Raw genomic sequence first — 72089 nt, forward strand, 5'->3', positions numbered from 1 at the left:
GAACGTACCCTCTAAGGGAACACTCCTTCTCAGGTTAGTTTCCAGTCTGTAGCTCATCTGGCCTGTGATTTTCAGACATATGCCGTATCTGTATGAAGCCAGCAGCAGTAGGTGTTTCATCTCGCTGGGAAGGGTTAACTCAAGGATCTGCTCTTAGAATTGTTCCTTTTACTGTAGTTATTTTAGAAGAGAGCGGGAAAAAGGATGGGAATTCAGATTATCATTGGCTTTCCCATCCCACCGCTGGCTGACATCGCATGTATGTGAATTCTACATAATCGTAAATGGAACAATTGAATAATGTTGGGTTATATAGATCTAGAGGCGGAGAAGCTGAGCTCTGTGGTATATAGGTTTATATGAGAGTCCTGTTTACCTCTCTGCACATGGTGACTGACGTCCTTCTCTGTACACACTGATACAGGGAACCCTGTCAGTCATGAGCAGGCAGGGTAATCGGGAGTCTCCTTGTCTCTCCTAATGGTGCGTTTACACAGACAGATTTATCTGACAGGTTTTTGAAGCCAAAACCAGGAACAGACTGTAAACTGAAAACCGATCAAAAAGGAAAGATTGAGATTTCTTTTTTTCTCAAAACCATTCCTGGCTTTGGCTTCCAAAAATCTGTCAGATAAATCTGTCTGTGTAAACGCACCCTAAGAATCAGGAATTACTCAAATGTGCCCCAGATAATACAACCCTATTAGAGATGAGCACTCTCGAGTCTACCCAAACCAGAGCGTGCGGCATACTGATGGCTGAAGTTTAAAGGGGTTATCCAGCGCTACAAAAACATGGCCACTCCCCCCTACTGTTGTCTCCAGTTTGGGTAGGGTTTTGAAGCTCAGTTCCATTGAAGTAAATGGAGCTTAATTGCAAACCACACCTGAACTGGAGACAACAGTAGGGGGAAAAGTGGCCATGTTTTTGTAGCGCTGGATAATCCCTTTAATGCAGCTCTAAACCTGCCTCGAAAACATGGAAACAGCCATAGGTTGTATGATATTTCCCAGGGCTCCAGCTTCTTCAGCCACCACTAATCAAATGCTGCACGCTCTGCTTTGGGTTGACCCTATACTATATATCACAGAGCTCAGTTTCTCTTCCTCCATCATACGCAGCTCTCAGGACAGCATGAATCATCTGTCAGGTTCACTTTAAGTGTAGGTTCTCCAATGTTTCAAGGACCGGTAGTGCATTCATGTGGAACTGAGGAGACGTATCATATGACTCTAGTCGCCAGCTTTACTTTGTATATGAGGTGAAACCTAATAACCTATGTTGCTCAGTCATCATCTGTATGGGACCAGTTTCAACTGGTATATGTATAACAGGCTTTTACTGCAAGCACCATTTACTTTCTTGGATTAGTATGGAAATATAATCTGTATATTGATCTAAGTGCCATGTGATCTGCACTTTTTTTTTTAGTTTTTGGCAAGCTACAGTGCAAATCACCTTCCCCTATATTCACAGTGCTTGTGTTGTTGATGAACTACAGTGGTCCTGGGAATATAATCGTTGCCTAGACCAATATGTAGCGTCAGCAGTGCTAAAACTGTATAGTGGTTTTCAGCACTGCTTGTATGATACATGCTGAACAAATATGTAATTTTATATAATGTTGGTATCTAACCTTTTATAAAAATTGGGCAAAACAAATTTCTGTTGTAGGCGTCTACTTACATTCTGCCGCACTATGATGCATCATTCATTTTTACATTTCTTCCCACATATGAAAATGTCATATATTTTGTAACCTGCAGGTGGCACTGTTGCATTTGGAACACTGCTGTAGAGCGTGTTTTAAGTCAATAGCAACACTGACACCTGCAGGTTAAACTTAAGTATTGCACCCCAACAATAATTCAACAGTTGCTTAAAGGAGAAATCCAGACGCTTGCTGAAACCGGGAAGGTAAGTGCATGTTATGTTCAGCCACCTCCTCCCTGGCTGTTTTGAGGGGAAAAAAAAAAAAGTCTGTGCCTGGACTTCTCCTTTTAAATATGAAATTTTTTGACTTTCTTTAAAAGCTTGGGACCACAGGCTCACTATTTTAGTTCCTTGTTATGAGTTTCATAATGTTTTTTTTTCCTTAATTCAGATGAATACTTAAAGCAGGCTACAGCTGACATCATGATATACCCATACAACCACTTCAGTGACCATGACTGCCACTGGCTTATGCTACGTTGGCAGACTTTGGTAGCTTTGACGGACTCTTTTGCATTCATTATCACATTGCTTGGTCATCCTTAGATAAAACATAGGACTTGAGTGCAACTGTGACACGATTCGTGTCGGGCAACTTTCACTATTTCCTAAGGAAATTGTAAAATAAAATAAATAAAAATAAAATCATGGTTTATTGAAGTTGCAGCAATCAAGTCCAGCAAAAATCACGTGTTGATCTTTCATGAAATCCAGTCCTGTTACCAGATCCATAGTGCCACACTACATTTCAATAATCAGATGTAACCCAATGACATCTGTTAAGTGATCTCCTTACCGGAGGGACAGGGTAACCTGCCTCTTTATTTCAGATAACATTGTTTGCAATGGGAAGATGTGCAACGAACCATTGACAGAGGTAATTGGTGTATTTTTTAACTACTTGTGGAATAAATCTGCATTCTGGGGCTTCTGTGAATACTCAATAGCTGCCTTGTACAGTTCCTTAGGGCAAGAGACTGAACAGATCTGTGATATTGTTTGTTATCTTTTATTTAAAGAAGAAAGTCTATGCGAAATCTCTTTCCAAAGAAGCTGTGCCACTCCTATTTTGTTAATTATATTGTTGACGATGAGGATAATTTGCTGTAAAGACAAAGGAAAATGATTTATTCTTTCTTTTTTGGCAAAAGAGATGTCGGGAATTATGCTGTAAATAAAATGTCAAATAGATTTGTATGAATGAATTCTTTAATGGTTAAATCTTTTTTTATTAAACCAGATATGAAACAAGCCAGTAGCACATGAAACCTTTGCATATAAGGCAAATCAGGTGAGAAGGATCCAATACAGTAGTTTAGATACAACAGAGGGTATATCCGCAAATAGACAGAATGATTTCTTTTATGAATGATGCGGTCACATCTAGTAACATGCACATAATCAGGTTGGTGGATTTCTTGGTGTGAACAAGGCCCTACAACTAGTGCAGGTAAACTGGAAACTTGCCTTCAGCAACTAAATTGATCTCTGCTTCCATTTTCTAACCGGATCTGAGTTTTGGAAGGTAATATTTCTTCTTGCAGAGCCCCAGCTAGATGGGAGACTTATGTAGGTATACTGCTAGGTTAGTGCCCGAAACTTTACTGCAGGAATGGACCACCAGCTGTTGCCAAACTACAATTGCCATCATGCGCAAGGCTTTGACTATCCATGTATGATGAGAATTGTAGTTTTGCAACAGTTGACGGGCCACAGGTTCCCCATCCCTGCTTTAATGACGAATTGTCATCAGTTTCATGCTGCCTAAACCTTAAATCATTGGGACAGTTCCTGTCTGTTTCTCCCTGTCCTACCCTTGATTGATCTTTACTAGAGATGAGCGAACATGGAGCATGCTCGAGTCGATCCGAATCCGAACCTGAACTTTCAGCATTTGATTAGCGGTGGCTGCTGAACTTGGATAAAGCCCTAAGGCTATGTGGAAAACATGGATATAGTCATTGGCTGTATCCATGTTTTCCAGACAACCTTAGAGCTTTATCCAAGTTCAGCAGCCCCAGCTAATCAAATGCCGAACGATCGGGTTCAGATAGTCTCGAACCCGAACCCGGTTCGCTCATGTCTACTCTTGTGTAGGTATAGGGAGAAACCTATCAATCATGCTCAGCAGGGAAGGAGGAGAAGCTACTTGGGACCTCTTCAATTACTTGCTGTTCAGGCAGCATGAAAGTAGTGATAGGTTCCTTGTAAAGAGGTACTCCAGCAAAAATGTTTATATATAATGTATAGATTTGTAATTTATCTCTATTCAGAAATAGAAGGAACAGGAACTGTTCAGAGCAGTAGCAAATCCCCAAAGAAAACCTTTGTCTGTGACAGGAACTGTCCAAAGCAGGAGAGGTGGCAGCAGAGAGCACTGCGTCAGACTGGAAAGAATACACTACTTCCTGCAGGCCATACAGCAGCTGATAAGTACTAGAAAACTGGAGATTTTTTTTTTTTTTTAATAGAAGTACCCTTTGAAGAATCTTTGTATTAAAACTGGTATAAGTAAGTATAAGTAATTCTGGTCTCAAATGGGGTTATCCAGGCTTAGAAAAACATGGGCACTTATTTCCAGAAACTCCTGTGTCCTCTCCCCGTTTTGTTTTGCAGCTCCGTTCTATCAAGGTGAATAGAACTGAACAGCAACACCGCACACAACCAGAGGACAGGAATGCGGGGTGCTGTATCTGCAAGAATGTAGCTGTGGGGTTTTTTTTTCTTCAAGGGTATGTGCACCCTTCGGAATCCATGCCTCGCTGCTCGCATCTCCGCTCATGCCATCGACTCCATTCCATGGTCAGACTGATTCTGTCATCCGGCTGAAGAATGAACGGTGAAATCTGCCTGACCATAGAATGGAGTCTGTCACGGGTGGACATGCATGTGAGCGGCAGCCTCTACAGCGGTGTGCAATGATGGACTGGCCAACCAGAGCATCCTCCAGTGGGCCTCAAGCTTTAGAAACTGCACAGACACTGACTGACATTTTTCACTTGTTCTTCATTAGTGGGTCCCCAGAATCATTTCTTCTGGTGGGTCCCAGCTGCCCCGACACTGGCCATATGTGACAAACATGGGGTCCTGTATGACACATTTGCCCAGTTCAGCCTTCTTTTAGAGGTCCTATTGTTTGCTGAAAGCCTATAGTTTCTGTACTTTTCAATCATATCTATTTTTGTTAGCTCTTATTCTTAGGACCCTATTCACCAAACAATTATTGGCCGTTCCAGATGATCGTTTGGTATAATAGGTCATGTTAAAAGGCAATGTGCAGATGACATGCACGATGGCAGCTGATCATTGCGATAGAGCATGTTGAAATTGAAAGATTACTATTATAGCTCAGTCTGCTGCCACAGCGACGTGCAGCAGACCAACGCCCTCTTCAATGATCGCCCGGGCAGCTCCCCACGCCCCTCCTTGATGTCTGTGCGTGTAATAGCACAGGCAGCAAACTGGGAACAAGAAGGAAGCGAGCACTGAATTGACAGGTTGGTGTTTGGTAACTCCTATAGATCCTTTCATGTAATACGGCCCTTAGGTTATTAAGGGGAATCTGTCACAATAACAGCAACTAGTGCACCTTACCTTTTTTTTGGTGCCAGAAATAAAGGTGCATTCTGCATTAGTGCACTAGATGTGGTCTTATATCGTGATCATTTTAATATACAAGAGGGTACCCATCGCCACTCCTGTCTGGTTTAGTCAATGCCTGTTTTTCCCAATGAAATGCTGTGCCTGTTATTCTTACCATCTTGGGAGAGGATGTGTCCCTACCCAGTGTGGCACTGACTGCTCTGATTGGATAGGGTTATTGTAAGGTAACACCTTAACCTCCCCCCTCCCTTGGTAAATCCATTAGATTATTATAGAGAAGCATGGACACATATCAGCGCTGCCAGTTTCCAGACACTGATTGAGGGAGCATCACATACAGAGCTTTGGTAATGCTGTGTGGGCCAATGTCTTCTGATAAGAAGCATCTTTATTCCTGTCTGAGGGTGGTATATTTATACAAGGAAATTTTAAGCAGCGGACACAGATTGAAGTTCTGCCATCTACTCAATGAATTTCTCAAGCTCAATCTGCAATTTGCCCAAACCTGCCGTGCAGCCTCAGCTTGGTTTCCTTGTGTATTCTGTAGTGCGAACATAACCTGAGTGTCACAGAGGTGTCTCTGACACGGTCAGCGTCCTCCCCACTCCCCAGAATTTCCCCGCTCGCTCCCACTTGAATCTCCACCCATCCCATAGACTCCATTCTATGCTCAGGAGGATTCCACCATCCACCCAAAGAATTGACTTGTTAATTTAGCATACAAACAGCATTAATTTTTTTTTTCCCATTCCCCCCCCCCCCCCATTAAACGAACAGCAAAAAAACACAGCATAAACCCAACACACATAAAACCAATAAACTGTTAACACTTTTAATATCAATTTTCAAAGTTAATAACTGTCATACATTAATACACAACAAAATAGGTCAATAAATATACTTTTCTCTCTATATATACACACACACAAAAAGGTCAAACAATGCTGACTATATACAGAGACGGCATTTACCATAAAGCCTCTATGCAGAAGACATTTGGCACCTCAACAAATAAATTAACGGTTATACTCTCAGTCTACAGTTGTAAAAGGTATAAAAAAGGAAAATTGACTTTAGTATTGCCCAGTGGTTACACATCACAGCATAGGTGGAGGTATAAGTACTAGTAGAACCTTCATATAGATCATTAGCTCCTTAATGGAGGTTATCCCAAATTAGAAAAACATGACCGCTTTCTTAAAGAAATTACACCACTTGTCTTTAGGTTGTGAGCAATATTGAGGCTCGGTTCTATTTAGGGATGGTCCGAACAGAGTTCGGTTTCGTACGAACCCGAGGTAATGATTCCCGCTGTCTGCCCGCTCAGTGGAGAGGGCAGATACAGTAGGAGGAGCGCCTGGAAAACTGGGATATAGCCATAGGCTGTATCCCAGTTTTCCAGGCGGTCCTCCCGCTGTATCCACCCGCTCCACGGAGCGTTCGGGTTCACACGAACCCGAACCTCGGCAGGTTCGGACCATCCCTAGTTCTATTCACTTCCGTAGAACCAAGCCGCAATACCAGGCGTAACTGAGGAAAGCCGCTATGTTCTTCTAATCCTATATATATTGTACACAGACAAGGTTCCTAGCACACAAGTCAGACATTAGGAAGGTGATGCCAACACCATGATTCATCAGGAGTTGAGAAGAATCCAGTTGTGTTGGTCACATGCAGTCTACCACATTGCTGGAGCCCTGGCCAATATCCCGGATTTGGCTACTCAGACAAGCGCAGACGGACACTCCTGCTCCAGCCCGGCAGTGAGCCACAGACCCGACAAGCTCCCATCTATTGTATAAATGGAAAGAAACGAGAGTGAGAATCCGCCCAGACATTGAAATCACATAAGATCCAATTGAGGTGTAGATAGAGGATAGATCAGAAATGACAGCTCTGAGATACAGCTGCCCGCTAATAACTACCACTGTAGGGGATTTTTTTTTTTTCACCTACTGCATAGTAGAGATGAGCACAACTCTTGCAAGCTCAAGTTTAATTTAATTACCGATGGCTGAAGTTGGATGCAGCTCTAAAGATGGCGATATGATGTTTTCCAGCCAGTCATCGGCTGCACCCATCTTCTCCAGGCAGCGGGAGTCAAATACAGATAGTTGGGGAGTTCGCGAACCTGAGTTTACTGCAAGTTCCCACATCTCTAATCATGTCAAAATGATCAAATTGGGTCCTTACAGAAGCCGCTATACACAATTACCTGTTCATAATTGGATCATAAGATTCCACTGTATTTAAATAAGCATTTCCATTATGACCACCAACTGCATAGATTTTGCCCATTAAAGTTGCTATGCCAACGCCACCCCTTGGGGTAGTTAGCTCTGCAACATATTCCCACTTGTTGGTGCGGGGATCGTATCTTTCTACTGAACTCAGGGGAGAATTGTCATCAAATCCACCTGGAAGAACAAGAAAAACACAAGCAGGTCACAACAGTCTAAGGAACAGGATACCAGATATAAAAAACTATGGGGGGAAATGTATCATTGTTTTTATGCATTTTTTTAAACTAATAATCTTGCTAATTTATCCTGTTGCACTGTATTCGTGCGTGTCTTTTTTAACTACGCGCCTAGCTGAATGTGAACCGGTTCTTTACACGATGCAGCTCTATTACACTAATTGTTACAAAAAAACAGTTTTTTCACAGCTGTCTGCTACCTTCTTACTGTAATATTTACTCATGATTAAGTTCTTTGCACAAGTGAAAAAAATTGCACAGCATTCACAATAGATTTTTGTGCATTATAGATAAAAATTCACATAAAAAGATTCTGCAATAAGAGGAGGCACAAAGAACAATAAATGATTATAATGGTCTATTATTATGATCCATGATCATTATAACCAATGATTAGGCTCACTTACAGAGCCTATTACACAGCTCGATCGTGCACCAAGGGCTGCATGGACATCGGCTGATCAATGTCTTTTTTACATAGAGCAATATCTAACTGAATGGGCCTGACTGGGCAGATAATAGCCCTGTATAATAGGACCCTAAAGGCCCTATTACACCAACAGATCTGACGACAGATTATCTGCCAAAGATTTGAAGCCAAACCCCCAAAAAAGACTATAAACAGAGAACAGGTCATAAAGGAAAGACTGGATTTCTCCTCTTTTCAAATCCACTCCTGGGTTTGGCTTCAAATCTTTGGCAGATAATCTGTCGTCAGATCTGTTGGTGTAATAGGGCCTTAAGACTGAACATTTAGGGTCCTATTACATAGGACGGCTGGCTCCTATGTAATAGGCCCGATGGCTCCTGTAAGCAAGCGCCAAATCTGTTAGGTAACACAACTTGATTAATATATATGTGTGTGTATAATATTAAAGGGGTACTCCAGCAGTGGGGCACTTTTTCGTTCTAGCGGCGGGTACCGCATCGCGGCGCTCCGGTGCCCAGTTCCCGGCTGCTGTCGGGTGTCTAACACGGGCCCGAGACGATACGTCTCAGGTCCGCTCAGTGACAGGGGCGGGATCTGAGCGGACTTGAAACAGATCCCACCTCCTTCACTGAGTGGCTGAGCAGACCGGAGACATCACGTCTCGGGCCTGCGTCAGACACCCGGAAGCGGCCAGGAACCAGGCACTGGAGCGCCGCGATGCGGGACTCGCCGCTGGAACCGGGGAGGTGAGTGGACGTCTTTTCCCTCAGCCACCTCCACCCCGGTCCCAGCAAAAAAGTGCCCCCCTGCTGGAGTACCCCTTAAAAAAAAAAAAATAAATAAAAATAAATTATATATTACAATATATATATATATATATTTATATAAATATACACATACACATACAATATTATATCGGTTGGCCGATGATTTTAGGTCAGGACCAAAAGACACAATCAGCCAATTATCATTAACTCTATTACACAGAGTGATAATCGGCCTGAATTTGCTGATTATCGCTACATAACAGGGCCCTTACATGCAACATTATCAGTTTTCTTATGGCCCTAGTTCAGGTTTCATATGTTTATCACAGTCTGGTCCATGTGCAATAACTTAAACCTAACACCTCTGCTGGAAGTTTGTTCTGGGCATCTACAACTCTTTCAGTTAAGTAATATTTTCTCATGTTGCTTCTGACCTTTCCCCCCCCCCCAACTAACCTCTCACTGTGTCATGTTATTCTTGTGTTCAGATTCTTATTAAAAACACTTCCCTCCTGAACCTTATTTAACATCATGTTTCCCCTTTCCTTTCTTTCCTCCAGACTATACAAATTCAAATCCTTAAATCTTTCCCGATATGTTTTATGCCTGACACCCTCCACCATTTTTATAGCCCGTCTTTGGACCCGTTCTATTTTATTCATACCTTTTTTGTAGGTGAGGTCTCCAGAACTGGACACAGTATCCCAGATGTGGCCTCACCAGAGCTCTATACAGCGGGATCACAATCTCCCTTCTTCCTACTGGTTATACCTCTAGCTATACAGGCCAGCATATGATTAGTATTCCCTACCGCCTGGCTGCACTGGTGACTCATTTTAAGGCTGTCAGAAATCACTACCCCTAAATCCTTCTCTTCTGAAGTCTTTACCAACACAGAACTGATGCTTGGATAGAGGATTCCTCCTCCCATAGTAATTTTTTTACATTGAACTGGAACTTTCAAAAGGGGATATAGTTTTACTAGATAAATGGTCAAAACAATGGCAGACACCTCCAGGAACTTTTACAAATGGAGGCCATGCTACATCCAGCCATACTGTGATTATAAGGCCTCCTTCTGAAAGCACTGGGCAGAAATAGCTATTTATATGGTCAGCGACCGCCTTATCTCCAGTGGAAATGCTAACATATGGGTTACTCACCCCTGTAAATATTCCAAAGTGTAGCTAAAGTCCCAGACACTTACCCACGACATATAAGCAGCCATGAAGTTCACTAACTCCGTTGCCAGCCCTTCGCTGACCCATCTCCTTCACATCAATCCATTTGTCCAGATGGGGATCATACCTTTCCACGCTCGAGAGAGAAGCGACGCCATCGTTTCCTCCCACAGCATAGACAAAATTCTAGACAGGGAAATGAAGCACAGGTGTAAGTACTGCTTTTCTTTTAAACTCACATTATTACTGAACTCTCTACAATACATGCTTTCAAGGAGAACACAAATTCTAGATATAAGGTTGTACATAATGATGGACATGGAAAATTAGGACGATATAGGGGGAGAACACACGCAAGAGAGAAAAAGAGGATGTCATTTTGGGACAATTGTTAGTCATATATCAAATGTTTATTTTTGGAAGAGAGCCGCCATGGCAAGATTAGGTTTGTCACCTGGTGGTGGATTGCTTTGCCCACAAATATGTTCTACGCTTATGGTAGAATCAATAACACTGTGGACGTGGCAATGTGAACGCTGTACCAATTCTCATAGGAAAACTTTTAACTTTTAACTTTTTTTTTTTTCATACACCCACGTGACAGTGAAGACATTAATGGCTTTTCCAGTACTATGTCTGGGCACAACCGCTCAGACTTGGACTAAGAATTATTATACTTGAGATTGCATAACACTAAAAGAAAAGTTGCACGTCTTCCAGCTTATAAGGAAACCTTTATTACCTATTCACCAATAAACAAAACCGAGTAAACATGTAAAATACATTCAGGTATTATTAAGACACCTGCCGGCACCACACTTGGCCTGATTCTTTTCCTTAACCCTTTTACGCCCAGCTGTCATGTGGAGCGGGCTCAGGAGCTCAGGTCTTTCCATAACCAGAACTTGAATGTGCGGCTGATGCCAGCCAGTGATTTCCAACATTACTTTAATGCTGGCCTTTTAACTGTTTAAATGCTGTTTTCAATACACATTATGTCATTTAAAAAATTTTGGCATATGCCATTGGTGGTCCACAACGTAATAACTGGATGTCAATGTAGCCTGAAGCCTTAAAGCCTGGAGTAACAGATCTACAGACAGTTTGCCTATGGTAGTACAGCACCGATCTAGTAGATCCATATGCATATGCCTTACATTGATCTATAAAAGCAATTCAAACAAAATAATGCAAACTTAAAGTAACTCCGTTTCCGCAATCTGCCCCCCCCCAAAAAAAAACAAAACACTTGTACCGTTGGATAGCTGCTTTTAATCCGAGAACTGTCCTGGGGTCCGTTCGGCAGTTGTTGTTTTAAAATACAACTTTTAAACTTGCAGCCCTGTGTCAAATTTGTGAAATTGGTGTTTCTGTGCCCTAGGCCTGCAACGCCCCTCCACCCCCCCTCCCAATCATTAGGAATGCCCCTGGGCAGGAGTTCTCATTTCCATCACTTGTCTGAACACTGCACATGTGCAGTGTTCAGACAAGTGATTTATAGGATAAATCCTGCTTAGGGGCATTGCTAATAAGGCTGGGAAGGAGGGACCGAGAGGCGGTGCAGGCCTAGGACACAGGTACTCTAAGCCACGCCAATTTGACACAGGGCTGCAAGTTTAAAAGATGTTTTTTAGGACAAAAACTGCCGAAAGGACCCCAGGACAGATGAAAAGCAGCTATCTGACAGTACACGCTGTTTGGGTTGTGGGTACAACGTAACGTACAAAGTAACGTTTTGATATCAAGAGTGATACTAAGCTAAGCTAAGCAGTATAAGTCTAAATGATCTTTCATTACATTACATATCTGCCTATGTACATACCACCAGAGCAACAGATCCAACACCTCCACGAGGGGTGATCATTGGAGCCACAGCCGTCCAGCGGTCAGATTCCACATCATACCTCTCCACATCATTAAAACATGTGTTATCATCCAGTCCTCCTATAGCATATATTGGGCCACCTAGGGATGAAAGGGCAATGCCTCGCCTATGAGGAATAGATAGATATTAGAAGACCTCTATGCTAAATGAATGGCTGTTAAGAACAAGTGGAAGTACAGATAGATATATAAATATAACAGATCACAATATACACACTTCACATAAGATACTCACAAGATACACGTTCACTGGTAAAGGGTAGCAAAACGTAAAGTGTAACAGTAATTGCTGTAAATAAAAAAAAAAACTTTGACATGTCAAAAGTCTTGATCGTTCCGGGTCTGAGTGTTCACACCAGTACCGATCAGGAGAATGAGCCAGGAAAGGACCACGCTGGTGGGTCTGTGTCAGGGAAAAGAGAAGGCCTCAGACTTTCACTATGACTTCTCCTGGCCCAGAGACAGGAAACATCTTGCTTGATCTGTTTCTAACAGCATTTAGTGACATGCTTTACAGCAAGCCTCATGGACTTAAGATTACAAACTCCTGGGATAGTGGCCAGCACTATACTCAAACCTAAAGGCGGCCATACACCTTCAATAACTGATGGCCGAACAATCACTCAGCTGTCAATAAGGTCTCCCATCCTCCCTATACACAGGAGTGTTCCTGTATTCTCCTATATGGGGAGGAGGAGAGCTCCTGCTGTGGCTTCTCTTTCCCAGAACAAAGGGGTATGGCACTGACGGTTCATCACACATGAAAACTACCACCACAGGTGAACTCCAGTGAAAAAAAAAAATAAAAAATCAACTGGTCTCAGAAAGTTACATCTTAAGTCTTCCAATACTTTTCAGCTGCTGTATGCCCTGTACGAAGCAGTGTATGCTTTCCAGTCTGACACCTCTGTCCAAGACAGGAGAGGTTTTCTATAGGGATTTGCTACCTCTCTGGACAGTTCCTGTCAGGGACAGAGGTGGCAACACTGGAAAGAATACACCCTTTCTTGCAGGACATACTGCAGCTGATAAGTACTGATGACTTTTTAAATTGCAGGAGTTGCCCTTTAAAGGTCCCCATACACCTTATACTGGTTTGGCCATCAATATAAGGTGTATGACTCTCTCAAACTACCACCAACAGATGATGTCTAGACTACCCCTTACGATCCCTGTAGGGTGGAGGACCCACCTCTGCACATTAAACCCAAACATACATGAAGCCACAGAGGCTGATTTTGTCTTCACGTGTGCCCTCTGGGCTTATAGACTGAGACAGTACGTTATTTTACTGTCTTTATTTCCTGCTATCTTTATTCCTTCACGCTTGTAAATTCTCTTTTTATTAGAGCTGGGTGAAAAGCCAGATCCATAGCTAGATAGATATAGACTGCTGTAACAAGATTTACACAGGTTTCCCTGTTGGGCAATTTTACAGCCGTACAGTACATAGACAATATGAGGACAATGGCTGTAGGAGTGGGCTATATGTGATAACCTAGTTTTCCTGCTGAACTTCTAGCCGAGGGCAGGAATGCCAGGGGCAGCGGGTCCACAAAGCGTGCGCTACATGCTCTGCCGATTGGGAACAAAGCTTAAGGACGCTTCTGTTCTGCCACTTGACAAATCTGTCGGTAAAAGGTCTCAGAAGGGCAGAGTAAAAGGGGCCTTTGTTCAGCATCCCAACACACACTGGCAATCTGCACAATGGGCATACACAATTGTTGGTGCCCTCCAAGCTGCACATTCATGCAGCCAATGATTAGGATTTCTAATGCAAATCATCATGAATTCCTATAGAGAAAGAATTTTTCAACACCATTTTACAGTAGATTATGTAACTACAGATATAGGTCTGTATAAAACGTTGTGTAGCTATATGACAAAATGGCACCCCTCACACCTCAATCAGCAAAACGCAGACGACCACAACCTTGGCACACACCTTCAACTCGTTTTCTTAGACTGTGTTCTAGGTGTGCTGAACGTTCGTGGAGGAAGTCTAAAACTGATGCAAACCTCCTACATTACAAATTTGTGCTTAGAAGCTACTACTCCGCGCTTCATTCTGCTAAACAATCTTACTTTACCTCTCTCATCTCTTCTCTATCCCATAACCCAAAACGTCTCTTTGATACCCTCAACTCCCTCCTCAAACCCAAAGTTCAGACACCCGTAACTAACCTCTGTGCTGAAGACCTAGCATCCTACTTCAAGGAAAAGATAGATACCATCCGTCAGGAGATCACCTCCCAGTCCCCAAGTAGTGCTGATCCTATTCCCTCTTGTATTTCCTCCTCTTCCCTCTCAGTATTTGAACCTGTAACAGAGGAGGAAGTCTCCAGACTCCTCTCGCCCCACCACCTGCCCTAGTGACCCTATTCCCTCACACCATGTGCAGTCCCTCTCTCCTGTTGTCACTACTTACCTTACTAAAATCTTCAACCTCTCCTCTGGCATCTTCCCCTCGGCTTTCAAACACTCCGTCATCACTCCCTTACTGAAAAAAAAACCCTCCTGTGCTGCCAACTATCGACCTGTCTCTAATCTTCCTTTTATCTCCAAACTGTTAGAACGCCTGGTCTATTCCCGCTACCTCTCTGACAACTCTCTCCTTGACCCCTTCAGTCCGGTTTCCGTCCTCACCACTCTACAGAAACTGCCCTTACTAAAGTCTCTAACGATCTCCTCTCTGCAAAATCTAAAGGCGACCATTCTCTCCTCATCCTCCTGGACCTATCTGCAGCTTTTGACACTGTAGACCACCAGCTCCTCCTCTCCGCTCTATCGGCCTCAAGGACTCTGCTCTTTCCTAGTTTTCCTCCTATCTCTCTGACCGCTCCTTTAGCGTATCACTTTCTGGCTCCACGTAATCTTCTCTTCCCCTTACAGTCGGGGTTCCTTAGGGATCAGTCCTGGGCCCTCTCCTTTTCTCACTTTACATTTTACCCATCGGACAAATCATCAGTAAGTTTGGTTTTCGGTACCATCTCTATGCTGATGATACCCAGCTACATACCTCCTCCCGTGATATCACCCCCGCTCTTCTACAGAACACCAGTAACTGTCTGTCTGCCGTCTCTAACGCTATGTCCTCCCTATTCCTAAAACTAAACCTTTCTAAGACTGAGCTGCTTGTCTTCCCTCCCTCTGCTAACTGCCCCCTACCCGACATCTCCATCTCTGTCTGTGGTGCGACCATAGCCCCTACACAGCAAGCCCGCTGCCTTGGGGTTATGTTTGACTCAGATCTGTCCTTTACTCCTCATATTAAATTTCTTTCACGTTCCTGTAATCTGCATCTAAAAAACATCTCTAAAATCCGTCCCTTCTTTACTGTCGAATCTGCTAAAACTCTCATTGTCGCTCTGATCCATTCCCGTCTAGACTACTGCAAGTCCTTACTAATCGGCCTTCCTTCCTCTAAACTCTCCTCTCTCCAGTCCATTCTCAATACAGCGGCCAGGCTTATCCCCATGTCCAGCCGCTATACCGATGCCTCCCCCCTGTGCCAGTCACTACACTGGCTCCCTATTAAACACAGGATACAATACAAAGTCCTCCTGCTCACTCATAAAGCTCTCCACAGTGCTGCACCTCCCTATATCTCCTCCCTCATCTCTGTCTACCATCCTACCCGTGCCTTACGCTCCTCTAATGACTTACGACTAACATCCACCTTGATCCGCACCTCTCATTCCCGTCTCCAGGACTTCACCCGAGCTGCACCAGTTCTATGGAATCCATTACCCAAGACTGTCAGACTCACCTCCAATACACAAAGCTTCAAATGTGCCCTCAAAACACATCTGTTCAAGCAGGTTCCCTAATTTTGACTGCTACCCTCAACCCCCCCCAACCCCCCCCCCCCCACACACACACATATATACATACATATACACACACCAAGCATTTAAGCACTTGGCCCTGTGCATGCAGGCATTGGCTGGTGACAGGTTCACCCACCCTTACCTGCACTACCTTATTTATAAAGATGGCCGAACCATAAGAACAATGATGCACTTTGCCCTTCTGCCATTTTGTCTCGCACTCCCTCCTACTAGTATGTAAGCTCATGCATGCGAGCAGGGCCCTCACTCCTCATGTATGGATAATTATATGTATCTCTGTAACGTCTATTTTTTGTCTACGTTTGTACCCCCAGAATTGTAAAGTGCTGCGGAATCTGTTGGCACTATATAAATAAAAATTATTATTATTATTATTACTGATCATTAGTTACAGCTTGTGGTCGGGCACATTCACACCTACTGTGCCTGCTGCAGATCTGATGCTGTGTTCAACCGCTTAGCTACACGGATTCATACAGCATCAAATCTGTGGCAAATACGGCTGTGTGACTGTACCCTTACAGTCATAGAAACAGAGGATTGTCAGCAGAAAAAGACCACCTGGTCCATCTAGTCCGCCCTATTAGGATTTCCCTTATTATTACATAGGTTTTTCCCAGGCAGGTTTAACGTGTACCATTTCCCAAGTTAAAATTTTTTAAGAAATCAACAGGGGCTGTGATTGCAAGCAGATTTGCAATATACTCGTTTTTTTTAAACAGTTTTCTATGTTCAGTGTTAGGGTACTATTACACGGAACGATAATCGGCCCGATCCGGCCAATTCGTTCCGTGTAATAAACACAATGATCAGCCGATGATCGTTGATATAGGTTTTGACATATAATTGTCGGGCGCCGATCGCACATTACTACGTGTAATAACGGTGTGCGGCTGACGCTATGCAAAGAAGAATACATTACCTATCCAGGCTGCAGGGCTCCCCTTGCGGTCTGCTTCTCCCCGGGTCCTGCACGCTCTAGCTTCAGAGTGGCCAGTCTGAGCTGACAGGCTGCTCAGCCAATCAGTGGCCGGGACCGCTGCGCCCAGTGATTGGCTGAGCGGCCTGTTAGCTGAGACTGGCCGCTCTGAAGCTGGAGCGTGCAGGACCCGGGGAGAAGCAGACCGCAAGGGGAGCCCTGCAGCATGGACAGGTAATGTATTCTTCTTTGCATACAGTTTAAACAAGGGCTGCAAGGACATTGTTAACAATGTCCATGCAGCCCTTGTTAAACAATTATCGGGCCGTGTAATAGCCCCAGTAAACGAGCGCCGATCTAGCAGATCGACGCTCGTTTACAGTTATTATCGGGCCCCCATCGCCCGTGTAATAGTACCCTTATACATACACCAAACTGTGCTCCATGCTCCCTCCATGCTCATATTTGGTCTTTTCTGTTCAAAAAATAAAAAGATAAAAAATAAGAGAGACCAAACACAGGATGTCTCCGTCCTTTGTGCGTTTACACAAGGAAACCTGTTAATCATGCAGGTTGTATATTACTTGAGGACAATTAAATTAGGCTAATTATATTATTAACTTTTATTAATTCTATTATCAGCTCTGCAGCTTACCAGGAGACAATACTCTTTGTTATACAACAATTCTGTCAGTATAATGTTACTGTGTAGTTACAGAAGTTTTGGTGCTGTGTGACAGGAGAGCTGACCATACAATACAAGCACCCCTTGGATTCTCGGTTACTGAATGTGGAAGCGCAGTCCCTGTACACATGCGCAGTGAAGACTTATCCGGCTCTGTGCATGCTCAGGAATGGCTGTCAGTCAATACCAAGTCATGTCTGTGAGCGTGCAAAGGACAGGGGCTTCCTGTGTTTGGTCACTTTTTTGGTCATATGTATAACGTTTAACAATAATCAAAGTTTTCTATGTTTAAATATATATTATAATATATATATATATATTTTATTTGTCAGATTTATATATATAATGTGCAATGGTGACCATACAAGTGAAGGCACATACTCAGATTAATATAATTTCCAGGTGAGATTACCGTTTTGTATTCATTGACGCCTTCATCATCCACTTATTTGTCAAAGGGTCAAATACTTCCATGTTACCCAAATGTTCATTTCCATCATGCCCACCAACGGCATACACCTTCCCTGAAAGACACAAACATATATGTAAATCTCTCATAAAGCTTTTTAGTTTTTCATTATAACGCAAGTCAATGGAAAATGGATCCTGCAGGACGACGTACAGCAGCATCAGTTTCTAAACCAGCATCAGTTTCCTTTAAATGTATATGTTAGAATATAAAATGGATATGTTATAAACGGTCAGCAAAAACGCAGTGTGAACCTAAATGAGCAACAATCTCAACAAGCCTTCTCTCCCCTCTCTCCTATTTAGACGGACTCCATAGGAGTCTATGACGCGAGCACTTATCCAGCCTTGTTTTGGCCATCAGTAGCGGTCTGATGGCTCAAAACTTCTGACATGTTTCTGACCAATACAAAAGGGGTTCCAGCAGCAGCAAAGGATCAGTAGGCTAGTAGATACACAGGATGCACGCTAGAGGTTCATAGTCCCAATAGAGTGACCCAGATCATCATCAAGTAAATCCAGAGCCCAACAGCATCCAAGATGGAATAATCCAGAAGGGTTTATTCAGCCAAATGACAATACAAGTTTACTTAAAAAAGACCACTCCTGCTTAAAACCTTGTACTAACTCTTCTGGATTATTACATCTTGAATGCTGTTGGACTCTGGACCTATTTGATGCCTCTATGACATGCCAAAAGTTAGGGGGTTTTTAACCCCTTGATTTACATTTCTGCCATGGTCTGTGCCTTGGAAGGGGGAAAAAAAAACAATGTATTGTAGATTTTGGGTCACATCATTGAGCACAAAAAATGAATAAATAAAAAACTCCCAGCTAAACCAAAATGGTAGAGAAAAATGAAATCTCAGCACAAAAAAGGTGCAATGACAGTCATGTAAATAGAAAACTAAGAACTAGTTATAGGGGGTCAAGATTTAGAACTTTTAAGTAAATTTGTTAGGAAAAAAAAAAAAAAAAAAAGATTACAAAATAATATTTCTTGTTTTATTTTAGTGGCCCATAGAATAAAGATACGTTATATGTTTTTATCATAATTTGCACTGCATAAAGTTGAATGCCCCCCTCTGAAGTTTCACATTCACTCCACTAATAATACTTTTTAGTTGCGCACAGGGCCGGGACAAGGAGTTTTGGTGCCCTAGGCAGAGAAGGCAGAGAAGGCAAATGGCGCCCCCCCCCCCCCCCCTAAACAAAATAAAAATAAATAAATATATTATATAAATATATATATATATATATATATATATATATATATATATATATAATCATACACACACACACACACACACACACACACCTAGGGGGGGAATTATCAAACTCCATACACCACCTCGTATAGTATAGCCCCCACAGTGAATAGCCAGTGTATATACATCTCCATACACCCCCTCAGTGTAGCCCCCAGTGTATATACATCTCCATACACCCCCTGACATAGTATAGCCCCCAGTGTATATACATCTCCATACACCCCCTGACATAGTATAGCCCCCAGTGTATATACATCTCCATACACCACGACATAGTATAGCCCCCAGTGTATATACATCTCCATACACCCCCTGACATAGTATAGCCCCCAGTGTATATACAGTCTCCGTACACCCCCTCACATAGTATAGCCCCCAGTGTATATACATCTCCATACACCTCCTCACATAGTATAGCCCCCAGTGTATATACATCTCCATATACCCCCTCACATATTATGTGGACTAGAGTCCTCAGTAGCAGAGAAGGGATGCAGTGCCACGGGTGAGGTCGGGTGGGGGGGATTTACTGTCTGCCGGGGGAGGGGGAGGGAGAGAGAGTGACGACAGGGGCTGATGCAATGTGAGGTGGAGGGGCGGCGCTCGGCAGCGCAGGGCTGGAGCCTGCAGCTGCTTTAAGGCAGAGCGGAGGAGCGATCACTGTCTGCCCGGGGGGAGGGAGAGAGAGTGAGGACAGGTGCTGGAGAAATGTGAGCGGAGGGGCGGCCATCAGAAGTACAGTAGACTAGTAAAAAATTTTTTAAAGACATTCAAATTGCGCCCCCTGTAATTTACCACTAGATGGCGCCCTAGGCCATCGCCTATGCCTGCCTACCCTTTGTCCCGGCCCTGGTTGCGCAGTAAATATTATGGCAAAATTAAAGAAGTGACGACAAAGTGTAAATGGTCAGACAAAAAGCGAGCCCTGTGTCTCTGTAGTTGGGAAAAAAGGAGTTTGCAAGGAGCAAAAAAACCACCCCTGCAAATATGAGAATTGTCTGGGTCCTCAAGCGATAATGTTAAAGGAGAAGTCCAGCTATTTGACAAGTTGTCCAAATGACAGGGCAGGGGAACAAACTATCAACAATCACCTCTCCCCGGGCCTCTCCAGCGCTGCAGACATCATCCGGTGATTGACAGCCCGCTAAGCCAGTCAGTGACTAGAGCAGGATACCGCTTCTGTCCCGATTGGCTGAGCGTGCAGTCCATCTGCCAGGATGTGCAGGATCTCGGGCATGGGGAGAGTTAAGCAATGATTGTTTGTCATGTTCCCCCCTGCCAGCTGTGGAATTTTTTTATATGGCTGGACTTCTCCTTTAAGGCCCCAAAACAGCAAGTTTGTTGAGATCTTTTATTTTGTACATTTTGAGCTTTTAACCTGTAAAACCTGTATAACTTAGCTCATCAAGGCTTCTCCTAATGATAAGAATACTGTAGATTAGCTGAACAAGATTACATACATTACCATTCTCATACATACAATAAAACCAGCAGACAAAGTCGCTCAGATTGTTTAGTGCCTTTTAACCTTTGTAGCGTAAGCAGCGACATAGTAAAAGAGTAGCTGCGGTTGTACTGACCTCCCACCGAGATGACACCCACATGTCTTCTGCGACTGTTCATTTCAGGCCCAAAGAACCAGCTGTTTTTACTAACAGAATAGCATTCAATGCTGCGAAACGGGTCACCCGAGCCTCCACGTCCTCCGACGCAAAACAGAACACCTAAAACATACGAAGGAACATTTATTAATAGTACATAGTGCTGTGTATACCACGGAGCCAGGAGATAGTCACACTATGCATTTTCATGCAAACTAAAAACTGGATCCTGTAATCCTATCTCACTGTAGCAAACCTACAGGAGTTCTCAGACCAGCAGGTCTGTGCGGTCACATGACAGCAATATGGAAGGGGGGGGGGGTGCTCAGCATGGACCAATCAGAAATCACACAGAGCTGTGCAGGAGGACAGTGGCAGATACTTTCCTATACAGCAGTGTTTATAGCTGAGTGTGAGTGCAGGCACATTATAGAAGCAGTGTGTATAGCTGAGTGTAAGTGCAGGCACATTATAGTAGGAATGGAGAGCATGGGAAACACTCTGTCTGGGGAGAGAGGGGTTACAGCTATGAAGAGATTACCTCCACAGTCCTATCCCTTGATAGCGGATAACCTGAAGCGGATTTGATTTGAGTCCTAGCAGAGTACAGTGCTGTAGATCCCGCTCTGCAGACCATAATGCTACCCCACTCGCCCTCCCACCCAGTACAGGGAGCTCTTAAACCAAAGCAATGCTCTTAAACCAAGTCACAATTTAAAAAAAACTGTGAGCTCTTCTTGCAGAATGCTCTTAATCCAATTTACTCTTAAACCAAGGTACCATGTATTTATTTTGCCATAAATGTCTTTCATGATGATAAAACATTACGAAATGTGGCCCGAGTGTATACTACTAGCCATATATGATGTCACCATAAAAGCTCCCCCCTAAGGCTGATTATAACTACTTATAGCTTTCAGGGGCTTAAATTAAAGGGGTACTCAGGTGATTTTTTTTCTTCTTTCAAATCAGCTGGTGTCAGAAAGTTATATAGATTTGTAATTTACTTCTGTTTAAAAAATCTCAAGTCTTTTAGTACTTATCAGCTGCTGTATGTCCTGCAGGAAGTGGTGTATTCTTTCCAGTCTGACACAGTGCTCCCTGCTGCCACCTCTGTCCGCTACAGGAACTGTCCAGAGCAGTAAAGGTTTTCTATGGGGATTTTCTACTGCTCTGGACAGTTCCTGACACGGACAGAGAGCACTGTGTCAGACTGCAAAAAAAAAAAATCTAATGGTTTTAGAAAGCTCGGCAAATCTCAAGTCTTACAGTACTTATCAATTGCTGTATACCTTGCAGGAAGTGGTGTATTCTTTCCAGTCAGTCTGACACAGTGCTCTCTGTCCGTGTCAGGAACTGTCCAGAGCAGTAGAAAATCCCCATAGAAAACCTTTACTGCTCTGGACAGTTCCTGTAGCGGACAGAGGTGGCAGCAGGGAGCACTGTGTCAGACTGGAAAGAATACACCACTTCCTGCAAGGTATACAGCAATTGATAAGTACTGTAAGACTTGAGATTTGCCGAGCTTTCTAAAACCATTAGATTTTTTTTTTTTTGCTGGAGTACCCCGGGGGTATTTTTGAGCTATGGCCGGGGATGGGGTGGTTATGGACGGCGGAGGTCACTTACCTACCCTGTTTCAGCACTGGGTCCCGGATCACGCCACCCGCTACACCCGTCCCTCGGCCGCTTCCTGGTGTGAGCTGCCGCATGAGACGTCTCAAGGCAGCACAGCCATTCAGCGGCCGTAGCAAAGTCCCACCTCGGCTGCTGAATGGCTGAGCTGCCATGAGACGTGAGGTCTCATGCAGCAGCTCACACCAAGAAGCGGCCGCGAGACGGGGTAGGCAAATGACCTCCGCCGTCCATAACCCCCCTATTCCCAGCCATAGCTGAAAAATACCCCCGGGCCGGAGTACCCCTTTAAGGGTGCGCTTACACGTACAGGATCTGCTGCAGATTTGATGCTGTGTTCAGTTATTTAGTTATATTGATATCTGCAGCATCAAATCTGCGCCATTTAATCTGCTGTACGTGTGAACGCACCCTAAAAGGAATTTCTATCTGCCGAAGACATGATGGCACTGTAGATATAAGTGCCCCTTTATGACAGACAGCAGACCATCTGTTCCCAAAAACTACTGGGATAATGTGTGTTACTGGCAGTGGACTTGTTTATTGGCAGCTGTACACGTATTGTGCAGAGATCAGAATCTTCTACTGCTAATATATGCAAAGGCTTCACGTCTCACATAACGCAGCTGGGACCGGGGTCAATACTAAACCATTAGTCTACAGCACAACCCTACTGACTGTCTCTCTGATGTCCAACACACAATCAACACTAAAGAGGACGATTTATGGGCCTAGAAGTATGAGCATTGTACATTTTGTGATGACAGTGAACGCTCCATAACTAACACCCCAACAACACAGACTGCAGTTACCAGCGGTCTGCTTCCTGGGGGTGGTGCGGATTGTATACTCAAACTCAGGAACAGCCCGGCTGCTCAAGTGCAGGTGATAGTTTCTTGCTTCGTCCAGCAGATCTCGGCACTTCAGGTCCTGTCTGATGATGTCTTCTTTGGCTACGATGGCCATGAGGAATTCAAGGGGCAACAGAGGCAGCCGAACCTAAAGGACGGAAAATAAATAATTCTCCATTAGTTATGATAGAAGCAGGGGCAATGCATAGTCGCTAACTTTATATTTCTAACATAGTTTACATTGACTTTTTAAACAAATCAAGTCACCTGTTTCAAGTATCCGATCCTGTAAAGGGCTTGACAAAGGTTACCTATGCTTAAAGGGGTATCCCATTTTTAGCTTGTTATAATAACAACCAGGATCACAACCAGGACCCCAACTGATCCTGAGAATGGGGACACAATTGTCCTACAATGAATGAAGCTCTCACCATATCTATGCTCTACTCATTCTTTATGAGACTACTGAACTCAGAAGTGTTTGTCAGCCCCGCAGACAATGAATGGAGCACAGGCTGCGGTGTTTGTGCGGACACTCCGTTCATTGTGGGACCGTTGCATCCCTGTTCTCAGGATCAATGAAAGTCTCTGTCCTTTGACCCCCAGCTTGTTATCCCCCTACATGGTCCACAGCTTGTTCTCATTCTGTCCATTTTAAGGGGTCAGACAGAACTGGACTCTTTGCCAGTAATAAATATCTTCGCTGTCTGGCCAGTTACAGCACAGCACTTACTCTATACTGCCATAAAGTGCTAGTGAAAGTACACTGGACAGGGAATGTGCTCAGGAATAATTTACAGTACTACTATTTAAATAGTATATGGAGGGAGAAGAGGTTACTGATGTACTGACTTTATTCCTTTATGAAAAGAGATGAAAAACAGCAACACAGCAAGGAAGGGGTTACATTAAGCACTGAATTGCTGCTGCCACCAAGAAAGGGATGCCTTGTTTTACCTTCCAGGGGCAGTGTAAATTCTCCATAGAATAGAGATAGGCTCACCTATTTCAGGTACACAGCCTAGTTTCTCTCCTGCACATAGCAGTAGCTAAGTCCCACCCCTATGTTGTGTGTTCTGTCCTGGTCTGTTGCTAGAGACACCTTTTCCCTAACGACAGGCAGTGAACAGTAGATTGAGTAAGGAGATATTTTTGGTAAATGACATGACTCGTTATGAAACCTATAGGAGGGAAAGTTCTTTCAAACAGTGACTATTTAAATCAACCTATTAATTTCATCCTATATGTTAAACATATACATAGTGAGTACATAAAGGAAAGAAAGATGCGGCATGGTTACAAGCAATACCTGAGACAGAATCTCATGTAGCCACACTTCATGGTGCTGCAGGTTAGCACGCAGCCATTTGATCGCTGCATTGTAGACCTGTTTCTCGCTCTCAATGTTCAGATCTCCAGAAGACAGCAGCTTGTGAAGGTGCTGAGGGGACATACTGACAAAATCCTCACACTCCACCACCTCTGGGAAATGGTCGCAAGCATAGCGGTCGGCCATGTCCATTAAGTCCACACGATTGTGGCTTTCTGCAAAAGCCCTGACAGCCAGACAGTTAGAGGGGTGAAAATGTAACTTCATATATTCACAACAAGCCTTGGCGACCAGCTCCACCTGAAGGATGCAGGCGGCATACAGAAGAGGCTGAACGTTATCAACAGTCAGGGTGACGCGCGACGAATAGGCAAACTTTACCAAGTCTTCAATGGCGTCGCCATCAAAGTCGCGTATCTCAATGAGCGTCTGTTTCGCCTCTGCCATATCAGACAGAAACATGGCACGGAAATATGGTATCACGCAGGCCAACACAAGCTTGTGGCATGGGATCAGCTTAGAACCAACCTATACAAAACAAAAAGATAAACCAGTGAAACTATATATGTGCTGTTTTTAGTGCGAACACAGAAGCCGGTGCTGCTCAACAAGAGGAATTCAAGAAAGCAGATGGTAGTGGTCATATCACATTTACTGTATTTTCCATTTCGTAAGACACACCTGACTATAAAGGCCCTCCTCTCCCCGGACAGAGTGTTTCCCTTCTTCTCCATTCCTGCTATAATGTGCCTGTACTTACACTCAGCTATAAACACCGCTTCTATAATGTGCCTGCACTTACACTCAGCTATACACACTGCTATTAAACCAAGCAATTATTGGCCGTACCTGTCGATTGTGGCCCTTGGTGTAATAGGTAGTGTTAAAAGGCAACAATCAAGAGACATGCACGATGTCGGCTGATTGTTGTCTTTCAACAGGCTAAATTCTACCTATATATCGATGGGTCTGCTGGCTATTACCACTGGCAGACCACCACTATCCTCTAAATATTGTCTAGGCAACCCCTCCTGTAGCCAGTGTGTGTAATAGCACCAACAGCGAGTGGGGAACGAGGAGAAAGCCAATGCTGATTTGACAGGTCGGCGCTCGCTTGCTCCTATAGGTCGCAGCTATGTAACCTGTCAGCAGATTTCTGGTCTATAAACTACAGCTACGGCTGGTCCTGAATCAGTCCATACCTTTATCATCATTACTGCCCACCTCTTTGTCAAGATATAAAAGGACAGCCCAGTGACTCAGTCCTGGGACCACATCCCACTAAGGACACCATCTGCAAGGGGTTTGTATGCCCCCTCCCTTCCACACACACTTAAAGCAATGTTTATTCACAGCTGAAACTTAGAACGAGATGTTTTATTAAAAGTTTTCCAGTTCACTGAGCAGGAATGGAGTGTTTCCATCTAGAATGGTACTTCCATGTAAAGTCATCTATTACACAAACATCATGTCCTAGGTGCCAGGTCTTTAATATAACACTGGAAGAATGACTTACTTAGCCTTATACCAAGTCCTTCATAATAGGCGTAGTCACTGGGGACGCTCCCTGCTATTCAGTCATTGCAGTCCTGTGTTTTATCATTGGAAGGCCTCATTCACATATCTGATCAGTATTACATGAAAATCAAGACCGGACAGGAAGTATTTAGTCTAACTGATGGCCTATCCTGTCCTTCAATTCTTTATTTGTATTTTTAGAAGCAGCAGTACAAGGAACTGCAACCTTATCCTGTTTAAGTAGCAGTAACCATTGAATAGACTGCAGAACTTGCAGGGGAAACACAGTGTCTTTATCCAATATCGAATACTGATGTCCTCAAGGGAAACTGACAGCAGGCTTACGCATATATCTGTGCTGTTAGTTTTCAGATCACGCATGCAGAGCACACTTACCTAAAAGGCTGCTTTGTGATCCGGCATCTTTGGGAAAAATTTTATTTTTTTGCCCCGCCTGCTTCAGGATGATTGACAGCTGGCTCACGTTAAAATCCTATACAGCTGAAGCAGAGCCAGATGTCAATGATTCTGGAGGAGGCATGGGCGACCTGAAAACACGAAGAGCAGGGTGGGCACAGACATTTGTGACTGTCAGCCCAAAAAAATAAACCTCTTTTTTTACTGAAGTTGCCAGATCACACAGCATCACTGAAGGTAAGTATGCAATGCTCATATGATAAGACAACAGGAAACTGGCAGCACAGATAGATGCATAGCCATGCTGTCACTTTCGCTTTAAAAGACCAGGGACCAAGATCTGGGTTAAAGCTGGTCATACACTTTAAGTAACAGTGTGCCATCTTTTTGCTCAACAGTAAAATAAGATCTCACTAAAATCCAGCATGCATCATCTATCCTCTGTCCCTCAGGTATTTAGGTTACATACTTGGTGACACCAGCACATATTAATGTATATGACCCAGATTTCATGAGCGGGAAGAAAAGGAGGTTACCTTAAGGGTGATGTCACACAGCTCTCCCACTTCATAGAAATGGAGGAGCGAGCTGTGGAAATCCTTCCAGGCTTCATCAGCTTCAAAGACAAAGGTGCCATCCCCCTCGCTGTCACTGGTGAAGGACTTGTCCTGCTGGAGCTTCCTTCTCCCCTTGGTCTGCGGCGGCGGCTTGGTTTGTCCAGGCAGCATAGATTCCGATGCCATCAGAAGCGTAAGGGTCATGGAAACCGCAGATATTTCATATCAATGAGCTTGGTCACCAGATGCCGCCATTACATCACTAAACACAAAAGAATAATAAATATTAGAAGAGCTGTCCCAAATATAACAGGTGAATAAGTAATTGCCATCTGTGTACTCACAGGTAATGGTTTCTGCACTAAAGTTCAAAGGGACATTCTGCTCAAACATAACTGCATATGTTGCTGCCTATAGTGAGACTAACAATTCCTTCCATACTTAGTATTATCTATTCAGTCTCCTTCCCCCAGTTCTGAGCTGCTGCTTTCTGCTAAAGACCCAAAAATCTGTGTGAGTTTTTTTAGTCCATCTCCCAATCTCGATTGATACAATCTGTACCGCAAAAAGTAGAACATGTCCTAGTGCAGAACAGGATCATGGCAAAGATTCCCTAATAGAAGTCTCTAGGATGAGTGTTTCTCACCGATTTCCCGAATGCCACACTCATGGAATACGTGAAAAAAAACAAATCGCATGTCACCTGTATAGAATTGGTGGGTGCAGAGGGGAGGGGGGCACTCCTGGGCCCATTCTAGTCTCCCCTGGTGGCTGTTTTCCCTCGGCCAACGTCAGCAGCAAGTGTCCTGGCCAGCTGGTGTGTTACCCCAGTTCTGGATCTCTAAAGCCTCCTCCGCTCCCTGCAGATCTATGAGTGCAGCCTGGAGGGCTCTGTGATCCGCCTGTGTCAGGGGCTGGAGGCAGCAGGAAAGGCACCAGAAAGTGTCTGCAGGACCGCACTATAGATGAGGATGGGGGGGATAGAAAAGACTACAAGGCTCCACATGTCATGTACAGAGGGACTACAAGGCCCAGCATGTCTTAGAGGGGGGTGGGATGCCTACACATAGTGGAATACATACTGGGGTGATGCCTGTTTTACCTGTACTTGACTGATATAGCAGTCTTTACACTACATGTTATTACCCATATTACGACTATGGGCTGAAGGGGCCAATGGCCGCCCCATATAGAAACACAGCTATCAGGCATGAATCAAGCTCACTGATCAGCTGATCACATCTTTGTGTATACAGATCACTGTTTGTGGGCAGCACATGTCTCTTTGTAAAGAAGGGATGTGCTGCCAACAATGATAAAAGTGATTGGCCAAACGAACGATCCAGCAATGGTTTACGCAGCCATTCCATCCCAGTAACTGGGCTGTCTGAAAAACCCTCACCTCGAGCGCTGACATGTACGCTGCCCAGTAACCCTCAGGCCCGGCAGCTATCTGCCATGTAACAGGAGGCCAAAAAGGTGCGCCGCCTCTCGTCCAAACCTTACAGGAGTAGTCATCACGGATCAGTAGACCGCACGGCTAATAACAAGACTGGACAGGAAAAACTTGCTTGCCTACTTCTGGCTATTGAAATGATACCATGAGAGCAATTATCCAGTAACTATGGAAACCCTCGGTACGGAGCACGATGTTGACGTGTGTATGGAAGCTGTAGTCCTCCTGCTTATATCTGATGAATATATAATTGACACACACTGCTGACCATATACCCATGATCTCCATACAGAGAAACACAAGAAGAGTTACTCCACCCCAGGCTAATCCACAAGTATAGAGCAGTCGCATAGTATCCGGGGTCTGCAATCACTGGATTATCTCCTCTATTCATATATATCACAGTGGAAGAAGGAAACCCTATGTACACATCTATTTATATAAGTTCCAGTACTTATCAGCTGCTGTATGCCCTGCAGGAAGTAGCGTATTCTTTCCAGTCTGACACAGTGCTCTCTGCTGCCACCTCTGTCCATGTCAGGAATTGTTCATAGCAGGAGAAGTTTTCTATGGGGATTTTTTCTTTCTTTCAAATCAGCTGGTGTCAAAGTTATATAGATTTGTAATTTACTTCTGTTTAAAAAATCTCAAGTCTTCTAGATCTTATTAGCTGCTGTATGTTCTGCAGGAAGCGGTGTGTTCTTTCCAGTCTGACACAGTGCTCCCTGCTGCCACCTCTGTCCGATACAAGAACTGTCCAGAGCAGAAGAGGTTTTCTATGGGGATTTTCTACTGCTCTGGACAGTTCCTGACATGGACAGAGGTGGCAGCAGAGAGCACTGTGTCATACTGGAAAGATTACACCACTTCCTGCAGGACATACATCAGCTGACAAGTACTGGAAGATTTGAGATTTTTAAAAAGAAATCATTTACAAATATGTATAACTTTCTGACACCAGTTGATTTAAAAATATATATATATATACACATACATATATATATATATATATATATATATATTTTTTTTTTTTTTTTTTTTTTTTTACTCCTTTAGCCATTGATGAACACTGCTCCTGCCAGTGATATTCTACCAGGGATCTGTCGCCCTGGGCTATGCCGTAGGATGGAGGCAGGGTTCTCCTTTATATAGTACGCTGATCTATGTGTTCCCCAACCTGTGGCTCTCCAGCTATAGCAGGCATGCTGGGAGTTGTAGTTTTGTAGATTGGGGAAGTTGCCCACCATAACCAGTAACTTTATGAGCAGAGATCTGACCAGCCATTAGTTAGCAGCGACTCCATATATCCACAGATACCCCCCGCTGCCAGGATGGTGACCCAGATGGTGGACTATCCAGCACTATCAAGGGAGGGCATAGCTAGGGGGGGGGGCAGGACAGGGCACTGAGCAGGGGGCAGATACCAGGGGGGCAACAACAGGGGTATATAATACTGCTGAATCCTGCAGAGCCCTGGTATTACTGAAGGGAAGGGGCCAGCAGACTGGGGTAAGTGTACAGTGCTGCCCCCTTACTACACAGGTCGTACATGTGACAGGGCAGGATGCCTACAGGTAGATTGCTAGCTCTTGTACTCAGCGGCCATGCACACTACCACTATAATGCAGCAGCTATACACCCCCATGTGTATATATAGTGGTCACCCCGGAGCACACTCACATTACACAGCCGGTCTATCACACCCGCCGCACAGCCGACAGCTCTCCTCTCCTCTGCTCTTCTCTCCAGGGTTCAGCAGCTGCTTCTACTTTCAGACGCCTCCTTCCCCTTCTACATCCTGAGGACGCATGCGCAGGCAGGCACAACATTGCTAGGCGTCCATCTTTGTTGTGGGCGGAGGCCAGTACGCTGACCGTAAAGGAAGTCGCTGTAGAGCGACAACGCGAGAATGAATTAGTGGAAAGTGTGTGTTTCTTACTGTGGGGAACTAAAGAGAATGCAGATCTATGGGAAAGGGTTTGTGATTAGAAAAGCGTGGCTTTTATGCTCTGAAAACAGTGCCACATTGGTCTGCAGGTCCTGTGTGGTATTGCCCTTCAGCCTCATTCACTTCATTGGAGCTAAGTACCACATACTGACTATGGAGAGGTGTAGCATCTTTGTAAGGGTAGCTTCACTTGTACCATATCGCAGCAGATTTGATGGTGCAGATTTGATGTAGTGTTCATTCAAATCTGCTGCGTATCCGCAGCAGAAAATCCGCTGTGATACGGTATGCGTGAAGCTACCCTATGTGTATGTGCATACTGAGTGATTTAGACTGAAAGTCCGTTGCGTAATTCATCCTCGGACGGATGGAGGAAGGAATCTGCCTGTGCATAGAGTAAAGTCTATGACGGGTGGAGACGCGCGCACCCGCCGCTATTCAGTACAAGTGATGTTATTCTTTATCACGTGATTCCAGATTTTCTGTTGAACAACTGGGGTAAAAACACAAAAAACACATTTCCCTATAAACGTGATATTATTTCCCCCTATAGAGGTCCGTGGCAAAACACCAAACACATAACCTGCTCCGATTTCACAAAAACAAACAAGCAAAGACCACAGCAGAAAAATATCCTATGGGTTTTGCTTTTGACTATCAGATAATATCTGGTCGTAGCATTTTTGACCCCCCAAATAATGCCATATGACATGAAAAACGCCTAGTCTCAGTCCAGTCATATATATACATGAGAACATACCCCTCTACCAAAGTTATTCACAGGATAAGGGATAACAAGTCCTATAGAGAATTAATGGAGAACTGTCCCCACTGTTTATTTGAGGGGGAGACGTTCCCCACATTCTCGGGACCCCCACCAATCAGCTTGATATCCCCTATCCTGTGGATTTGGGATGGGGCAGCGACCTAGGCCACACCTAGATGTATGTGATGTAGATTTATGGTGGTGTCCATGTTGCTATGATAAGCAACATGATTGGTGTGAGACCTGTCACTTGAAAATGTTTGACAAACCTTGCAGATGTAGGTATAAACCTTGCGATGTCTGTTTTTTCTTCAAGATTTGAGTGTCCCTTTAATCCAGGGATATGCACATAGTTCCACTATCCACTGCTCCATGCTACATTATGCAGGTGATGGATCTGTGTAGCCGGCAGATGTCCAGCTTTATGACTCTGCAATATGTGATGGACCCCCAACTCCCAAGCCAGGGGCGTAGCTAATGTCTCTTGGGCCCTGGTGCAAGAGGTCAATCAAGCGATAGATAGATAGATAGATAGATAGATAGATAGATAGAGATTAATCTCAAGACTGATATTACCAATAATCCCAGTATATAGGAAATATTATCACCATACATATTACCGCCATACTGTTGCTAACCAAATCCTTTATACTGACACCAATATTACCAATAATACCAGTATATAGGAAGGAAATATTACCGCCACACCACAACCACTACTATCATCACAGTATTGTTACTGACCAAATCCTTTATACTAAATCCAATAAAACACTGTACCAGATTACAAGGAACAAATAATACCACCACATACTGACTAACACCACCTCTGCTACTACTGACTAATGCCACCACATACTAACATCACCGCTGCTACTGACTAACACCACCACATACTGACAAACACCGCGGCTGCTACTGAATAAAATCCACTGTACACAGATCACTATCACCTCATACAGTCATATAGTCATAGTTCTGCACTCCATATACATTACAGTGCTGTTACATCAGGTGACTCACAGGGGACGTCGTCTCTGATCGGAGTTCTTCCCTTTTCATCTTTCTCCATCTGCCCTGGGCCATTCGAACTTCTCCGAGCCACGAATCCACAGAATCTGCCAGACAGACATATTAGGCTCTGCACTCTGGCACGATCCTCTCCATACACACTGCACATCTGTATTGGCCGCTTTACACCCTTGTTTAGTGGGTAGGCTGACTGTTTGTGACCCCCTTATAGTATATGTCCCCCTTTGTGTGGTCCACTATAGTACATGCCCTATTGCATACACTCGCCATGTAGTGCCCCTTATAGATGCCCCCTATGCTATCCCCCTTTTAGATGGCCTCCATTGTAATCCTCCTTTATAACCCCCCTTATAGAGGGCCCCCATTGTAATTCCCCTTATAGAATGCCCCCATTGTAGTCCACTTTTAATCCCTCGTATAGATGGGCCCCATTGAAATCCCTCTTATAGATAGGCCCCATTGAAATCCCCCTTATAATGCCCCTTATACATGGCCCCCATTTTAATGCCCCTTATAGATGGCCCCATTGAAATCCCCCTTATAATGCCCCTTATACATGGCCCCCATTTTAATACCCCATATAGATGGCCCCCCATTGTAATCCCCCTTATAATGCCCCTTATAGATGGCCCCCATTGTAACCCCCACTATAGATGGCCCCCATTGTAATCCCCACTATAGATGGCCCCCATTGTAATCCCCCTTATAATGGCCCCCAGTCTGTGCAAAAAAAACAACACACAACTCACCTGACAACTCGATCCCCCGCTGTGTCTCTGTCCTCCTGTCTTCTCCTCGGTCTGGCTGGCGGCTGCCACGCAGCTCCCTGGCTCTGTCCCATCCCAGGCTGCACACACACCAGTGAGCTCTGTGCGCACTGAGGATGTTACTTCCAGGACAGAGGGCACTGCGCCGAAAGTACTATCTCCTGCGCACACAGAGCTCTATGGTGCGTGTGCGGCCGGGAACGGGACAGAGCCAGGGAGCCGCGAGGCAGCCGGGGGCCCGTGTCAGCCTCCCTCTTGTGACCACAAGCAAAACCCTGCATGCGGTCACAAGAGGGAATGGGAGGGGGGCAGTGCAGTGGCAAGGGGGGGCGTTGCAGGCCCCCCCCTTGGTAGCGGCCCGGTCGCAGCGGCGACCCCTGCGACCGCTGTAGCTACGCCACTGTTCCAAGCATAATAAATTACACCAAAGAACGCAAAATAAAGACACAACACATTGTAATCAGGTGTCAAAGGTTCACAATTTTATTTTAAATTACATGACACTGAAAATGGCAGACCCCCGACTCACGAAGAGTCACCCTCCAGCACTCAGGCGAGGAAAAACCCTGTGGGGGAAACCTCGAGGGAGCCATGGCTGGAGAGTTGCCCCTCCCCTGGGCTTAGAGGGTGATACCATCCTATAAATATTATAAACTGGATGGGAGAGAAATCTGGCTGCAATATCTGTCACCTTATTGATGGCTAGGCGGATGTATCTCTTCTCCCTCACAGATCCAGCTCATAAAGATGGAGACTCGATGAAGGGGTAATCTAAAGCAGACCACCCCTTTTCCCCTGCTAGAGCCTCCAAATAAAATCAAGGGTAGGGGGCAGTAAAGTGGTCAAGCTCAAGGTCCTCTGGCGCATCCAAGATGGCACTGATCAGGGTGCGGTGCATTGCTTTATGGAACCTTCTTTATGACATAAGCGCTTGTCATCACAGTGCACGGTTGCCATAGTTACTGCAGGTAAACACATCTGAAGCATTAACCCATTAATGACTGGGGATGCGCTTTACTGCAGAGGTCACTAAACACAGTGGTAACCAAGCAAACAGCTTATGGTTAGGCCACACTAACAACACTAAATCATATGGTTGGATGTGGCCATAGCAACCAATCACAGCTCAGCTTTTGTTTCTCCAATTACTCTGGTAAAATAAAAGCTGAACTGTGATTGGTTACCATGTGCAACAGTCTAACTTGCCCATAGCAACCAATCAAAGCTCAGCTTTAATGTAATAAGAGCTTGTTAAGATATGAAAGGTGAGCTGTGATTGGTTGCTATGGGCAAATCAGACTGTTTTGTATCTGGCAGGTTGATAAAGCTGCTTCATTGCTGTAAAGCTTATGATGATGATGACTAAAAACACATGACATCAAGCTTCCCCATAATGCTTTGCAGTCAGCCCTTCCTCCATACCTCCCAACTTTTTGGATGGACACTTGTGCATAGAAATTTCTGTGAACCACAATTCCCAGCATTTCCAGTCTCTCAGTTTAGCATCCCCTGGTATACAGTTATATATGATTTGTTGGCATGAAGGAGACTGCTGACAATCTGATGTAATTGTATGTTGAAAGGGAAGCCAAAGAGTAATATTAAAGGAGTATGTGTGTTAATAAGCTATCTGGAGGTGTGAACAGGGCCATTGAAATGCATGGGTCCTAATTCCTGTCCGCAATTGCCTAAGGCCTAATTGGATTCGAGTCACTGTATTTATTTCAGTACGTTTCATTTTAACATACAGTAAAATGTGGTCAACCACGTCCTTGTGTATGTTAAGTCAATGGAAAATCAGGATGGCAGTACGGATCCTGCAGTATGGCCTATAACAACATCTGTTTGTGCATCTGTGTTTTCCCTTAGGCTATGTTCACACTACCTAAAAGTATGGGCGTTGTTGCCATCGGCAACAACGGCCGTACTTTGTGCGGTGTGTAACATAGCCTATCTTCTATGGGATCCCGGCTGGAACATATACAGGCCAGGATCCTGTACGGGGCCGCAAACAACTGACCTGTCAGTTCACACAATGAAGCGATCGGCTCCGGCCGCTTGCTTCATTGTGTGTTGTGGGAGGTTCTGATGCAGGCGTGTGCTGATGCACCCGCATCAAAACCCTTCGGCCGGAGAGATCATCCGGCCGGTATTTAAGTACCAGCCGGGATGATCCGGACAGAGACCGGCCACTCCGTGACCGGGCCGGGGTCAAGCAACGGCCAGTCTCTTACGTTCTGTGAACATAGCCTTAAAACGTATATGTTAAACGTACAACAAAAAGCAGTGTGAACCCAGTCGTAGAGAGACACCTATACAGTTTCACAGGAGAACAGGTAAAAGTGGGAGAACTTATAAAAGATTATACAAAATGATATCCAGTAATGACACCCGCTTTAAGTACTATAATAGTTGTATTAGTAATGACACCCCCTTTAAGTACTATAATAGTTGTATTAGTAATGACACCCCCTTTAAGTACTATAATAGCTGTATTAGTAATGACACCCCCTTTAAGTACTATAATAGCTGTATTAGTAATGACACCCCCTTTAAGTACTATAATAGTTGTATTAGTAATGACACCCCTTTTAAGTACTATAATAATTATATTTATTAAGTTGAGCACAATTCACAATTATTATGTTTATTTACATCAGTTTAATAAATAAAAAAAATATTTACATACAAAAATATGTTTTATACATGTGCAACAAGATCTGAAATGCTTCCCTAAGGTTCTCTAAGGTTTCCATTGCTTTTTGACAGACTAGCACACCATGCTGCACTGTTTTATCCAGTAATATATATAGAAAAAATAAAACCATTGAACTTTGAATGATCAATTACAATTCAAGAGGATCTGTCTATAACTGGAGATGGGGGCAACTCCAGCCTGCTCGAGTCCAATCGATCTGCATTTGAATACCATTGGCTGAAGAGGTTGGATGAAGCCCAAGTATCCATGTTTTCCCGGACTCCCTAGAGCAGCATCCAAATTCTTCAGCCATCGATATTTAAAGGGCTTGTTCACCAATTTTTTTTCTTTCAATTTAAAGGGGTTGTCCAGTGAAAATATTTTTCTTTCAAATCAACTGTCAGAAAGTTATATAGATATATAATTTACTTCTATTAAAAAATCTCAAGTCTTCAAGTACTTATCAGCTGCTGTATGTCCTGCAGAAAATATTGTTTTATTTTAGGTCTGACACAGTGCTCTCTGCTGACATCTCTGGTCGAGAGGGGAACTCTGTCTCGGTTTTCTTAGAATCCCGATAGAAAACCTCTCCTACTCTGGACAGTTCCTGTCTTGGCCAGAGATGTCAGCAGAGAGCACTGTGTCAGACTGAAAATAAAACACTTCCTGCATGACATACAGCAGCTGATAAGTACTGGAAGGCTTGAGATTTTTTAATAGAAGTAAATTACAAATCTATATAACTTTCTGACACCAGTTGATTTGAAAGAAAAAGACTGGACAGCCCCTTTAACTGGTGCCAGAAAGTGACAGAGATTTATTTACTCCTATTAAAAAAATCTCTGGTCTTCCAGTACTTATCAGCTGCTGTATGTTCTACAGGAAGTGGAGTATTCTTTCCAGTCTTACAAAGTGCTCTCTGCTGCCACCTGTGTCCATGTCAGAAACTGTTAAGAACAGTAACAAAACCCCATAAAAAAAAAAACCTCTCCTGCTCTCCAGACTGGAAAGAATACACCACTTTCTGCAGGACATACAGCAGCTGATAAGTACTGGAGTACTTTAGACTTTATAATAGAAGTAAATTACAAATCTGTGGCACTTTGTGGCACCAGTGTATCTGAAAAAAAAAATAAAAATTGGTGAACAACACCTTTAAATGCCGAACTTAAAACTTCTGTTCTATGTAGCTGGTACATCTCTGGTTCAGTTTTTATAATGAAAGTGAGCTCTGGACATGGGACGCACTCTGAAATTTGAAATGATCAATTCTTAAAGAAGAATTTTCCCATTGGTAAAAATTTCTCAGGTGAGTCGTTGGACTGCTGTCTGTGCCAGTACACCTATAGAGGTTGATCTGTAGCCATAATCCAGCGTAAGGCTATGTTCACACAACACATTTTCGTAAAAGTACGGCCGTTGTTGAAATCAATGTTGCTTTGCTTTTTATGGAATCCCAGCCGGAGCGTATACACATAGTATACACTCCGGCCGGGATCTCTCGCAGCACCGTAGAAAACTTACATGTCAGTTTTCTGCGGCCGCTATTCAGTGAATAGCGGCCGCAGAAAACCCTGTCAGTGCAAACTATGAAGCGAGAGGCTCCGGCCGCTCACTCCATTGTGTGCAGTGGGGAGTTCTGACGCGGGTTCGCATGGATGCCCTAAACAGAGTATCCGGCCAGTACTACAGCATCGGCCGGGATGATCTTTTCTGAGAACGGCAGTTCCGTGACCCGGCCAGGTCACGGAACGGCCGGTCTTTTTTATGTTGTGTGAACATAGCCTAATTCTGCAAGGGGATCCACTCCAGAGGAATCATTATGGCAATAATTCCAATAATACCAACTAAAAATTATTTAAAGGGGTTGTTCACCAAATTTATTTTTCTTTCAAATTAACTGGTGCCATAAAGTGCCAGAGATTTGTAATTTACTTCTATTAAAAAATCTTAAGTCTTCCAGTACTTATCAGCTGCTGTGTGTCCTGCAGGAAGTGGTGTTTTCTTTCCTGTCTGACACAGTGCTCTCTGTTGCCTCCTCTGTCCATGTCAGGAACTGTCCAGAGCAGCAGCAAATCCCCATAGAAAACCTCTCCTGCTCTCCAGACTGGAAATAATACAACTTCCTGTTGGGCATACAGCAGCTGATAAGTACTGGAAGGCTTGAGATTTTTTAATAGAAGTAAATGACAAATCTCTGGCACTTTATGGCAGCAGTTGATTTGAAAGAAAAAATGTTTTGGTGTACAAATCCTTTAAGTTTTAGCCTTAGTCACCACTGGATATTACTGACAATGAAACCATTAAAGGGACATTTAAAAAAATAGAGACATGTCAAAAACTTTGATCAGTTGGTGTCTGGGTGCTCAAAGCAGAAGAAGTTCTCTTCTCTCCCTATCTTGTTGCCCACTGTATGACTTCTATAGACTCCGACAGATAGAGAAGTGCATGACCGGACGCTTCTCCCGTCTAGCTTTTTAAATTACAGTGATACATTGATCTATTTGAAAGTTTATGGGTTTAATGCTACGTAAGATCTGGCCCGTTGCCAGTGTTAGAACTGGAAATGGTGAAATTCTGGAAACTTTAGAAACCTAATATGGGAGAGTATTCATAGAACAACACATTGTCCATTTCATCTCACTATGGAAAGATTCACACACCAGACTTCTGTGCTATCCAGCTGCGAAAATACGTGACCCTCGTGTACACACCAGGCTTCATAGGTAAGGCGCATCCATCACCAAAACTAACAGCTCCTATGAGCGACCACCTGTTATTAGACTGTAGTGCCACCAGAGGACCCCCGGAGTCACCCTAGAATAAAAGGGAAGGATGTCTATTATTAGAACTGTTCAATGATGCTTCCCCACAAACATGTAAAACATTTTTTTAGATAACATAAAAGTTAAAGCAATGTCTGAATATATATATATATATACAGTGGTACCTTGGTTTAGGAGTAAATTGGTTTAAGAGCGTTTTGGTTTAAGAGCTCACAGTTTTTCAAAATTGTGACTTGGTTTAAGAGCATTGTTTTGGTTTAAGAGCTCCCTGTACTGGGCGGGAGGGCGAGTGGGGGAGGGGCTTGGCATGCACAGTGGCGTCTACAGCACTGTACTCTGACCCAGGAAGTCTCCCTCACCTTCCAAATCATAGCAGATCCACTTCAGGCTGGGGCTTACATCAGGGGACAGGACTGTGGAGGTAATCTCTTCATAGCTGTAACCCCTCTCTCCTCGGACAGAGAACGCTGCATGTATGTGCCCACATCTGCCCTGCTCATTCCTTCATGCTCCCTGCAGTCTCTGTCAGCTCTGATTGGTCCGTGCTGAAAATACCCCCTTTCCCATTGCTGTCATGTGACCACACAGACCTCTGACAGCAGCCCTCCTTCTCTATTTGAGCCTGTTGTACTACGCTATTGCATTATGGGCATCTGCAGTTCCATTCTGTATCTACAAATTGCGGCTGTTTTTCAGGTTTCTGCACTTACTCTATCATATATTATACACCACATGCTGATTGCTATACTCTACAGTAACTTATAATATGACATATTCAGCTGTTTTTAAATGTTTGTTTCATTTGTTTTACATGTTGTTCAGAATATAAATTCACTATTTTTGGGGTGTGGAACCAATTGTCTGCATTTCAGTGATTTCTTATGGGAAAACTTGCTTTGGTTTAAGAGTGGATTTGGATTACAAGCACAGTCCCGGAACAAATTATGCTCGTAATCCAAGGCACCACTGTATATATATATATATATATATATATATATATATATATATATATATATCACCGGATGTAAAGCAGCTCCTGGGTGGGCTCAGTATATATGGCTCTGCTGTGTGCATGAGCTCTAAGTGAAGATTTACATGCTGCAGATATTTCGTTAAGCCCCTATTACACGGAGCGACGGAGAGGAGCAAACGAGCGGCTTCAGTGTTCACTTGTAGTGCTGTGGATATGGAATGTGGCCATACCTTTATTTAGAAGGTCTGCTGGGTCATTTTTTCTTTTTCCTAACATCTCAATCAGGTGGTTTGGTGCACTTGGGGGCTGGGGGCCACAACGGTGCACAGTAAAGAACCTCTGATGCAGATATCCAAACCTAGGGGCTCCATCGTGGCTCAGTGGTTAGCACTGTAGCCTTGCAGCGCTGGGGTCCTGCCACCAAGGGCCACATCTGCAAAGAGTTTGTATGTTCTCTCTGTGTTTGCGCGGGTTTCCTCCAGGTACTCCGGTTTCCTCCCACACCCAAAACATACAGATAGGTGAATTTAGATTGTGAGCCCTAATGGGAACAGGGAGCAATAATTGGCCAAACTATGTGAAGTGCTGCGGAATCTGTGTGCGCTATACAAATAATAGCATTATTAGCATGCTCTGCCCCTTCATCTCCGCTATACGGAGATAAATTCCGTAGACTGCTAATACGAGCAGTCTATGGAATTATAATGGGAGTCTATGGAACTTAGGCTACTGGACCCCTACCGATACGCACTTCTCACATGTCGCTATGACATGTCAGAGCTTTTCATAAATGATAGTTGCACTTTAAAGGGGTTATCCAGCACTACAAAAACATGGCCCCTTTTCACCCTCTCTTGTCTCCAGATTGGGTGGGGTTTGAAACTCAGTTCCATTGAAGTAAATGGAGCTTAATTGCAAACCACACCTGAACTGGAGACAAGAGAGGGGGAAAAGTGGCCATGTTCTTGTAGTGCTGGATAACTCCTTTACGGTGCCTTCACACATACCGACTCGCAGCAAAAAACTCGCTGCTAGTTTCTGCTATGAGCCGAGGTCCTGGAAGGCCCCTATCACTACATACAAGCAGAGGTCTGAAAGACCGCTGCGTGTATGTAATGCAGCCACCCCCTTAACCCCTTTGGCTCCCGCACCGCTGTCTCCATACATTACCTGGCTCTGGCTGCACGGGGACCTGCTCTGCCGCCCAGCCAATCAGTGGCTGCGGCTGGGCAACACACTGATTGGCTGGGCGGCAGAGCAAGACGCCGGAACCCCGTGCAGCCAGAGCCAGGTAATGTATGGAGACAGCGGGACCAGTGCGGGAGCCGAAGGGGTTAAGGGGGCGGCTGCATTACATACACGCAGCGGTCTTTCAGACCACTGCTTGTATGTAGTGATAGGGGCCTTCCAGGACCTCGGCTCGTAGCAGAAACTTGCAGCGAGTTTTTTGCTGCGAGTCGGTATGTGTGAAGGCACCCTTAAAGTCATGGTATGAAGGACCATCCACTCTTCTACAAACATAGGAAATGTTATTCTGGTTTCAGAAGTCATTCAATTTGATGGGTCGAAGCCAAGCAGCATATTCTCTGGTGCAATGTTGTCAGACAGGGTTACTACAAGCATACCTGACATGAATCAATTTTTCCTTGTATATATCCGGCACATATCATCGAAGGCTTTATAAGGTATCCATACATCTGGTAACCACTGCATAAGGTGGAATTAATAATTTTCAGTTCAGCCTGTTGTAGAACAGATGATAAGCTCCCTTTAAAAAAAAAATTATCATGATTATTTTCATCATATATTTTACTTTTGTGCGGATTCTCAAGATTACTGGTGTTTGTTTTTTTCTCTCACCTCCTTCTTTAAGTGATCCCCATCCGGTTACATAACATGAAGAGTTGTCAGGAAAGAAATCCAGCTCATCCGGTAAACATACTGGTCGGATATATGGTGTATAGGATAATGGACTTGATAACTGGAGAAGAGCAATGTCATATGCAAATACTCCGTTGGTGTAATTCTCATGGATAATAATATTTTGGAGACTTAACCCAGATCCAGTACTTAAAGAAATGGTTCCTAAGACGACTGTCCAAGCATTCACATTTGTGCCCCTGTAGAAACATAATGGTATATAAGAGCGGTTCTCTCCCGGCTCCATGTCACATGATGAGTCGGGTTCATAGTGTTAGTCTATGGAACCTGACTTTTTCTTCTCTCCCCGCATATTCTCCCGATTGGTACGGGTCTGAATCAGCTGGTGTCAAAATAGATTTGTAAATCACTTCTATTTAAAAAATCTCGAGTCTTCAAGTACTTATCAGCTGCTGTATTTATGACAGGAACTGTTCAGAGCAGGAGAGGTTTTCTATGGGGATTTGCTATTGCTCTAGACAGTTCCTGTCACGGACAGAGGTGGCAGCAGAGAGCACAGTGTCAGACTGGAAAGAATACACCACTTCCTGCAGGGCATACAACAGCTGATGAGTACTGGATTTTTAAATAGAAGTAAATTACAAATCTATATAACTTTCTAACACCAGTTAATTTGAAAGATAGAAAAAAAAAACGCCTGAGTACCCCCTTTAAGCACTTTCTCTAGATCAGCCACCTGTTTTCATACATCATAGAGCTTTTAGGGTATATATATATATATATATACACAGTGGTACCTTCGTTTAAGAGTAACTTGGTTTAAGAGCGTTTTGGTTTAAGAGCTCACAGTTTTTCAAAATTGTGACTTGGTTTAAGAGCATTGCTTTGGTTTAAAAGCTCCATGTTCTGGGTGGGAGCGCGAGTGGAGGAGGGGCATGGTCTGCATAGCGGGGTCTACAGCTCTGTACTCTGACCCAGGAAGTCTCCCTCACGCTCCAAATCATAGCAGATCCACTTCAGGCTGGGGCTTACATCAGGGGACAGGACTGTGGGGGTAATCTCTCCATAGCTGTAACCCCTCTCTCCCCGGACAGAGAGTGCTGCATGTATGTGCCCACATCTGCCCTGCTCATTCCTTCATGCTCCCTGCAGTCTCTGTCAGCCCTTGTGTTTCCCATCCTCTCCATTACTGTACAGTGACTTATAATATCACATATTCTGCTGTTTCTTAATCTTTGTTTCATCTGTTTTACATGTAATTCAGAAAAATAAATCATAATTTTTGGGGTGTGGAACCAATTGTCTGCACTTCTATAACTTCTTATGGGAAAATTTGCTTTGGTTTAAGAGCAGATTTGGATTACAAGCATGGTCCTGGAACAAATTATGCTCGTAATCCAAGGCACCACTGTATATATATATATATATATATATATATATATATATATATATATATGTTTATTTATTTATTTTTTTAATCTCCTTCATGTGACAGAAATTTCTGCAACTAATTAACCATGTTTGGATTTAACCTTACAGAGACTTGAAGTGACTATGGAGACGCCATCACAATAAGCAGGTACTGTAAATCCTGATAGTAGTTAGGTTTGATCAACAGTATATACCAAGCATAAAACTTACGAGATAAAGCAGTGAGCAGCAGTGACCAGCCAGGAATTACTAATGATTGAAGCTCCACACTTATGATTGCCGTTATACCGCAGACTGGCCTGCCAGGGCCATGCGCCCAATGCCGCTGCTGTCCCTCCTACTATTCTGCTTACTGCTGATGGACCTCCAACGCCACAAGCTGTTGAAACAGTAAAATAACACATATATATTATATATTTGTATGAGAAAACTATTTAAATGATGGATTTTTATACACGAGAATTCTAAATCCATAATATACAGTGAGTTCACAAAGACCATCGAGAGCAGGTCCACTTTACAAGCCGCGGCCGCCATCACCGCTCTCAGTAGGTAAACAAAGAATAGTTCAAAGCACTGACAGTAAGGAGGGATCATGAGTTAGGCTGCATTCACACGTTCCGTGTTCCACACGGAACACGGACGTGGAATGCCTGTAACAGACTCCTCCCCCTGCCCGGGCAGCATCTGTGATAACATGCTGGGAGGGGGGAACTGTACAGATATGCGCCGCGCTGTAATGACAGAGCCGCACAGCTGATTCATTATAGCACAGCACATATCAGTACAGTTCCCCCGCTCCCAGCATCTTATCACAGATAATGTCCGGGTGGGGGAGAGTCCATTACAGGCATGCCACGTCCGTGTTCCGTGCGTAACATGGAACGTGTTTCTGTAAGTAAAAAAGGGAAATCCTTCTTTGCTGGTTTCATACACAGTTTTTTGGTATACCACCACGGCAGTGTTTGTGGCAAAATCAGGAAAGAAAAGTACAAGCCCATCCTTTATATTTTCCATCCCATTTGAATCCACTCCTGGCTTTGGCACAAAAACTGCAATGGCCGTATTTCATAACATGTGTGTGATTCCAGCATGAGCATGATATGGATGATTTGTAATCAAATCCCACCAAGCATTACATCTGCAGGTATGTTGTCCCATTGTTTGCATGTATTTTACCCCACACTCCAGAACATTGTGAGCCCCAATGGGAGTGATGTCAATCTCAGTACAGCAGTGCAGAATAGGCTGGCACTATATAAATAAAGGAGTTAAAGAGCAACTCCAGCAAAATTTCTCTTCTTTCAAATGAACTTTTGTCAGAAAGTGCCAGAGATTCGTAATGTACTTCTATTAAACAATCTCACGTCTTCCAGTACTTATCTGTTTGCTCTCTGTCCTAAAGGTCATTGATCTATGTATTTACTGCGAAGCTAAAGGCCCTATTCCACCAACAGATCTGACGACAGATTATCTGCCAAAGATTTGAAGCCAAACCCAGGAGTGGATTTGAAAAGAGGAGAAATCCAGTCTTTCCTTTATGACCTGATCTCTGATTATAGTCTATTCCTGGGTTTGGCTTCAAATCTTTGGCAGATAATCTGTCGTCAGATCTGTTGGTCGAATAGGGCCTTAAGTTTGCATCAGGATCCTGTGTAATTTAAGACCCACTGTGCAACTGCTGAACCCCCACCCACCTGTAGGTTGGCATCAGTAGTGCGCATGTATTCCAAAGCATCTACTAACATGTACATGGTGGGGCTAGTAGTCCTGAAACAGCTAAAAGATGCAGCATTCTGGGAAAGTAGTTTATAAGTTATTATAAGTGATTGGCAGATCCGGCCTGGCTTTCTGCATAGGGTTCCTTGACTTTACACAACATTTTTAATATAGAGACAAAATGCCACCCCCTAGGTTCAAACCCAGAGCCCCAATGCTAGCCACTAAGCCCCCAGAACCCCAGTGCAAACCACTAAGCCCCCAGAACCCCAATGCTAGCCACTAAGCCCCCAGAACCCCAATGCTAGCCACTAAGCCTCCGGAACCCCAATGCTAACCACTATGCCCCCGGAACCCCAATGCTAGCCACTAAGCCCCCAGAACCCCAGTGCAAACCACTAAGCCCCCAGAACCCCAATGCTAGCCACTAAGCCCCCAGAACCCCAATGCTAGCCACTAAGCCCCCAGAACCCCAATGCTAGCCACTAAGCCCCCAGCACCCCAATGCTAACCACTAAGCCCCCAGAACCCCAATGCTAGCCACTAAGCCCCAGAACCCCAATGCTATCCACTAAGCCCCCAGAACCCCAATTCTAGCCACTAAGCCCCCAGAACCCCAATGCTAATCACTATGCCCCTGGAACCCCAATGCTAGCCACTAAGCCCCCAGAACCCCAATGCGAACCACTATGCCCCCGGACCCCCAATGCTAACCACTATGCCCCTGGAATCCCAATGCTAGCCACTAAGCCCCCAGAACCCCAATGCTAGCCACTAAGCCCCCAGAACCTCAATGCTAGCCACTAAGCCCCCAGAACCCCAATGCTAGCCACTAAGCCCCCAGAACCCCAATGCTAGCCACTAAGCCCCGAGAACCCAAATGCTAACCACTATGCCCCCGGAACCCCAATGCTAGCCACTAAGCCCCCAGAACCCCAATGCTAACCACTATGCCCCCAGAACCCCAATGCTAGCCACTAAGCCCCCAGAACCCCAATGCTAGCCACTAAGCCCCCAGAACCCCAATGCTAGCCATTAAGCCCCCAGAACCCCAATGCAAACCACTATGCCCCCGGAACCCCAATGCTAGCCACTAAGCCCCCAGAACCCCAGTGCTAGCCACTATGCCCCCAGAACCCCAATGCTAACCACTATGCCCCCAGAACCCCAGTGCAAACCACTAAACCCCCAGAACCCCAATGCTAGCCACTAAGCCCCCAGAACCCCAATTCTGGCCACTAAGCCCCCAGAACCCAAATGCTAGCCACTAAGCCCCCAGAACCCCAATGCTAACCACTATGTCCCTGGAACCCCAATGCTAGCCACTAAGCCCCCAGAACCCCAATGCTAACCACTAAGCCCCCAGAACCCCAATGCTAACCACTATGCCCCCAGAACCCCAATGCTATCCACTAAGCCCCCAGACCCCCAATTCTAGCCACTAAGCCCCCAGAACCCCAATGCTAACCACTATGCCCCTGGAACCCCAATGCTAGCCACTAAGCCCCCAGAACCCCAATGCGAACCACTATGCCCTCGGAACCCCAATGCTAACCACTATGCCCCTGGAACCCCAATGCTAGCCACTAAGCCCCCAGAACCCCAATGCTAGCCACTAAGCCCCCAGAACCTTAATGCTAGCCACTAAGCCCCCAGAACCCCAATGCTAGCCACTAAGCCCCCAGAACCCCAATGCTAGCCACTAAGCCCCCAGAACCCCAATGCTAGCCACTAAGCCTCCGGAACCCCAATGCTAACCACTATGCCCCCGGAACCCCAATGCTAGCCACTAAGCCCCCAGAACCCCAGTGCAAACCACTAAGCCCCCAGAACCCCAATGCTAGCCACTAAGCCCCCAGAACCCCAATGCTAGCCACTAAGCCCCCAGAACCCCAATGCTAGCCACTAAGCCCCCAGCACCCCAATGCTAACCACTAAGCCCCCAGAACCCCAATGCTAGCCACTAAGCCCCAGAACCCCAATGCTATCCACTAAGCCCCCAGAACCCCAATTCTAGCCACTAAGCCCCCAGAACCCCAATGCTAATCACTATGCCCCTGGAACCCCAATGCTAGCCACTAAGCCCCCAGAACCCCAATGCGAACCACTATGCCCCCGGAACCCCAATGCTAACCACTATGCCCCTGGAATCCCAATGCTAGCCACTAAGCCCCCAGAACCCCAATGCTAGCCACTAAGCCCCCAGAACCTCAATGCTAGCCACTAAGCCCCCAGAACCCCAATGCTAGCCACTAAGCCCCCAGAACCCCAATGCTAGCCACTAAGCCCCGAGAACCCAAATGCTAACCACTATGCCCCCGGAACCCCAATGCTAGCCACTAAGCCCCCAGAACCCCAATGCTAGCCACTAAGCCCCCAGAACCCCAATGCGAACCACTATGCCCTCGGAACCCCAATGCTAACCACTATGCCCCTGGAACCCCAATGCTAGCCACTAAGCCCCCAGAACCCCAATGCTAGCCACTAAGCCCCCAGAACCTTAATGCTAGCCACTAAGCCCCCAGAACCCCAATGCTAGCCACTAAGCCCCCAGAACCCCAATGCTAGCCACTAAGCCCCCAGAACCCCAGTGCTACCCACTAAGCCCCCAGAACCCCAATGCTAACCACTATGCCTCAGAACCCCAGTGCAAACCACTAAACCCCCAGAACCCCAATGCTAGCCACTAAGCCCCTAGAACCCCAATGCCAACCACTATGCCCCTGGAACCCCAATGCTAGCCACTAAGCCCCCAGAACCCCAATGCTAGCCACTAAGCCCCCAGAACCCAAATGCTAGCCACTAAGCTCCCAGAACCCCAATGCTAACCACTATGTCCCTGGAACCCCAATGCTAACCACTATGCCCCCGGAATCCGAATGCTAGCCACTAAGCCCCCAGAACCCCAGTGCTAGCCACTAAGCCCCCAGAACCCCAATGCTAACCACTATGCCTCAGAACCCCAATGCTAGCCACAGCCCCCAGAACCCCAATGCTAGCAACTAAGCCCCCAGAACCCCAATGCTAGTCACTAAGCCCCCAGAACCCCAATGCGAACCACTTTGCCCCCGGAACCCCAATGCTAGCCACTAAGCCCCCAGAACCCCAGTGCTAGCCACTATGCCCCCAGAACCCCAATGCTAACCACTAAACCCCCAGAACCCCTATTCTAGCCACTAAGCCCCCAGAACCCCAATTCTAGCCACTAAGCCCCCAGAACCCCAATGCTAACCACTATGCCCCTGGAACCCCAATGCTAGCCACTAAGCCCCCAGAACCCCAATGCTAACCACTATGCCCCTGGAACCCCAATGCTAGCCACTAAGCCCCCAGAACCCCAATGCTAACCACTATGTCCCTGGAACCCCAATGCTAGCCACTAAGCCCCCAGAACCCCAGTGCTAGCCACTAAGCCCCTGGAACCCCAATGCTAACCACTATGCCCCCAGAACCCCAATGCTAGCCACTAAGCCCCCAGAACCCCAGTGCTAGCCACTAAGCCCCCAGAAACCCAATGCTAGCCACTAAGCCCCCAGAACCCCAATGCTAACCACTATGCCCCCGGAACCCCAATGCTAACCACTATGCCCCCAAAACCTCAATGCTAACTACTATACCCCCAGAACCCCAATGCTAACCACTAAGCCCCCAGAACCCCAATGCTAACCACTAAGCCCCCAGAACCCCAGTGCTAGCCACTATGCCCCCAGAACCCCAATGCTAACCACTAAACCCCCAGAACCCCTATTCTAGCCACTAAGCCCCCAGAACCCCAATTCTAGCCACTAAGCCCCCAGAACCCCAATGCTAACCACTATGCCCCTGGAACCCCAATGCTAGCCACTAAGCCCCCAGAACCCCAATGCTAACCACTATGCCCCTGGAACCCCAATGCTAGCCACTAAGCCCCCAGAACCCCAATGCTAACCACTATGTCCCTGGAACCCCAATGCTAGCCACTAAGCCCCCAGAACCCCAGTGCTAGCCACTAAGCCCCTGGAACCCCAATGCTAACCACTATGCCCCCAGAACCCCAATGCTAGCCACTAAGCCCCCAGAACCCCAGTGCTAGCCACTAAGCCCCCAGAAACCCAATGCTAGCCACTAAGCCCCCAGAACCCCAATGCTAACCACTATGCCCCCGGAACCCCAATGCTAACCACTATGCCCCCAAAACCTCAATGCTAACTACTATACCCCCAGAACCCCAATGCTAACCACTAAGCCCCCAGAACCCCAATGCTAACCACTAAGCCCCCAGAACCCAAATGCTAACCACTAAGCCCTCAGAACCCCAATGCTAACCACTATGCCTCAGAACCCCAGTGCAAACCACTAAACCACCAGAACCCCAATGCTAGCCACTAAGCCCCTAGAACCCCAATGCCAACCACTATGCCCCTGGAACCCCAATGCTAGCCACTAAGCCCCCAGAACCCCAATGCTAGCCACTAAGCCCCCAGAACCCAAATGCTAGCCACTAAGCTCCCAGAACCCCAATGCTAACCACTATGTCCCTGGAACCCCAATGCTAACCACTATGCCCCCGGAATCCGAATGCTAGCCACTAAGCCCCCAGAACCCCAGTGCTAGCCACTAAGCCCCCAGAACCCCAATGCTAACCACTATGCCTCAGAACCCCAATGCTAGCCACAGCCCCCAGAACCCCAATGCTAGCAACTAAGCCCCCAGAACCCCAATGCTAGTCACTAAGCCCCCAGAACCCCAATGCGAACCACTATGCCCCCGGAACCCCAATGCTAGCCACTAAGCCCCCAGAACCCCAGTGCTAGCCACTATGCCCCCAGAACCCCAATGCTAACCACTAAACCCCCAGAACCCCTATTCTAGCCACTAAGCCCCCAGAACCCCAATTCTAGCCACTAAGCCCCCAGAACCCCAATGCTAACCACTATGCCCCTGGAACCCCAATGCTAGCCACTAAGCCCCCAGAACCCCAATGCTAACCACTATGCCCCTGGAACCCCAATGCTAGCCACTAAGCCCCCAGAACCCAAATGCTAGCCACTAAGCCCCCAGAACCCCAATGCTAACCACTATGTCCCTGGAACCCCAATGCTAACCACTATGCCCCCAGAACCCCAATGCTAGCCACTAAGCCCCCAGAACCCCAGTGCTAGCCACTAAGCCCCCAGAACCCCAATGCTAGCCACTAAGCCCCCAGAACCCCAATGCTAACCACTATGCCCCCGGAACCCCAATGCTAACCACTATGCCCCCAGAACCTCAATGCTAACTACTATACCCCCAGAACCCCAATGCTAACCACTAAGCCCCCAGAACCGCAATGCTAACCACTAAGCCCCCAGAACCCAAATGCTAACCACTAAGCCCCCAGAACCCCAATGCTAACCACTAAGCCCCCAGAACCCCAATGCTAACCACTAAGCCCCCAGAACCTCAATGCTAACCACTAAGCCCCCAGAACCCCAATGCTAGCCACTAAGCCCCCAGAACCTCAATGCTAACCACTAAGCCCCCAGAACCCCAATGCTAACCACTAAGCCCCCAGAACCCCAATGCTAACCACTAAGCCCCCAAACAGCTGATATGCATTTTTAGTAACACAGAGTCCAATATTTAACAAATGAATTTGAGGGAGAACAAAACATAGATAGATTTTAACCAGGAACATCAGAACTGCAAGGAAACAGCACTAATCGGTAAGCTAAGAATGCTCAGAGACAAAGAGGCAAAAAAAGGTTGGACTCAGTAACCATCTACACCAGCAGCGGATTACAAATATAAGAATAATTGGTCGGCCAACCTCTTTAAACCTTATGTCTCCCCTGTGCAATAAACCAACAGACCCTTACTGTGGCAGCAGAATTGTCATAACAGATATTTCACAGTTTCTGCTAGTCTAACTTATATTCACCCTGATGTAGTTTCTTCCAAAAGATTATTTAAAGGAGAAGTCCGTCTGGGCCCATTTTTTTTAGTACGTGCTGGGGAGGGGAAGGATAAAAGAAATAACATGCTCTTACCTCCCCAGCTCCAGCACCGGTGGCTGCATACCGCTGCTCTGGTCCCCGGCCGCTTCCTGATCTGAGCAGGGGCCTGGGTCATGACGTGGGAGTTCTGCTCAGCCAATCAGCAGCCGAGGCGGGAAACCTACTACGGCCGCTGACTGGCTGACTGGCTGAGCATACCTCCTCACCATCTGGGTCTATGGAAAAGGAAGTACCCCATGGCCCACTGCTCGGAGTATAGAATAACGAACTTGGACTAGGATAAGGAAAATGTATGTGAATAGATGTAACCCCTTCCCGCATGACCGCGTAACTGCACGTCCTCATGCGGGTGGGGGCGTTTAGAGAGCGATCCCGGGCGCTATCTGCAGCCTTGGACTGCGGCAATTAGCAGGCACGGCCCGATCGCCGTGCCTGCTAATTAACCTTTTAAACACAGCTGTCAAAGTTGACAGCAGCATTTAAAATGCTGCTTTTCCCTTTCCCTGGTGTCTAGTGGGCGTATCGGAATTCCCCCCCCCCCCCCCCGCAATGTGGTCGCGGAGGTGCGATCCCCACATCTTCACCTGGCCGGGGTCTGCGCCATAATGGCGCTGATCCCGGCTCAGTATTCTATTGCTTTCGGCTGCAGCAGCCAAAAGCAATAGAATGCCTAGCTCTTTGATCTATGCACCCCCCTTTCCCCATTTTATAAATAAAAATAAATAAATAAACATGTTTGGTATTGCCGTGTGCGTAATCGCCCGAACTATTAATTTATTTCATTCCTGATCTCTCACAGTAAATGGCGTCAGCGCCCAAAAATTCCAAAGTGCAAAATTGCGCATTTTTGGTCGCATCAAATCCAGAAAAAATGTAATAAAAAGTGATCAAAAAGTCGCATATGCGCAATTAAGGTACCAATAGAAAGTACAGATCATGGAGCAAAACATAACACCTCACACAGCCCCATAGACTAAAGGATAAAAGTGCTATAAGCATGGGAATAGAGCGATTTGAAGTAACATTTATTTTTTTTAAAAAGGTTTTAATTTTTAAAAAGCCATGAAATAAAATAAAAGTAACACAAGTTATATATCATTGTAATCGTAAGAACTTCTGCTTTTGCAGTGCACTTTATGCAAAAATTAAGCCTGGCATTGCAAAGTACAATTAGTGGTGCAAAAAATAAGGGCTCATGTAGGTCTGTAGGTATAAAAATGCAAGCGCTATGGCCTTTTAAACACGAGGAGGAAAAAACGAAAGCGCAAAAATGAAAATTAGCCAGGTCCAGAAGGGGTTAAACTGAATATAACTATAACTGGTTATGTAGATGGATCTGTATTATTATAGACCATCGAGAGGTCAGTGGAATTTGGATTTCACTTACAATAGAAGAGCCCCGGCCCAGAGTAGAGTCTGTGCTTTGGCATCCATCCCAGTTTTTAGGTGAAATAACAAGCAGTGATCACAGAGCAATAGGAGTATCTACTACATTCTGCTGTTACCTGTGATAAGGTGAATTGGATATTTCTGTAGGCTGTTTAAGGTTAAAAAAATTCCAGGAACCTGATGAAGAAATTGTCATATGTCTGAAAATTTAAGTTAATTATACTTAGTCTAGTCTGTAAGGGTACTATTACACGGAACGATAATCGGCCGTTTATCCTTCCGTGTCAAAAACACAATGATCAGCATTGTAGCTGCATCCCGCCAGTTTCCCCAATGTACTTTAGTATTCCCTGACTATATATGCGTACCAACATAATACTAACCTGTATCCTTTCCTGCATTGGTCCTAACTGTTGTACTACTAGTAGTTGTGGTGTAGACAACTGCAAAAGGGAAGATGAGAACAATGGTGTAAGTTCGAAAGTTTCCAGTAAATGGGCTGCAATCCATATGCAGTGAATACACACCTGTACTAGTTCCTTCATTAGCCAGAATATTGGGGCTATTGTTTGTAGCTGAAAATGAAAAAAAGATAGGGAAAATTGTTGTCATAGGTGTCATGTGACAAATGTATGCATAAAGTAGGCAGCCTGGCTATAGGGGGTCTATAGTAGCTATAGGGGGGGCACTGATCAGATGTGTGTAAACTATAAAGGGAAGATGTATAGATAGCAGGTATTTCTATTAGAGTTAGGGTACTTTATGCCTTTGCTAACGGCCAGCCTAGGTATTTTTTTCTTTGTTGCTTTTTCAGTGTTGTAAGGATAGGTTAGCACGTCATTTAGCTGTCTGGCCGCCTGTTAGTGCAATGATGGCTGTTGGTACATTATTCTAGTTTAGGGTGCCTTCACACCTACCGGATCCGCAAGGGGTCTCACATTGCGAATTTGCAACGAGATCCGCTGCGCATCAAGTCCCATTCATTTCTATAGACATCCCGCATTTCTATAGACATCCCGCTGTATGTGCTTTAACCCCCTGACCCCCGCAGCCCCGCCGCCTGTATCCCCGCAGCCCCGCCGCCGAGAGCATACATTACCTGCTCTGGCGACGCGGCTGCATGTCAGGCACCCGGCTCCGGTCCCACTCAGCCAATCAGTGCTGCGTTTACATATAACAATATATCGTACGGAAAAATCGTTTTGCGATCGCTTAAGCCTAAAGGTAAAATCAGTGAACGGCTGTTTACACAGACGATCTGCGATTTTTTTTGCAAATGACGAACGACGATTTTAGAACATGTGAGATTAAAATGAACGATTTCTCGCTCGTCGCTTGATCGTTCGGTGCGTTTACACGTACAATTATCATTCGAATTCGATCGTTATCGTGCAAGTTCGCACGATAATCATTCCGTGTAAACGCAGCATTAGATGGACTAATTTCCCTTTGGATGTGTCTTTAATTGAAAAGTCCATTGAATTTAATAGTGAAAACGGAGAAAGGACGGTAAAAAAAGAAATAATGCCTGCTGTTTGCAATAGACGTCTGAAAATAATTGACATGATCATTATTTTAACGTCCACACAGATAACGTCTGTTATTTTATATATTGTGTGCTTTGGACGTCCCATTATCTTCAATGCATTGCAACGGACGTCTTTTTACATAGAAAAAGCAGACACCTTTTCTTTTTTTTTTTTTTGACGTTGTGTCACCGTAGCCTTACACTAATGACATTCCCTGCTATTCAATGTAAAGATATTTTTGAGGCTACAACTTTAAGCTACACTTCCACTGATGACCACAAGATGGCACTACAGCAAAAGCGAAGGTTTTATTTCCTATATGTATATCATTATTTGTGTTAGTATATACTTGTGTCAAAACTGACCAAAGTAATTTAGGGGTGATATCTTTATTCCATAACCAGAAAAAAAGATGTTTGCATGCTGCCAGCACACAGAGGCCTCTTTATCAGACATTAATGCGGTGTTATCTGGGGCCTCCCAACTCTACTTCAAGACATGTTTGGGAAGAAAAAAGTTGGGCCTGTTGGATTGTAACATGCATGGTCATTTTGTTCTTAAAGGGGTTATCCAGCGCTACAAAAACATGGCCACTTTCCCCCTACTGTTGTCTCCAGTTCAGGTGCAGTTTGCAATTAAGCTCCATTTACTTCAATGGAACTGAGTTTCAAAACCCCACCCAAACTGGAGACAACAGTAGGGGGAAAGTGGCCATGTTTTTGTAGCGCTGGATAACCCCTTTAAGGAGACAAGACGCAGAATACATGCGCTCTCAGCTGAATCGAATGTGTGTTGTGATGATGTCATAGTATACAGGAAACATCAGCCAATCACTGGCTGCAGTACCATAGGCACCATGTACATTATGTCATTGGTGAATTTAGGGTGAGTAACTTTTTTGTTTACCCTAGTTACGGCCTATGGGATTTGTTTGTTTTTTATAATAGTAGAATTCTTGACTATGAATGTTTCATACTAACCTGTGCCATTTCCTGCATTAACCTTAACAGTTGTGCTAATAGTGGTTGTGGTGTAGACAACTGCAAATGCGAAAGATAAGAACACTGGTGTGAGTTTTCGGGCTTTCGGTATATAAGCTGCAACCGATCTACAATGAATACACACCTGTTGTATTTCCTATATAAGTCGGAATATTGGTGCTATTGTTTGTAGCTGAAAATAAAGAGAAGATGGGGAAAGCCTTGTTATATATCTGTACTGCCACAGACGCAGCTCTGCTTCTATCACATAGCCATGGTGTTACTGGCGCTTTTCCAGGACCTTAAGGGTACAAACACACACGGCATATACGCTGCGTATTTACTGCTGCGATACGCAGCAGATACGCAGCAGATTAGATCTAAATAACTGAACACAGCATCAAATCTGCACAACCAAATCTGCTGTGTATCTGCTGCGTATCTGCTGCGTATCTGCTGCGTATGTGTTGTACCCTCAAGAAGAAGTCCGCCCATTTTTAAAATTTGGCAGCTGGCAGGGGCGGGGGGACTTAAACTTACCTCTCCTCATGCCCACGGTGAGTGGCTAGAGCTGCCTCGGGACCCCCGCCAAGTGGAGAGGTGTCCCACCCCAGTCACTGACTGGCTGAACGTCCAGTCCATTAGCCAGGTGGTGACGTTTCAGCTCCGCAGATCCCAGAGCCTGGCGTGGTCCCAAGGCCGGTCCCACCGCCCACCGCGGGCATAGGGAGAGGTAAGTTCATACTCCTGATCAAACTCCCCCCAGACAGATTTTAAAAGCGGACGGACTTCTCTTTTAGAGTGACTGTACCACCTGGCCCAGGCAGAAGCACTGGAGGTGGGCCGACCCACCCCCAGTGGGAAGAAACCCCAGCCCCTCCATGATGTGACTCCATTAGAATCAATGGAACCCTATCATAGAGGGGCGGGGTTTCCTCCCACTAAGGGTGGGTTGGCCCGCCTCCAGTGCTTCTGCCTGGGCCTGGTGGTACAGTCACTTTAAGGCAGTGTGACGCCAGCCTAATTCTGGAGAAGCTATAGTTATATGTCTGTTATTACAGCTATTTTTATCATGTATTGAGTCAATATTTAAGAAAACTTGAAGACTGGACGGACTGTGGGTGCAACTACAGCAAAAGTATGTGTTGCAAATATGAATACGTATCGTATAGTTGATGCACTACTAGGCACATTCTATAGAGAACAGGGCCACCTTTTCTGAGGAAAAATGCAGGTCATTTATTTCTCTTATTATATAGCACTATGTAGGTCACTATGTATCTTATCATATATCACAATTCAGTCCAAGGGACTTTAGGCAAAGCAGCCAATAAAGAGGCTTAGTGTTGTAGATTGGCTTCCATTAAAGGGTTACTCCGGAGAAAAAAAAAGTTTTCAAATCAATTGGTGTCAGAAAGTTATACAGATTTGTAAATTACTTATCTTTTAAAATCTCAAGTTTTCCGATACTTCAGTATGTCCTACAGGGAGTGGTGTATTCTTTCCAGTCTGACACAGTGCTCTCTGCTGCCACCTCTGTCCATGTCAGGAACTGCCCAGAGCAGGAGAGATTTTCTATGGGGATTTGCTACTGCTCTGGACAGTTCCTGACATGGACAGAGGTGGCAGCAGAGAGCACTGTGTCAGACTGGAAAGAAAACACTACTTCAGAGAAACACCAGCTGATAAGACTTGCATTTTTTAAACAGAAGTAAATTACAGATCTGTATAACTTTCTGAAAACAGTTGATTTAAAGGAAAAATTGCCAGAGTACCCCTTTAAGTGTTATATATTTCTGCTATGTTCTGTAATGTTAGTATTAGTTTAGTATTAGGGTGAAAAGAATGTGAGATGAGGGTTTCACATAATTACTCAATACTGTGGAAAATGAATTAGATGTGGGTTAACAGTGAATCAGAATAGACTGATAGTACTTAGTAGTGTATTGTTACACACCAGTAACGCTCTGAACAGGGATTTGAGTAGTTGCACTAGGTGCAACACTGCTGGACGCTGGAAAAACAAAGGAACAAGAAGACATTATAATTATTTGGCAGCTGCAATAACAATCTAATGGTCATTGCCACATTCGGCACTAGTTATATTTAAAGAGGTATTCTGCTCAAACATACCTTTTCATATGTTGCTGTCGATGGTGAGACTAACCCTTCCTTCCTTAATTGTCGTTATCTATTCAGTCTCCTTCCCCCAGTTCTCAGCAGCTGCTTTCTGCTGAAGACACAAAAATCTGTGTGTGAGCTTTCCTCTGTCTCCCCCTCCTCCCCCCTCCCTTCTGAGACAGATGATATAAACAAATCCCTGATTTATCTGCAACAATGTAGCCTCTTTGTAATGCTGGGAGGGTTAACGCAGCAAATTCATTAGCAACTTGGCCTCAGAATAACCCTCCCAGCATTATTAAGAAGCTACAATGTTGCAGATAAAACCAGTCAGAGACTTATTCAGATCAGCTGTCTCAGAAGGGAGGGGGAGGAGGGGGAGACAGAGAGAAAAGCTCACACATAGATTTTTGTGTCTTCAGCAGAAAGCAGCAGCTCAGAACTGAGAGAAGGAGAATGAATAGATAATAACAAGTATGAAAGGAATTGTTAGTCTTACCATGGGCAGCAAAATATCAAAAGTTATGTTTGAGTAGAATCCCCCTTTAAGCTATGTAAGAAAAGACTGCATACTGGCATCAGGAACCATAACAGATAGTGCAAGCTTCCTCAGATCTGTCATGATCCATTATTATTCATTTTACAGGTCTGCTATCATTAGTCAGTGTCAAATTGTGGTCTTTTTCAGCAGAAAGAGACCACCTGATCCATCTATACCTACATATAGATATATGTTTACCCCAGGCAGGGTTGCATTCAGTTATTGTAGATTTACCAACCACATCTGCTGGTAGTTTGTTCCAAGCATCTACTACTCTTTCAGTAAAGTAATATTATCTTATGTTGCTTCTGATCTTTCTCCCAACTAACCTCTCACTGTGTTCTATTCTTCTTGTGTTTAGTTTCTTATTAAAAACACTTCCCTCCTGAACCTTTAACCTTTATCATGTTTCCTTTCCTCCAGACTATAGAAAAGAACTAACACAAGTGTGAACAGTGCCTGCATATTAGGACACAATAGTATTTCATTAATGTGTCCCAGCCATGAAAGAATTAAAAAAGTATAAAATACATCTATTCTCGATCATCTAAAGCAGTGTTTGTCAACCCATAGAGACATACAAGAACTATAAAGGTCTCCATACACTTTATACTTATGTTGGCAGAAGCAAGGTTTAGCCATCAATATAAAGTGTATGGGGATGTCCCAAGACTTCACGAGAGATGATGTTGGTGGCAATACAGAGTGATATAATATTACTGCCTGACCCCTTTGTTCTCAGAGAGATAAGCCACCAACAGAGTTGTCTGACTGTGGCTAACCCCTCCACTTTCTATAGGGAACACCTGAACATTTGTGCCAGAATGACAGTCATTGAAGGTGTATAGCCACGTTTAGTTGCCAGGCGTATGCATTGCCCAAACATCTACACCTGCTCGGAGTAGGTGTAGATTTTTGCCTAATTTACGCCTGTATCCAAGAGTAGACCTTAATAAATGGGAGGCCACACCTCCTCCCCACGTTACTGCACCCCCTACCCACCCCTCAGGTGAGCTGGGGATACGGCTGGCATACTCCATTGAGATAGGAAGAATCTGCACCTTCTCCATGGCGTACACCAGGGGTGCATCGATAATACATCTCCCCCTGTATGATAATATGGTATACTAAACACCTCAGTAGATACATGTGTATAACATGTTGCAAAAGACTAATAGGATACAGTATATAATTATATTTGTACAAATACATTTCTCTCTCTCTATATATATAGACTAAGTTCGCACTACGTATGATTCCATTAAACAACGGACGTAAATGCAGTTTTGCAAACACGGACGTTATTTAATGAATTGATTTCAATGGAATCCCGGCCGGATTGTATACCCTCTATATACACTCCGGCCGGGATTTCAATCGGCCGCACGAAAAACTCACATGTCAGTTTTGTGCAGCAGCTATTTATTGAATAGCGGCCGCACAAGACTGACAGAGCAGACAATGTAAAGCCTGGCTCCGGCCACACTTTAAAAAAAAAAAATCTTTATTTACTGAGTACACGGAGGAGGTGCGTCAAAACGCCCACTAGGCCCCCAACATAACATCAAAATACAATTTTGTGAGCATAATCGGTAACGACCGAACAGAAAGTAAAATTGGCATACCAGTAATGACATAAAATGCACATATAAGAAAACAGAGGCTGGGGAACATGGGTTGAGACGAACTCCACCCTGCCCCCCAGAATTTTTCTGAAGCAAAAGCTACACCAGGGAAAGGTAATCCGGGTGCAGGAGGAAAGGAAGAGAGGTAAGGAGGAAGGGGTGGAAGGAGAGAGAAAAAGGGACATGGAGGGAAAAGAAGCCGGGGGATCTGAGAGAGGAAGAAGGAAGAGAAAGAGAGAGAAAGGAAGAGAGGAGAAAAAAAAACAAAAAAAAAACATCACATACATCGCACAAACATGAGGAAGGGAAAAGAGAACACAGTAGACTGGGCCACATTTATGCAAGCATTCAGGGGAAGAAAGGAGGGTCAGTCGGTATTCTGCAGGTCCTCAAGGGCAAGAAAATCAACCCAGAGGTGGATCTTGCACCAAAGATGCTTACTCGGGGGAATCCTTGAAGGACAGTCAGGCGATCCGTCTGCACTTTACATTGTCGGCTATGGTAATTTGAAATGTGGGCACTGGAACGTGCCCGCATTCCAAATCAAAAGAAATGAGGTTCATCTGGCCGGTACTGCAGTATTGACTGGGATGAACTTCACTGACACCAGCCGTTCTGTGACATGGCCGTGTCACAGAACGGCCGGTGTCTTAGGTAGTCTGAACCCGGCCTTCTACTGGTTGTAGAAGGTTTCAGGAGATGATAGCATTCTAACAGTGCTTATTCTTAGCAATAACAGAAATGTATATCAATGCGCTATGGACACCTAAACACATAGGAGTAAGCCAAAATTGTATATTGCCTGATGGTGCAGACTTCTAAGAGAATAGTAACAGCATTATTACATTTGTGTATGAACTCTTAATTCTAGTTTATGTTTCTTTTAAGCAGGCAGCGAGTAACAAAAATCATCAGAAAGGTGTTACTGTTTCCCTTAGGTTTAGGCCATCAGAAGAGTTAGTTAATTCTAATGGAGCCAGGTCACAGAGGGGAGGGGGTCTTTGTCACACTGGGGGCCGGCAGGCCTGTCCCTAATGCTCCGGGGCAGGCCAATGCTCCCAAAAAACTGGCGATTAGCACGGGAAATGGGAGGCAATTCAAAAAAAAGGATCACGCCACATCGTCCCCGCGCCGGCACCAATTCATTAAGGTAAAAAAAAGCACAGCGATGTACATTCACTTTAAACATTGATATGACCTTTTGTGTGAGCGTAAAGCTTATCTTGTTAGGTAGCTGATGTTTTAGCAAGTTACGGCTGTTTGTTATCTGATGCGTTCATCCCTGCAGTCTGTGTTTTATCACCTTTTTATTTTAGACAATGTGAGGGTGGATGCCTTTTGCACATAAATTCTTGACCTTTTCAAACAATCTAAAAATGTTTATATTGTTATTTTAGAGTGATAAATCAGCCACAGCGGTTGCAGTTTGGGATTACATTCATAATCCCTCTTAAGGTCATCATACACCTCCAATAATTGATGGACGAATTATTGTTTGGCTGCCAGTTATCTCTCCTGCTCGCTGCCCATCATCTCCATAGACAGGAAGATTGGGCACGGCCAAGCGTTCCTGTATTCTCTATGGGGAGGGGGAAGCCACAGTAAGAGAGCAGGGTGGGGGTGGGAGAGAGTTTGACGTTTTTTTAATCTGCATATTACACAACAAAAATTATTTTCCTATTGATAAATTATGCACCAAAATCCACACAATTTTGAGAGAATTTGCTACTGTGGATTTACTTGCACAAATGCTTGTAATTTTCTGCTGCATAAAATCTGCAGCATATTGTCCTATGAGGACACACCTTAGCAATATGGATTACGTTACGGCTTCTCCGCAGTGGATATGAGAGTGGAAAATCTGCAGCATTTTACAGTACGGGCAATGTGAATGGGCCTAAAGTCTATCACGTACTAAAGAAAAAGTCCAAACAGAATCCACCTAGAAATTGATCTGTAGCATTTCCGTATGGTGTGACAGTAACCTGAGGGGGTTGTCTGGTCATGGATCATATTTAAACATGTTGCTGGGGCTGCAGGGGACATAACAAACGTCTATACTAACCCGTCCTGCTCCACCACCACAGCAGGTTTCCAGCCGCCCGCTGTCTGCTGTCATCCACTTTTTCAAAGCTTTTGCTGACGTGAAGAAATGCTGCTCGGCATAGACAACATAGAAAGATGTCTGTTATGCTGCCTGAACTCCCAGCAGCATGTTTAAAGGGAAGCTGAAGGTTAGAAGACTCTAACCCCTTTATTATGTCCCTATAACTCATTGGGCACCGAGGATGAAGGTCATTTTCTTACCTTTATCATCAGTACCGTATTTTGGGAAATTTATAGTGTATTTGATATGTAAATTAAGTGCACCCTCATTTCATTGAGCCCCCTGGCCCGCCCCTTCTAATTAATATTCATCTAGTGCTCTGCAGTGATCGAAGTGCCACCCAATATTAATGAGTAGGGGGCGGGCCACCCAGGGCAGATTGGTGCACTGAGGGTGGTAGTGAGTACATGGCTGTGTGCTTAGTTTTATGTGCCTTGTTAAAAAGGATGTGGCTTAAACACCTAAATAATTCGAAGTACGCCCACATACTTGTAGCCTGTATACACTCTCCTATGCATTAGGTTGTAAAAGGACCATATTTTTTCCAGTTAATCTCACATTTATGGGTCACCAAGTTACCTCTTCCCGCCACCTTCCAGTCCGTACCTCCTCCTCCTGTGTTCTTTCTCCTGCACAGCCTCTACAGCTATGAGGTCTTCCCATATAGCGCCAGTGTATACACAAAACCTGTCCCCAGTTATATCCGGCATCCTTTTCCATATTAAAGAGAATGTAGCATCAGGTACACTGCTTTGAGATTTTTACATCAACGGAGCCACATCACAAAGGGGTGGGGGGAGGGGATTGTCACATTGGGGGCCAGTGGGCCCGTCTCCAGTGCTTCAGGCCGGGCTGGTGTTCGGGATTAGACCGCCGCCGTGCGCGGGGACCGGGCTGCGGTTCAAAAAAGGACTGCGGCATTGGCATCACCGCGCCAGTCTATTCATGTAAAAATCTTAAAGCATATGTACCATCAGGTACTGTACATTCGCTTTAAGTGTTTCACATAGATAGAAAGGTGCCGGTTTGGGGAAGCCGATGATGTGGTCCTTTTTTTTTCAACCACGGCCCAATTCCTGCACACGGCCCGGTTCTATTCCTGTGTATCCGCCGGGAGTTATGCACTAGAGGCGGAGCGGCCCGCCCCCAGTGGGAGGAAACTCCCCGCTTCATTGATTCTAATGGAGCCGCATCATAGAGGGGCGGAGGTTTCCTTCCTAGCATCAGGTACACTGCTTTTAGATTTTTTCATCAATGGAGCCACGTCACAGAGAGTGTGGGAAGGGGGTTGTCACACTGGGGGCCAGCGGGCCTGCCTCCATTGCTTCAGACCAGGCCAGAGTTTGGGAATAGGCCATCGCTGTGCACGGGAATAGGGCCACGGTTAGAGAAAAAGGACTGCGGCAGTGGCATCCCCGGAAGGTACATTCACTTTAAGCTGCCTGGGCAGCAAGTTGATTTAGTCCTTCAACAAAGGTGGTATCATATGTACGTTTCCTACAGTAAGGACCTCTGACTCTTCCTCTGTGTTCCTCTGTACCACATTGCCTCTCCTGTGTGTTTGACCCAGCCTAGTGACAATAAACCTGTGCTGTCCACCCTGACTTGTCTGTCTGTCTCTGACTATGCTAGTGTGCTGCCTGCCCCAGACCACTGCTTGTACCTGGACATGTTTCTCCCTAATCCCTCGCTGCTCCATACCAGTGTTCTTTGATCCAGCCACCAATTTTTTTGCAACTATTTATATTAATATTGAAAATCATCCACCTTAGTAAGACTGATATATAGGAATTTAACTGTACAGCATTCTCAGTGAAATAACTTATTGGCGTTAGGTTAAAAATCAAAGATTTGACTTACAGTTGTAAAGAAGATTCTGCGCCGCGTCACTAGGGATTTCTGAAAGTGAAAATAATGTGATGTTTAAGCACTGAAAAAAATTTTAGGATTTTCAAAAATGATAATATAATACAACTAAGGGCCTTATAAGTGCAAGTCATGCTGAATGATCAGCGATCCCGTAGATCAGAACTCATTTCTAGAGCCAAATACGGGGCTAAGTAATCATGCAGATAGGGCTGCAGGAATGACCATTTGCTGGATTGTTTGCGTTATGGCATTTACTTAGATAGTATGGCGTCACCTGGTGGACAATATGTATAACAATGTGTATGTCCACCTGTTAAGTTGAGTGCTAGAGGACACACATGCTCAGTCATTTTCCCCACAGACGACTCTCTGCATATTGACCTTCTATTCACTGAAGAGCTGCCATGAGATACTGCTTTCTCCCAGCATGTAAGGAAAGGATCAAACCCTCTGAATGCATATGACAGTGTAGCCAAGGTGGCTGCTTCTACAAGGAAAGCAGCAGGGACTGTACTATGAGCTTCCAGAGGGGAAGGAGACTAATTCTGTCCTGGCCCCACCCGCATCTAGCAGCACTAAGGGCCCGTTCACACTACAGAATGGGTGCCGAGTCTGTGCCCGGGGATTCCGCATGGAATTTCATGTCAATTCTTTGAGCGGAAAGGCGCGGAAAGTTGAGGCGCGTGAGCCCTCCCTTTTAAACAGATAGCAGACAGGAGTCCGCACTCCAGGGTTCTGCACGGAATTTCGTTGCTGATTCCGTAGTGTGAACGGGCACTAAGATGGACACACTGAAGCATGACATAATAAAATAATGTTTTCTTATTCTGTAAACACTGTGAATTAGATTAAAGGGAAACAATCAGTATGATATGGTTCCCTGCTACACAACATAGCTCTACTAGGCATCTGCCTGTATAACAAACGTACTACTACCAATGAAGGCATGTGTGACGGTCCTCAGCTGCTAACTAGTCACTGTTGGCGGGAAAGATCTTCAGCAATCACACCTCCCCGGGAGCTTCGGTGTATTGGAGCCTTCATTGTAACACAGGGGCCGTCCCTGAGTACCAGCACTCCCAGGGAAGTGTATTTACCAAAAAGATTTCCCTCCAGCTGTGACTCGATAACACACCAGACCTGACCAATACTGCCATACTGTGACTGGATAACACGGCCATACCAGACCTGACCAATACTGCCATACTGTGTCTGGATAACACGGCCATACCAGACCTGACCAATACCGCCATACTGTGACTGGATAACACCACCAGAGCAGACCTGACCAATACCACCATACTGTGACTGGATAACACCGCCATACCATACCAGACCTGACCAATACCGCCATACTGTGACTGGATAACACAGCCATACCATACCAGACCTGACCAATACCGCCATGCTGTGACTGGATAACACCACCAGAGCAGACCTGACCAATACCGCCATACTGAGACTGGATAACATGGCCATACCAGATATGACCAGTACCGCCATACTGTGACTGGATAACATTGCCATACCAGACATGACCAATACCACCATACCTCCCCTCCCCCGCCTTGAAAAAACACCAGATTTACTGGCAAGTCTGAACGGGAGATGGAAGTGTCATGAATGGAACTTTGGCGCAGTCCTCAGTGCGTAAGGTACGACCGAGACTGCGATTTTGGCCATAATATTCCATTTATTCTGTGTTTTGTTTGCCTTTGTTTTTGCCCTGTCTGTACTGTGTTTTATTCCTTCTGGTCTGCTAATTGTTTTCCCTGCCCCACCCGTGTCTGTGCTTCTAAGTTTCCCTGGTCATGTAACGGTTAACCTGCCTTTGCCTCAGTGATTGACAGCTGGTCCCTCCTATCATCTTCTGGACTTGGTTCCTGGTGTCCTATTTAAGATTTCAGCTTCTGCCTGTGCCTTGCCGGTTATTGACTTAGTCTCTGCCTGCTTGTGGTTCTGTTTCTGTGCTTCTCCTGAATTCTGCTTAGTATCTTTTGACCTCGCTTGCTTGCCGCCTGCCCCCGACCATATTGCCTGTTATTTGACTACTCTTTTGGATCCTGATTTTGTACCTTTGCTGCCAGACTGTTGTGACCCGGATTGCTGACCATTCTTTATTGTGTTTTGTCTGTCTGTCTTGTCTTTTTGTCCCACCAAGCCAGTGCAGGGACCGCCGCCAAGTTGCTGCCCTAGGGTTTAGCCTAGGGGGGCAAGTAGGTAGAGTCAGTGGGCGGGGCTGAGCTCAGGGCTGACTGTCTTTGTGTGTTTGGTGTGACTGGTCCTGACAGGAAGACTAAAAATATAAAAACAAAGAAAAATTATTTCCTTCCCCCTGCAAGGTGCTGCCCTCGGCACTGAACCACAGGTGCCTAGTGGTAAATACGGCCCTAACTGTATGTCCTATTCCTTGTCAACTCTCTCCTACAAAGCTCCTTGTTTTATCCTAAGTATAGTATGTGTTCCATTCACTACTTGCCTGTCAGATAGACTGAACTCATATCGACGGTGAAATTTGCCACAGATGTGTTTTTCAGGTTTTCGGAGAGTACAGTCTCAACTGATATATTCTGCTTTCCAGCATTACCGAAATTAAAAACCAGGACAAATCCAGGTATTACACTTCCAGGGCTGTAAAAGAACATAAAGACCAACATGAGTAATGATGTGTAATACAAGTGAGACTTTCCTATCAAAAAGGTGATTTAAAGGGGTTGTCGAGCGAAAATATTTTTCTTTCACATTAACTGGTTTCAGAAAGTTTTACAGATTTGTCATTTACTTCAATTTTAAAATCTCAAGTCTTCCAGTACTTCTCAGCTGCTGTATATCCTACAGGAAGTGGTGCTTTCTTTTCTGTCTGACACAGTGCTCTCTACTGCCCCCTCTGTCCATGTCAGGATGTATGCTTCCTGCTTTGTATGCTGAATGGTAATCCTGTCCATAAGATTTCCAAGAGCAAGTGACCATGCCCGTCCCTTGGTGTCCTCCATAGGCATATATAGGCTTAGTGAAGGACTCAGAGGGTGAGGCATGGACAGAATCACCATACAGACCAGGATGGCACAGCCTGGAGGAGGGGTGTCTGGTATAAGCGCTGCGAGACACACAGGGAGCAATTGTCAGTATGTGCAGTGCACCATATATTCATTATTACATTGGTGGCAGATAACACAAGACCACACTGTTTACAATAGGTGATGGTCACACCTCACCACCTCCACCTCTCTGTACTGTGACCCCTGCACAACTAATAGAGAATGCCTAGAAAACGTCTCCACAGAGGGCTTTATGGCCCAAGTGGCTGCTGTAGACATATCTCTAAGTTGGTGTTCAGAGAGCATAGTAGCAGCTCAGACAAGACTTGTGCCTCCATAATAATAAGCAACATTTAAAATACAATCAAATCTTCAATTAGAAAATAAAAACAATTTAGTAAAATACCAAGAACAAATAAAAAAAAAATCTTAGTAATATGTTCCCTTTAAACCTTTGACCATAGTGCAATTTCCGTTCTGAAGTAACAATGAGTGCTGTACCTGAGGCTTACAACTTGTGATCGGATGTACTGGCTTCTGAGCTCTGAATTATTCATTGTCGCATTTACCTGTAAGTAATACAAGTGTATGTCAAGTTATTGCTATTAACATCAGTTTAGGAAATAAATATATTACTTGACTATGAGGGACATTTATCAAGGCTGGCGCACTTGTACGCCAGTCTTAAAAAGAGCCCTGCCCCCTGGTTTTCCACCTGGTTTTATTAAGAGACACCCGCCTCTTAGTAAATCTGTCCAGACCTGCACCCGGCGCAGGCTCTGCGCGACGGGTCTACACCTTCAAGCGGGCATGAAACGTACTAAATCAGGAGTGCTGAAGGCCACGCCTCCTCCCTGTCCATCAGGCGAGCAGGGCATTTGGCTGGGAGAAGGGGCGGATCTGCGCCTTCTTCTTGGCGTACGCCAAGGGCGCAACAATAGTGAATGTCCCCTTTTGACTTTTAGTTTATTAGCTGATTAGCACGTTGTATCATTATGCATGTGTCTGCTATTGCAATTCATCCTAAAATGCTAGCCATAGACCAAAGAAAAGTAGATATTTCTAGTCCTTGAAACTACTTAAGCGACAAAACATTTTGTTTACTGTTGCTATATACATTGGGACTATTGTGCTGTAACCCAGCTTATGGTGCTCAACTAATCTGAGTAATTGCTATCAACTGTTCTGTATTTTAGGAGAATGGAATCTTAAATGGTGCTGTTACTTGAACAAAAGTTTACAGCGAGTAGAAATTATACATACGGTCGGTGCATGGAAGATGTGCTACACACCGCAGTGATGGACCTCCCACAATTATGTATCATTGTGATTCCGAGAGCTCCAAAAGTTTAACCGTTAACGATACTGTACTGATACAGCCGCGTGGCTGTATCAGTACAGTAGCACAAAAAGTTAAATATTTGCAGAGCTCCCAGCATCATAATGATGATGCTAGGAACTCCAATGTTCATATATATGGACTGTGCACAAAACATGGGAGTTAGGCCTTAGGCTGGAGCTACACTTAAACAGTCACCAGATATAGTTTCTCTTCTTGAACTCCCTCTGAAAGCAACAGTACAAGTAACTGAGGTACTAAACAAGTCAGTAGCTAAGTGCAAAGGCCGAGTCTTCTACTGCAAGCTGCTAGCGAGTCCCTTGAGGGTCTTCCAGGAAACTACCTAGTCTTCCAGGCACTAGGTGGGCCTGAACTCCCTGATCGTGTGTCACTCCGTGTCCACATGTCTATTCCTACTAACAAACGTATATTTAACTGAACTACTGTCTTCCAAGTATATATCAAGCAGCTATTGTATCTCAAGTGTATTTTGTATCTTAAGTGTATTTCAATATTTCTTATCAGTATTCTGTGGCTTCTTTATATCTATCCATGTAAGAACCCTACAAGTATTTGCCTCCTACAAGAGTGATCGCTATTGTGAACAATTGCCTATTGTATTCAGAGACTGTCCTGTACTGTCCTTGTCCTTGTACTTTCTTTCATGCAATTCAGTACACTATTTCATGGTTAAGTTTACCAGTGCCTCTGTTATCACTCCCACAACACTCACTACTCTACTCAACTGCAGCACCTACAACTCCTAGTAGGCCTGCTAGCGCCAGTTCCATATATTCAGGGGTAGCCAGCTGGTCCTACTCCTGGCTACCATGACAAGTATCCATGTGGTGTTCCCTGGGTTGCTGTTCCTTCAGTCACTGCACCAGCTTGTCTCGAAAGTAAGGGTGGCTACAGATACTGGTGACCGCATGAGGAAGTGCAGAGAGGTAAGCATGTAATGTTTACGTTTTCCTATATGGCAGCAAGATGTAAAAAATGTGTGATCGCAGGATAACATCTTTTAATCTTTGTTTGTGACACAGGTGACATGGCCAAATCATGTAGAGTTTGCCTTACTTAGACACAACCCTGTGCAATGTGGAATAGCATTAAAAGAATATAAAAAAGACTTACAAATTCTTCAATCTGAACAGCCACTGACTGGAAGGCAAGGCTGCTGGAACGACGATACTGATCTGAGTAGTTTAGATTTAGTATCCTAAAAGAGCCATTGTAGTAAACGTAGTTAATGCTTTGCGATCCATTGGTTGACCCTATGAAAAAACATATGATAACATGGTTATATTTTGAATTAAAGTTCTTTAACGTCACCACTTCTGCCAAAAAAATACACTGAAATAAGGCATTGCGCCCATGAAAAGTATCAGTTTGTATTACTATTTTTATTATTACCATGGTTATTATAGTTATAAATGATAGCTATGGTGATCTTGTGAAGATTTCATCAAGTATTAGGATTATTCTACTCTCACAGCTGTGCACTCATTATAGTAATAGTAATGTTATATTCTATAAGAGCGCTATTTATTGTATAAGGGTATGTTCACATGCCAAGGATTTGCTGCAGAATTTGCAAATTAACTTCAAGAGGAAAGTTAAAATCCTCTTGTACTGTTGCTAGGTTTTTGGAAACAGTGGACAGACTTCTAACAACTTAACTGAGCGCCTGGTGTAAAGACTACAGTTCTCGCTAAGCAAGTCTCAGGTATGATCTGTGCAAGAATGTGGGTATACCAGAATTGCAGCCATACTTTTTATTTACTGTAATACAAGTTGTAACTCAGGATCAGCATAAGATAAGTAAAACGATGGATTTACAAATTCAATTTATCTTCCTTAATAGTCTATGGTATGGCTCAGATTTATACAGAGCCATAAATCACGGTACATAAAAATCTACGAGACCCTAATTTATTACTTACATTTGGACATAGACTGAGGTAAAAATCACAACATACTACATCATTTGCCATATTATGGTGCTGCTTTCCCTATAAGTAATGATAATATGGCACCAATCCTACAGCTTCAGAGCAGGTGTCGATTTTTGCGCAATACCTGCGTCTGGCGTAGAGCCAGCCAGCTGTACTAGAAGGAGTACACCTCTTAGTCCGGCCTTGGAAAAGTGGGCGGGGCTTTATTTAAGACTGGCGTATGAGTACGCCAGTCCTGATAAATCTCCCCCATTGTGTTTACCATGAAGAAAGCAGAATATCTCTTACCACGCGTCAGAATTACTATTGCAGCAATCACAGCCGCAATGATGGCCAATAGTGTTATAATGCCGACAACAGCTATTATTATCTTCGTCCGATATCCAGGAGATTTCATTGGTAGACCAGATTTGTTATCTAAAAAAATAAATAAAAAAAGACTGAAGTGAAAAAAAATCATAATAGGGGAATTTATTCTAGAATCTTCTGTGAAGGAGATAGAATTCACTATCCAGTAGAAGGAAACTATTAGGTCTTAGTATCAATGCATCGGGGTTATCAGATTCTTATAGCAGGAGCAGGGGATTTTGCTGCTGCTCTGGACAGTTCCTGACATGGACAGAGGTGGCAGCAGAGAGCACTGTGTCAGACTGAAAAGAATACACCACCTCAGGACATACAGCAGCTTTTAAGTACTGGAGGATTCGAGATCCTAGAAATCTCTGGCATTTTCTAGGACCAGTTGATTTGAAAGAAAAAATTTTTTGGGTGAAGTAGATCTTTAATTTTTTTCTTATGCTTATTTACTGTGACTTGTTATATAATGTGGATCATAAGAAACACACATGGAGCAGGTGCAGATCGCAGGAAAAAGAAAATGAGCCGTAATTCGGTAGCGCACAGTCCTTAGCAAAACAGTTTAAACAAAAGCAAAAATAGAAAAATGGAGACGGCACTCCCCAGCATGAAATCTGAAGGCCTTTATTGTAGATCCAGCAGGATGGGAAAACAAAAGCTCAGAAACAGAGCCACAAACAGTAGAACAGCTGTTATGCGGTCTACAACCACTTTATCATGCTACCCTTTACGTCTCCCTTCATCTATTTGTGCCTTTGTTATATAATGTACTGTAAAAGCATCTATTTTAAAAAGCTAGAAAAAAAAAATTCTATCAAGTCCACACATGGTCAATAAACAATTAGAAAAATATGTGATGACTGTGATCAGCCAAGTCTGCCCCAATTACACAGCGCAATTATCTGCCCAATCAGGCAGAATCGGGTAGATACCGTTTCGTGCAATCAGCCGAATAGCCGCTCATAGGCTGATTGTTTAAAAGTCATCATCCGCCAACCGCGCATTGCTCCATGGAATAGGAGGTGTGTGGTTGCCAACTGATGAAAGTGTATAGAAAATGATAAAGTTATGTACTTACCTCTCCAGGTTCCCCAGTGTCCTTCAGGCTTCTCCCATCTCACAGTAGCCACTCCTGAGGCTTCTGATGTCATCTGTGCAGTGACAGGCTGCACAGCCAATCACTGGCTATAGCGCTGTCCTGTCTCAGCCAGTGATTGGCTGAGCAGCCTGTCACAGCAGAAATGTGTCAGGAGGATGTGTGCGATGGAGCTGGAAGGACATCAGGGAGCCTGGAGAGGTAAATGCGATGCCCTGGCCCCTGGGGGCCACTTCCGCAGTGCTGGTGTTATGAGCGGGCAATGACCGGGGCAGCTGCAGGGGTTATACTTGTCACGGTATAGGCCTGAGGGCAGCACAGCTGTAGGGCCGGTCTGTGGAATCTGCGGGTGATGATGGGCATGCGATTCTTCGCTGCACTTAGTCAGGGCACCAGTTAGTGGACACCAATGCCAGGGTTCAGTAACAGCGGTTTTATTATAGAAAAGGTAACTAGTAGCAACAGTCTCTCCGGATGCAACCGGGTATATAGCAGGCTTTGACAAATAAAGCAGGAGTGGTGCTGCATAGGCTGTGAGAATACGTGCCGGATGATGGGAGTAGGAGTATGAGAGGAATAGCGTTGCTGGGTGGATTAGCTTGAGAATAATACTTGCTGTGAATCCTTGCAGCGATGAGGAGAGATAACGGAATGACACCCAGATGAGAGAGAAGAATCCGGACACTTGAGCAGGCAGATACAGCCGAAGACTTGAATATAGCAGAGCACCTGATCCACACTTCTAGTGGTGAAGTGGGAGCTGCAGAGAAGAAGCCCAACTCCTCTGAGGCAGGAGAGGGACGACACACATCCTCCTTGCTTGGAAGCAGGGGGAAGACCACCTTGTTAGGAGGAAGTGGGAGGTCACATGGTTGCTCCTTGTCAGAGCTAGTCGGCCATTGGAGGAACCATGGTTACAGGTCACGTGATCAACAGCCTTGCATACCACTGTAAGTATTGTATTGCCCCCCAAAAGTTATACAAATTCCCAATATATACTTATTACGGGAAATGCTTATAAAGTGCTTTTTTTCTCTGCCCTTACTACTGCATCAAGGCTTCACTTCCTGGATAAAATGGTGATGTCACGACCCAACTCCCAGAGCTGTGCGGGCCGTGGCTGCTGGAGAGGATGATGGCAGGGGGACACTGAGGGACACAGGGCACTGGCGGGACACTGAGCATCCCTCTGCCATCATCCTCTCCAGCAGCCACAGCCCACACAGCTCTGGGAGTCGGGCCGTGACATCACCATTTTATCCAGGAAGTGAAGCCTTGATGCAAGAGTAAGTGCAGGGAAAAAAGCACTTTATAAGCATTTCCCGTAATAAGTGTATATTGGTGATTTGTATAACTTTTGGGGGGCAATACAATACTTTAATAAAGGGTTTCACTGGACTTCTCCTTTAAAGATGAGGGTATTTCATATGGGCCAATCATAGGTAGACAGGAATGTCACCCCTATTTATATTGAATGATTTACCCCACATTATAAATAAGAAACATCTATACTGATTTATTATACAATAGGGGATATTATCCCATATAAAG

The 72089-nt window shown here is 44.8% G+C and overlaps 2 protein-coding genes across 2 annotated transcripts; both read right to left on the minus strand.

The window, feature by feature from the left end:
• Positions 1-6134: 6134 nt before the first annotated feature.
• On the minus strand, positions 6135-30418 carry KLHL8 (kelch like family member 8). The gene is made up of 10 exons (XM_069976729.1): positions 30297-30418; positions 27140-27422; positions 24648-25196; positions 23300-23486; positions 20832-20975; positions 17925-18036; positions 11996-12164; positions 10200-10359; positions 7532-7733; positions 6135-7107 (listed from the first exon to the last, which is right to left on the minus strand). Exons 2-10 carry the CDS (start codon positions 27362-27364, stop codon positions 6984-6986), a joined length of 1872 nt encoding a protein of 623 aa, XP_069832830.1. The 5' UTR covers positions 27365-27422; positions 30297-30418; the 3' UTR covers positions 6135-6983.
• Positions 30419-38194: 7776 nt separating this feature from the next.
• Positions 38195-70593, minus strand: LOC138796593 (transmembrane protease serine 11C-like). The gene is made up of 15 exons (XM_069976203.1): positions 70521-70593; positions 69374-69502; positions 68265-68404; positions 66293-66360; positions 65233-65384; positions 62745-62783; positions 56448-56504; positions 54636-54683; positions 54491-54550; positions 52509-52556; positions 52365-52424; positions 43109-43277; positions 41447-41706; positions 41212-41354; positions 38195-38644 (listed from the first exon to the last, which is right to left on the minus strand). Exons 1-15 carry the CDS (start codon positions 70591-70593, stop codon positions 38483-38485), a joined length of 1608 nt encoding a protein of 535 aa, XP_069832304.1. The 3' UTR covers positions 38195-38482.
• Positions 70594-72089: the final 1496 nt, after the last annotated feature.

The sequence above is a fragment of the Dendropsophus ebraccatus genome, chromosome 7 (genome assembly GCF_027789765.1).
Source record: "Dendropsophus ebraccatus isolate aDenEbr1 chromosome 7, aDenEbr1.pat, whole genome shotgun sequence".
NCBI classification, from domain to species: domain Eukaryota; kingdom Metazoa; phylum Chordata; class Amphibia; order Anura; family Hylidae; genus Dendropsophus; species Dendropsophus ebraccatus.

Bases quoted from the DNA above. Each gene is read 5' to 3' on its own strand.
- KLHL8 (XM_069976729.1), bottom strand. From the start codon at position 27,364: ATGACCCTTACGCTTCTGATGGCATCGGAATCTATGCTGCCTGGACAA. The intron at 23,487-24,647 runs GTATTGCTTGTA...TCCGTCCTTTAG, and splicing joins TACATGAGATTCTGTCTCAG to GTTCGGCTGCCTCTGTTGCC. The intron at 10,360-11,995 runs GTATGTACATAG...TTCCCTGTCTAG, and splicing joins TTGGATCTGTTGCTCTGGTG to AATTTTGTCTATGCTGTGGG.
- LOC138796593 (XM_069976203.1), bottom strand. From the start codon at position 70,593: ATGACATCAGAAGCCTCAGGAGTGGCTACTGTGAGATGGGAGAAGCCT. The intron at 62,784-65,232 runs GCAAGTAGTGAA...TTTCACTTTCAG, and splicing joins GAGTTCAGTCTATCTGACAG to AAATCCCTAGTGACGCGGCG. The intron at 54,684-56,447 runs GTGTGTAACAAT...CTTTATTTTCAG, and splicing joins CCCTGTTCAGAGCGTTACTG to CTACAAACAATAGCACCAAT.